This window comes from Arvicola amphibius, chromosome 15, assembly GCF_903992535.2.
Source record: "Arvicola amphibius chromosome 15, mArvAmp1.2, whole genome shotgun sequence".
NCBI classification, from domain to species: Eukaryota; Metazoa; Chordata; class Mammalia; order Rodentia; family Cricetidae; genus Arvicola; species Arvicola amphibius.
The window spans coordinates 48846183-48918271 of NC_052061.1; positions in this window are offsets into that span (position 1 = coordinate 48846183).

Below are 72089 nucleotides of genomic sequence, written 5' to 3' on the forward strand. Positions count from 1 at the left end.
GCTTTGTGACAAGTGCCTTCTTTACCTACTGAGCCATATGGACAGCCTAGGTGTAGAATTTCAAAAGACTGTCAATAAGCATACAGACTGAGCAGCTCAATATAGTTGTCTTCAAAGTGTGGTTCAAGGACCATTAGGGAGTCTCCAAATTAATTCAGGGAATCTACAAGTTTGAGAAATTTTTGTAAACAACAGACTTCTACTGGGGTGATACCTAAACAGATAATCCAATCCACTGAAAGACAGCCAGTTTTATAACAACCCCCAACTACATAAAAAGACCCACAGAAAAGAAGGGAGAAGTATAGAAAAGAAGAAGACTAAGATGGGGAAGGAAAGGGGAGAAGAGGGAAAAATAATCTGTGATGATGTATCTTTCCTGCATGTACAAAACACGGTCTTCATTTGTCTTACAGGGTGCCTACACTGCTTCAATCACTTAGGCAGGACCTCTTTTTCCTTGGGAAATACCCTCCTTCCATCAAAGAGTGACTGGGTACTAATTTCATTTGTTAGAGCATAGGGGCTGGCAGAGGCTTTCTGGAAAACAAACAGGAGAGGACTACTTCCACAAACATCTAGTCAGTCTAATGTACTTAAATGAAAGGTTTTGAGAAAAAAAAAACGAGTTTAGTAAACCATCCACAATGGGCAGACAACATCTGGCACTTTTCTGGAAAAGGCACCATCCACTCACAAAAAACAGCAACATCTGGATATGTGATTGACTTTGCTAACCTCATTCAATAAGGCGACTGCATTGCATGGATCAAAGACCCATATTCACTGGTCTTGTTGGTACCACCATTAGGGAGGCAGAGGCATATGGATCTCTGTGAGTTCAGTGGAGTTTCAGGACAGCTAGAGCTATCCTGAGAAACCCTATCTCGAAAAAAGGAAACAAAAACACAAACAAAAAAGATCCATACTCATCATGTAAGGCCCAGAAAAGAATTCCTTGAAATGCAAGTAGGGCACCAACATTTCTTAGAAAACTTTCAAAATTATGCTCAAAATACTCTTCCATTGTGTGTATGGTTTTTGGTATAACAAAACTGAACTCAGAAACTTATATGACAATAAAGCAGTCTTCTAATAAGCCCAAAATCCAAACATTATGAGATTTGTAAAATTTTAAAAAAATAGATCTCTATACTCTAACTTTTTGTTTGGGAAATTAGTTACTTTAAATATGAATGTTCTACTTACAACAGGCAATGAATGGGTTTACTGCAGCTGTTTTTAAAAGGAATTCGTATAGAAATTTTTCATATACCTACACAATCAAAAGTTCTGTGGGTTTCCTCCACGTAAAGGCCTATGGCGTGGGAACAGGGACATTATAAGGAGATGCCCACTTTTGAGGTTTTACTAGTGACAAGACCAGATATGTATTCAACTCCTTGGATTCAGAGTAAATGCTGTCAACTGGATGAGAGGAGAGAAAATATGTTCATACAAAAATCTGAGCATTTCTCTGAAAATAAGCTACAGTTTTCCAGCTGCCAGGATGTTCTTCCAAGTAAATGAGACCACTGGAAGGTACCAGCAACGGACCTTATGCTGTGTGAGGAAGCACCTCTTACTAAGAGGTGTGTGAGATCAGAGGGTACCCCACTGGCTTCAAAATGAGCAAGGATAGCAGAAACCTGATTAACACCTGGCAAAGCATATGCAGAACTGGCCATAAAACAGCAAAAAGGCTCTATTTCCTATCTTCTCATGTCCCTCCATGGGGCCTTGACAAGAAGCTAGAGGTCTTAAGTTAATAATACTGGTTTGGGGGAACAACTTGCCAACTGGTCAAGGATACAACAATTCTTCCAAATGCTGGACTCTATATGGGATTAAAGTAGCAACAACAAATTACAAGATGAATTTGTGCACATCGATTACACACGGTTATATATCTTTGTATAGTATCCATCCATCACAAATGACCAGAAAGGAGCCAGGAATAATAGCATATGCTTGTAATACCAGTACTCGGAAGACTAAGAAGGTCATGAGTTCACATTCACACACACACACACACACCATAAAATCAAACATATTGGGCAAATTTAGTGATGATACCAATGTATTGATGATAAAATAAACTCAATGTCGTACAGAGCACGAGCACGCACACACGCACACACACACACACCCCATTCAGCTAGCTGTGTGTCTGGACTCAGGGCCCTGCAGCAGGGAACTTTTCACATTCTACCTTGGTCTCTTCCATAACAGATATACAATGTTTAAAAGGGGTCAAGAAGACAAATATTCTGTGAACAAAGAGACCTGTAGTAGGTTGGCAGTATATCTACATAACGGAATATCAATGTTAAAGGGAAATGAACTCTGAGGCCACATAAAGATATGGGCAATTCTTAAATGCCTATTAGCCTATCAGAAAAAAAACAACAAGCAAGTCAGGCATGGTGGTACATGACTTTAATCCCAGGACTCTGGAGGCAGAGGCAAGCCGGGTCCCTAAGAAAGCTCTAGGCCAACCTGGTCTACATAGTGAGTTTCAGATCAGGTTATGTAAGAGACCATGTCTCCGAAAAGGAAAGAAACAGAAAGAAGAGAGTAAAGGAGAGGAAAGGGGGGTTGGTAACATGCTGGAGGGTTCTAATTCAAGACATAATGCAAGGTAAAACTGATTCATAACTGTCCGCGGGGGGGGGGGGGTGTCAAAACATGGGAGGTACTTGCAGCATTGAAACTGGACTGTAAGATATTATACAGCAGTGACTCTCAATCTTTCTAATGATACAACCTTTTAATATAGTACCTCACAAGTTGTGGTGACCCCAACCATAAAATTGTTTTGATTACTACTTTAACTTTTGTTAAAATTGTAATGTTCCTACTGTTATGAACCATGATGTACATTCCAACAGTCTTAGGTAACCCCTATGAAAGGTTCTTTAGACAACCCCCGAAGGGTTTCAACCCACAAGTTGAGGACCACTGCTGTAAAGGCAGATATATGTCATTATGTTTTGTCAAATTCATAGGAAACACAGAGCCGAGAGTGAGTTCCTATGTAAAGTCAAGTCTGAATTCTGTCATAATCATGTGTCAGTGAGCATTCCTTGGTGGTAACAGATGAACTACTCTAGTGCAGAACATTGATATATGGAGGTGTGTGTGTAACTCTGTACTTTATACTCACTTCTCCTGGTAACCTGAGGTCATTTCTTTTAATATTTTTTTTTTAAGTGACAGGGTTAAAGCCCAGGGCCTAATACATAGTGGCAATTGCTATCACAGGGCTACAACTCCAGGCACTGTTTAGGTTTCAAAAAATGTCGGTGGTGGAGCATGACTTTAATCCCAGCACTTGGGAGGCAGAGGCAGGCGGATCTCTGAGTTCAAGGCCAGTGGGGTCTACAAGAGCTAGTTCCAGGACAGGCTCCAAAGCTACAGAGAAACCCGGTAGGTAGGTAGGTAGGTGGGTAGGTAGGTAGGCAGGCAGGCAGGCAGGCAGGCAGGTGATATGGGAGTCCCCTCTGTGTGCTGTGATTACCATTAATGAATAAAGAAATTGCTTTGGGGGCTGGAGAGATGGCTCAGAGGTTAAGAGCACTGACTGCTCTTCCTGAGGTCCTGAGTTCAATTCCCAGCAACCACATGGTGGCTCACAACCATCTGTAATGAGATCTGGTACCCTTTTTGGGCCAGCAAACATACAGACAGAACACTGTATACATGATAAATAATTAAATCAAAAAAAAAAAAAAGAAATTGCTTTGGACCTATAGGAAGGCAGAACTTACGTAGGCAGGGAAAACAGAACTGGATGCTGGGAGAAAGAAAGCAGAGTTAGGGAGAAGGCATGGAGCCTCTGGAGACAGATGATTTACCTAACTTTAGCCGGTAACCACAGTCTCGTGGTGATACACAGATTACTAAAAATGGGTTAAACTAAAATATAAGAGTTAGCCAATAAGAAGTTAAAGCTAATGGGCCAAGCAGTGATTTAATTAATACAGTTTCTGTGTGATTATTTAGGGTCTAAGCTAGCCGGGCGGCTGGGAACAAAAAAGCAGCCCTCCATACTACAGGTAGGTGGGTGGGTCGGAGGGAAGGAGGGAATTTTTTGTTTTTTTTTTAAAAGATTGTCCTGGGAGCTACAGAAATGGTTCAGCAGTTAAAAGCACTTGTTCTTACAAAGTCCCCAGGTTTGGTCCCCAAAACTCACATGGTGGAATTCATAGGCATCTGTAACTCCCAATTCCAAGACCCTTTTCTGAATTCTACAGGAACCTGGCATACACGTGGTGCCCATACATACATGCAGGCAAAACACTCATACACATAAAAGAAATATTTTTAAAAATTTAAGTGGTTATCTGCCACAATACAAAGTGTATTCTAGGGCACAGTTTGAATCCACAAGAATTACAACATTGCATCAACATCTGGAGGCAATGAAAAACAATTCATTTTGTCCTGAGGCCCTGTTTACATAACAAAACAGCATCTGGTAATCTATAGTACAAATTCCTTAAGACTTGGTATCACTATCACCTTGCATCCAATTTCAACATACCACCCATATTCCTTATCTTGGATACCCCTGCAATCTCACCATATCAGTATTTATCACTGAAACTCTAACCCCTAAGGTTCACAAATAAACCTACTCAACCCCAGCAATGACTTCAACAGCCCTATAGTGAACATGTTCCCGTCTCTAGAAAATGCTATAAACAAAAAAGATTTATTTGTTATTTTATAACCTTCTATAGACAATGACTGCCATAGTTGAAGAGCTGAGCACTGTAGCACACACCTGCAATCCCAGCACTCAAGAGGCTAAAGCAAAACCTCAAGGTTAGCATGAGCTGTATGTATATCTCTATATCTATCTCTATATCTATATCTATATCTATATCTATCTATCTATCTATCTATCTATCTATCTATCTATATATATATATATATATATATATATATATAGTCCCACAAAAAAAGACCAATATCAATAACATGTGGGCCTGGGGTGTATGTAGCTGGGTAATGGAACATTTGTCTAGTATACCCAAGTTACTGTGTTCTATCTCTGGCATTGCAAAACACACAGATACAGTGTTAGGTGCCAATAGCCCCAGGTAAATGCAAAATAAAGCTTTATATACAGTGTAATGCTTGTCTTATAAAAAGTAAACAACATATTCAAAATGTCTTATTTAAATGTTTCATTTATTTTAGGGGGTGATGTGTATGATTTTTTTCTCTCTTCCTTGTGTGTGTGCATCTTCAAGAAGGAATCAGTTTTTTCTTCCTTCCACAGTATGGTCCTGGGGAAAGAACAATATTGCCAGGCTTGACAGCAGTCATCTTTACTTATTTTATTTGAGACAGGGTCTTACGTAAGTCAAAGCAGTTCATGAACTCGTGGTATAAAACAAAGATGATGACCTGTAAACTCATCTTCTTGTTCCCTTCTTTGGGGGGGGGGGGGGAGAAGCAAAAAACTCAGGGCTTTGTGCATGCTGAGCAAGCTCTCCATAACCTGAGCCACATATACAACCCACTGAATGGCTCCCGTTGGCACATACATTTGAATGCTTGGTACCCAGTTGGAACTATCTGGAAAGAATTAGGATGTGTGGCCTTGTTGGAGGAGGTAAGGTTTGTCACTAGGGGTAATATAAGGTTTCAAATGCCCAAGCCACTCCCAGATAGAGTGTGTTCCCTCTCCCCTTCTGTCTCTGTAGCTTGTAGATCATATGTAAACCATACCTGTCTACTGCCATGCTCCCCAACATGAACTAATCCACTGGAAAGGTGACCCCAAATTATGTTTCACTTTATAAGATGCATTTTGCCAAAGTTACAGTAGAAAAGTAAGACAGCTTTTCTTTTTATACTGAATTTTATTTCCTGGTGTGACAAGTCAGACTATGTAACCAATAGAAAAATAGCATGTGGCTATTCGGAAACAGATCTTTGCAGGTAAATTCAAGTGGAGTTAAGATCATGAGGGTGAACTCTAAACCCAATATGGCTGGTTTTTTAATAAACAGAAGTTGTGTATACAGACTGGAAAAAGCTAAATATAAACAGATGCAGAGACTGGAAGAGGATACAGGAAGTTGCAAATAAATGAAGTAACACCAAAGACTGCTACCAACCTTTGGGTCAGACCTAGTACCCAGAGCAGACTATCCTGGAAGCCCAAGTCCCACACTTCGCTTTTGGGCCACTGGCCCTTATTTAAGCCCCTAGACTGTGAAGTTGTGACATGACAGCTAGTGTAAGATGACAGTTTTGTTTAAAGCCCATGAACAATTTTACTAATAATAAAGCATCAATTTTTCTAAGGCAGTGAATGAGTATAGCATAGTTTTAAGAAAAAAGATCTGGCCCAGGGGTGGTGGCACACATGTTTAAACCCAGCACTCAGGAGGCAGAGGCAAGTGAATCTCTGTGAGTTCGAGGCCAGCCTGGTCTACAGCATGAGTTCCAGGACAGGCTCCAAAGCTGCACAGAGAAACCCTGTGTCGAAAAACAAAACAAAACAAAAAACAAACAAAAAAGAGCTCTTCAGTACATTGCACAGGCTACAAAGCTGCACAGAGAAACCCTGTGTCGAAAAACAAAACAAAACAAAAAAACAAACAAAAAAGAGCTCTTCAGTACATTGCACAAAAGATCTGCCCTTTCCAACATAGCAAAGTAATGCCTGAATGCCTATACTCGCCTGTTCCATAGTCACACTGATGAGTATCTCGAATATCACCATAGAACCTTTGTCCAGCGATGGATGGAGATAGAGACAAGAGACCCACATCAGAACACTGGACTGAGCTCCCAAGGTCCAGTTGAAGAACAGAAGGAGGGAGATGAGCAAGAGAAGCCACATCTTAAGAACAGCAAGGTTTGCCCGGCGGTGGTAGTATGTGCCTTTAATCCAAGCACTCAGGAGGCAGAAGCAGGCGGATCTCTGTGAGTTTGAGGCCAGCTTGATCTATAAACTGATTTCCATGACAACTACAGCTGTAACAGAGAAACCAGTTCTCAAAAAACAAAAACAAAACAAAAAGAACAGCAAGGTTCAGTATAGGTGGGGCACACAAATGAAGAAGCTGATAAACCTTTTCAGACGTAAGAAATCAGCATACAAAGTAACTTGCAAACTCAACCCAACTCAGCAGTAACAGCAGGTTAAAAAGATAATATTATCCCAAACTGGAAAGGTCTCAAAACCACCTTTAAGAACACTACAGCTGGGCTGGAGAGACGGCTCAGAGGTTAAGAGCACTGCCTACTCTTCTAAAGGTCCTGAGTTCAATTCCCAGGAACCACATGGTGGCTCACAACCATCTGTAATGGGGACTGGTGCCATCTTCTGGGCTGCATACTCAACAGTTCTACAAGGCAATGTTTATTGGGAATGCAACTGGAGAGCTGGCTCAAAAATTTAAAAATCTTGGTGTTCTTACAAAGAACCCAACATAGGTCCCCAGTGCCTATAAAGTGGCTCTCAGCTGTCAACACCTCCAGTTCCAGATGATCAGACACCAGGTATGCACATGATGAAAACACACACATATGGGGTAAATATTCACACACGAATGAATGAATGAGTGAGTGAGTGAAGGAATGTATTTCTGCATGTGTGGGGCTGGGGAAGGGGACTGAAGTGAAGACATACATACATTTTTCTAGTTATACAATCTTCATATAACAAATATATTAATTCATTAATTTTTAATTCATCCTCTAAGTTCTCTTACTCTTGACAACCCTGGTACCAGTAGTTATAGAGCAACAGATGTGGGAGGATGAATTTTTCGAATATCTAGAATAGGCTTTCCAATCTGCCAACACTTCAGTTACTAAAGCCTCTCCTGGAAACTCAGAGAGGACGGAAAGACCACGGTGTGAACTAGTTTATAAACTTAAGGAGACAAATCACAAATTGTGAGGTAAAATGCATTTGGTGACTCTGCATATAAAACTTTTGATAATTTGTGGAAAAATAAGGGAAATGATGGTGCTGGTTGGTCACTTCTAACATCTCTGGATAAACTGACAAAGGAAAAGAATGTGTTCCATGACAAAATTAACCAACTTCTAGCATCTCAGAATATGGTGAAAGACAAGAATGAAATCAGCATAAAACTGACGGCTGCCTTCTGGTGCACATCAAGAGTTGAAACTTTATAGACAGGTTTCTGTCTGTGCCCTGGAAGAGAAGATTCTCTCCAGCAGCCACAGCGATTAAGTTGTGAAAAATCAAACAGAAGCCCTCATTATACGACAGCTGAATTACAGAGAAAATTCAAGTTCTGGCATCAAAGGTGTTGGCAGTTAAAGGGTATTAATTGGCAAAGAATGTGATTCTCTAACATGAAATGGAGATAAGCGGGAGGACCCTAAGGATTCTCAAGGGCCCACCCTCAGCAAAGGATGTTCTCTCACTCCCACCCCTTAAGTATTACTGCCTTTTCCTCCTTTGACTGGGAAAATTAATCCATCTTTGTCTGCTAAACCAGCAGTTAACTGTCTGAAGGAAATGCCAGGTAAGACAATCCCTCAGGACCTACCAATAGCTGCCTCTAGATTCATAGCCAGACTTACGGCTAAGCAGCTTCCTAGAGGGGAGGTAGAAAGTGCAGTCCCTGAAGAGTGTGCTACACTACTAATGAGTTTAATGAGTTTGCTAATTCATTCAAGCAGAAGTCTGGGGAATATGTGTGGGAATGTATTTTAAGGGTGTAGGATGAAGAAGGAACATAAAATTAGATCAGGTTGAGTTTACTGATATGGGCTCACCAACTAAAGATTCTATGTTTAATATGGAAGCTTGTGGAGTTAAAAAGGTGTCAAAGTTTGTTTGAATGGTTGGCTAAAGCATTTGTCAAAAGATGACCTACTGAAAAGAAGATGGAGATGCTTGATATCCCTTGGTTTAGTGTTGATGAAGGGATTTTAAGGCTCAAAAACTTACAATGTTAGAATAGGTACGATGTGTAGGACCTAATCTTCCACAATAGGGAAGTCCAAAAGACATGTCTTTAACTAATCCAGTAAGATGTAAAATGGTAAGACGGGCACTGTTTAAAAAGCTTTGTTGTTCCCCTTTCCCTTGAGCCAGAACTTAGGGATGGAGATGCTAAAGCTCAACTGGATGAATTAAATGCACCAGGTTAATTAAACTGGGCCCTGAAGTAGCAGGAGCCAGGTGACAGCACTTAAATAACCAGAGGCAACGTGATCATAGTTATTGTAATGGGCAACATAGATGAAGCAATGTCCATAATGGCCTAAGCCATAATGGGCAGCACAGGAAATATGAGTTTTGTGGTGATGTGATTCGTATGAACACCTTTGGTACAAGCTAATCAATCACACAACGAAAGTAAGACAAATTATGTCTGGAGTGCAGGAGATCCTTTGGGGCATCTCTTAGTGCTACCATGTACTGTGATTAAAGTCAATGGGATACTACAACAACCTAATCCTGGCACAGACCCTTTAGGAATGAAGGTATGGGTCACTCCTCCTAATCCAACATTCTCTCAGGCAGGGTGCGGCATACAGACAGGGTTCCTAGCAGCTGCCTGCAGGCTTGAGTCAGTCAGCACCATGTGCGGAGCTGCACAGCAGATTTAAAGCATGGCTCACGAGGTAAGTGAAGGTTGCAGTAACATAGTAAAGCAGTCCAGACAGAGAAAACCTTTAAACAGATACAGTAAAAACATTACAGTCATAGAAAAAATTAAATAGTTTAAAAATAATATTCTTTAAAGCAAGAATAAAGTAGCCATTTTTAAAAGGCACATAAAAATAGGAAATACACAGGGCATCTGGATCCTTTATGATGCTTTGCTGACTTTCAATTTTTTGAATGCTGAGGAGCAAATAACAGCTGCTGAGAAACATTGGATCATGAAAGGACCTGCTGAATTAAATCAGCCTACATACTTCAGAGATGTCTTGGCTTCAAAATGGAAGTCAGGAAATGTGTTGCATTGGGAGAGATATTATGCTTTGTTTCCATAGGAAACAAAAACTTATGATTCTCTTCAAAATTAATCAAGATAAAATGTTGGCTACAGACATGAAGTGTTTTAAGAGGTTGCTTGTTTGGTTCCCAGCCGGCAAGACACCAGAAATAACCACACAGAAACCATATTATTTGCAATACTGTTTGGCCAATAGCTTAAGTATATTTCTGACTAACTCATATCCTAAACTAACCCATCTCTATTAATCTGTGTAGTGCCACATGGCTGTGGCTTACCGGGTAAAGCTCTGTACAGATTCTATTTTCAGCTGGGGCTACATGGCTTCTCTCTGACTCCACCCTCTTTCTTTCCACATTCAGTTTAGTGCCCCCCCCAGCTCTGTTCTACCCTATCATGCCAAGCCAGTTTCTTTATTAATAAATAGTACTCACAACATACTGTTTAAATAAAAAGAAAGGTTTTAACTTTAACATGGAAAAATTACATATAATAAAACAGGTATTAAGTAAGAATTCTAATTACAATATTTTTATCTACTTTATCGTGTATTATAACTAAGGAAAACTATAACTATATATTCTTCAACTCCATTAAAGACTCCAGAAGGATATAATATTACCTAAGTAAACGCGAAGTACACTGTAAGCAACTTCCAAAACTCTAGAATTCACAGAGACATTTCGCTACCTGGACAGTCACCCAAAGTTCTTCTGTATCATTGGGGCATCCAATCTTCAGCCCACAGGCCCATAGTATCCAGCAGACTTTTCCATGAATAAGAAAATTTCAAAGACAGTTCCACCTATATTTGAGTTTCCAGTCATGTTCTTCTGTGTTCTATAAAATGTCTGGCAGACTCCTTCATGAAGCAGGAACCCCAAAAGATCATCTCACCTTTAGGCAAGTTCAGCAGTCATTTCTCTGTGGGTCCGGCATATCCAGTTCATACAGCATAGCAGCATGCACTCCAGGCAAGAGTAATTTCTTACCCAAATGGCTAAACAACGCCTTAAGGAACATCTTCAGTGCCCATCATCCTCTTAAAGTAGCTTGGTGCTGCCAGGAGACAATGTGTCTCGCTGTCATGAAAAGTCTAAGTTCTTAAAACATTTTAAATGCCATATTATGTAGTCTTAGAAAGGTTTGAAGAATGACAATCCATCTAAAATACATATCTGTCCATTTAGAAAATCTAACTAACATGCCTACAAGCATGACTATTATAGATGATTATCTATTAGCCTATACTTCTTAATTATACATAACATTTTAAAATGAGCTACACAAACACAATGCCTTATTCAAGAACAGAAATATATGTACATATGTATGTATTGTTTATACACACAGAGTATAACAAAAATGACCTTAAATTTGTATCAATAGACCAAGATTCATACCAATGCAAAGTATCCATCTCTATAGCATACCCCATTTAAATGTAAACAACTATTTATAAACAACATTTGGGAATTTGAGCATAGTTCTCTCGAAACTGCTTCCTTTTTTTTTGGAGCGAAGTAATTTTTTGAGGGGTATTCAAGGAAACCTTTCAGGGAATTGTGACGCATCAAACCACATTAGTTTGGAAGGATTCCACAGCTTATCATCCTCTGTGAAAACAAAAGAAGAACCTCTTTTCCAAAGCAACATATCCTTAGACCCAAATTTTGAAGATAAGAAACCTTTAAAGTATATTTGTTAGTTACTTAGCTTCTTTACCGTCAAAAAAATCAAAGAAAACACAATAATATACATAATCCAGACTCTCTGAGCATTTTCCATTTTCATGTGGCTTGTTTTTACTCTATTACTTTTTAATATTTATTATCTTTACTCCTTTAATCTGTACTCTGTCTCTTTAAAGACTGTGTTTTTTTAATAAACCATTTACTTCTTTTTATAACTCTCTATATGCTTTCTTTTTCTCCCAAGCCTACATACATTTTTAAAAACATACTGTGTCTCCTTTAGAGGTTTTTTATGTCTGAATCTGTCCTATTATGTATCTGAAATCCTTTTCTGTCTAGAAGCGCTTCTTAAAATGCTAAGCAGCTTGGTCTCAGCAGCCCTGGGGGCTGGCTCCCCGCTCTCAGTCTTTAACTATGGTGAAGGTAGTTTACCTCAGGCTCTAGGACTGCTAGGTGAGAGCCATCCTCGCAACCTAAACTCTGGGTAGCACTGGGCAACATATAAACCCCCTCCTTGTTTTTTTTTTTTTTTCCCCCGGAGTAAAAGCTAAATCCATCATGCTCTCCTGCTTGTACAGGCCTAATAGACCTGATTCTGCTGCCTGCCCAAGTGGAAAGTGCTGAGCTTGTGGGCACTGGCCCAGAGTTGGAACACAAGCGACATTCAAATGTTCCTTAGCTGGAGTTAGCTGCTGGCTTTTTTTTTTTTTTTTTGGGCTACCACTGAATGAGGAAGACCTATCTTAAAGGAGCTGCAGCTGCCATCAGCAAGCCCATCAGAAAGAAAAAATAGTGCGGCTAAACTTTGTTTTTTAGTGTCTAGAATTTCTTTCCAAATTTTCTCAGGTTTTACGTGGATTTAGTCAAGCACTCTGGCATGCCAATTTGTAAGACTTTAAAACAGTTGATGTAAATGCTGACTCTTCTACTATGGGAACAGCTTTGAGACTGGATGAGACATTAAAAAAAACTTGTTCGCTACAAAGTCCTCATGAATTATTATTACATGCTATTGCTGTGGGATAATCCTTCTGTATGGTGTGAATATGTATTGCTCTCATTGGTTAGTAAAGAAACTGCTTTGGCCTAAGCAGAATAAAGTTAGGCAGGAAAGCCAAATGGAGATATAGGGAGCTTTAAAGAAGGGTGGAGTCAAGAGGAATGTGAGCCAGCTGCCAGAGGAACACGATGAGTCAGAGAACATGTAAAACCACCTAAATGTATTTTAATAGAAATGGGTTAAATTGTAAGAGCTAATAAGTAATACGCCTGAACTATAAGCAAAACAATCTGTAATTAATATGAGCTTTTTTGTACGTTGATCTGAGACCAGGAGTCAGGAAAAAGTTCTACCCCCACTTACATGTCATCCTTTCATATGGCATGGGTAGAGGTGTGGTTATACAGAACACACTTATACAATTAGCAGAAGCCTTTTACCTGCTTAAACATAAAACTGAAAATCATCTTTAACTGACTTATGCACACTGCACAATCCATACTTATTTTAATACGGATGTGTGTGTGTTAGCTTTAAAAAATTGTGTTTTCAGAAGAAAATAAAAGAACCATACACAAATAAAGGCAAGCAACCCAAGTAATTCAGCCTCTCAAAATGCCTTTTGCAGATCTCTCAAAAAACTGCATTTAAAGTAACTTGAAAGCTGCTAGCTAAAGTGGGCCAGTCTCACAGACGCTCCAGCCGGAACTTCAGATACCCACACTTTCCCATCACACCAAGACTAGGAAACACCCAGCTCTCCCAGGACTTCACCACTATCTCAATCTTCTCAGGGCTCCCTAAAGATGCCATCGCCCCTAGACAACAGGAGGTGATTTTAAGAACACGATGCCTGCATTCCCAAGAGGTGAGGTGGGTGGGTTTTGGTCATTCTGTAAGTTATGGAAGTTTGTCATCATTTAGGTAGGTTGGTTGCAAATTGTTCCTGGTCATAATAAGGAAACAAACTAAACAAGGGAGGTTATATTCAAGGATCTCTTTCTGGAAAAAAAAAAAAAAGAAAGAAAAGAAAAGATATAGAAATGATAGGATAAGGGCTGGAGAGATGGCTCAGAGGTTAAGAGCATTGCCTGCTCTTCCAAAGGTCCTGAGTTCAATTCCCAGCAACCATATGGTGGCTCACAACCATCTGTAATGAGGTCTGGTGCCCTCTTCTGGGCTGCAGGCAGACACACAGACAGAATATTGTATACGTAATAAATAAATGAATGAATGAATGAATGAATAAATAAATGCTTTTTAAAAAAGAAATGATAGGATAAAAGGGTAGATTACTGAATCTACTTTCAAACTAAAACAGAAACAACTAAGTCTCAAATATATTGGTATGGAGTTTTGTATACTGATATAAATTTAAGTTTATTTTTGCTATACTGAATCTATGTTTCTACTACTGTTTAAGGTATTACACCTATGGAGTTAATTTAAAAATGTAAAGTTTTAGTCCTCGAAAGCTATTTAGGAAAATAAAGACAAGTTAATAGTTGTCTATAACAACAAAAGTTATCGTTACATTAGGTATGTTTTCAAAGTCAAACATATATCAAATACATGGTCTCAAATACTTTAAAGACCTACAGAACATAGCATCTAAAATGTTTTAATAGCATAAGGCTTTTCATGATAGTGAGACATATCTACTCCTGGAAGCACCAATTTACTTCATATGGAGTTTAGTTTCAATGTGGTAAAGTTAGCCATTTGGGCAAAAAACTGCCCTGGCCATGACTACTGACAGTATGCTGTCCAAAATGGACAAGCAAGATACAAAAGAAAGTGACTGTCAAAGTTTCTCAAGACAAAATAGGATAGTCCTTCAAAATTCCTGCTGAACAGACAAGTTGTCAGATACTCTAGGCCTGTAGGCTGAAGATGGATGCCCCAACATTACAGAGAAACCTTGGGTGACTATCCAGGCAGCCAGAATTTTCTGTCATTTCTATAATTTTGAAAGTTGTTTGCTCTACACTTCCTGTTTCTTTAGGTAATATTAAATCGTTTTTAGGTCTCTGGTGGGGGTTAAAGAAAGACTACACAGTTCTATTGTTTTCTTTGTCACCAAATTAAAAAAAAAACCTTACAAGAGATGTAAAGTCTATAAAATTGTGAGACATAAAAGCTTAAGTTGTTTATCTAAGAAAATATTTTAGGTCTACAAGGATTTTGGGGGCCTGGTAATACAAGTTTTTATAGAAAGTAGTTTAGATATAAATGTCTGGACTCACTAAGATAGGATAGATAGAATACTTTTTCCAAATATGCCAAATAAAAATGAACTGGACGATGTAGATATAATCTTTACTTGGTAATTGTTCTTATTGTATATAGTTTTACAAAGTTAGAGTTAAAACCTTCCCTTTTTATTTAGACAAAAGGGGGAAATGTAACAAGATATTTTTACACTTTGTGAAGGTGTGTTGCTATGACTGGTGCAATAAAAAGCTAAACATCCAGTAGCTAGGCAGAAGAGAGAGGAGGGATAATCAAGATGCACAGGAGATGCATTGGAGATGTGGAATGTACTGGACACAGAGAATGGGAGAGCAGTAAAGCCAGGAGGTAGAATGCAGATTAATAAAAATATAGGTTACTTTAAGTCATAACAGCAAGTGGAACAAACCTAAGCTAACAGTAAGCTTTCATAATTAGTAAGTCTCTGAGTAATTATTTGTGAGCTGGCAGTCCAAAGAAAAGTCCAACTACACATCAGCTTACCTGTATGACCTTCTAAAGATTAAATATCACAGAGTTTCTCTTAGGTTTTCAAAGTACTACAAATATGAAATTATCACAATTACACTGCTAACATCTAGAATGAGAAATATGAAAGAACTCATCGTTAACAGTAAAACCACAAACCATCTTAAACCATGTTTTTATTTAAACTCAAGAGGGTCTGGGTATGTAACTTAGTGATAGAGAGCTTACCTAACATTAGTGAGACTCTTAGGTTCAAACTCTATACATGCACAAAATTTCTGAAAGTAAGTACTCAACAGGTTCTCCTTTCTGTACCCTGCCCTAGCAATAATGTAAGACGTTGCCTAGAATCATAGTTTTGAGTTCAGGTGCAACTAACATCACATGATAAGCAAGAGGATGGAGCACAAACACTTTATCGTTTACTGGTTACTTCTGAATTAGCTTGATTGAGTTCTTCCTCCAGAACCTGTGCTCCCAAGGGATTTTCATTGACTTACAACAGATGTCCTCTTTAGCAACAAAAAGAAAGCAAAATAAGCACCATATACTTGCTAAACAATGCTGTGCAAGTTAAACATCTCATCTTGCCCAGACTATGCTACAATTACTTACCAAAAAACATGCTACTACGATGTAAGGTCCTAAAGATCCACCCAGGGAGATTCTCCTTGCACCTAACCCTACAACAGGGTTTCTTCTAAGAGTTCCTTAATGTGAAAGATTCAGTATAGAGAATCCCACCTGACTTCTAGCAATACTCAGCCAGAACACATCTTAAGTCTGGGTATACCCTGTCTTGTTTCTTAATTATAAAAACAGAGCAGTAGATTTACTTTACTGGTAAAAGTCCTTCATGATCTTTAATTCTGAGTTATACAAATGTGTAACCATTTCTAGAACAGACAAACCTTGTGCCAGCAGCTCAATCACAGCACAGACATTTCCCCCAGGCAGAATTGCAGAAAGGGCACAGGCTTGACCACTACTTGCATTATGAAACCCTGCTGCAAAATCAGACATAATAAAACCCTCCATATATGCTCTGGCTACTATATCCAAGAGGTCGAAGACGTCACTGGCCCAATAAAAGGTGCAAAAGCACCACCACTGCTGTGGGACAATGATCTTGTACCCTGTAAGATTTATCAGTTGTATTGCTTTATTAAAACACTGATTGGCCAGCAGCCAGGCAGGAAGTAGAGGCAGGACGACAAGAACAGGAGAATTCTGGAAAGAGGAAAGGCTGAGTCAGCAGTTGTCACAGAGGAAGCCAGACACAGAAAGCAAGATGAGAATGCCTCACTGATAAAAGGTACCAAGCCACATAGCTGACAGACAAGAATTATCGGTTACTGTAAGATGTAAGAGTTAGTTAATAAGAAGTCTGAGCTAATAAACCAATCAGTTTATAATTAATGTAGGCCTCTGTGTATTTCTTTGGACTGAACGGCTGTGGGACTGAGTGGGACAGAAACCTCTGTCAACACACCATGAACTGTGAGAAGGCAACATTCTTGTCTGCGTACAAACAACCTTCATTTAGTACACGCAGACAAGAAAAGGACAGACTGGTGCTTATGATTTAAGAGGCAGGATGTAGACTGCAGAAAGGAAAGCACAAGTGGCCACAGTACACCAGAACTCAGAGACCAGCATCTGGCTGGGTAAAGGGTAAAACAACACTCCTTTAGAAAAAAAGAAGCCCAGCTGACCTTTGAGCAAAGCACAAGACACATATAGTGTTCAGGCACAGGTTTTTATCTAAAAAGGTGGTGTCTGTCATCTTGGCAAAACAAGAGTACAGCAGAGGAGAAGCTCTAATAGTTGGAATGAAAACTTTCCCTGAAAAAGCTCAAATCAAGATCAATACTCAAAAGATCCTCAATTACTAATGCTATTTGGAGTAACTGTGTCACTGAGGACAAGTTCGAATGTTCACAGTTTTATTCTACTTCTAGTTCCATGGCAGGTTAAGATGTAATCTCTCAGCTTCCTCCTTTGGCACCACGTCTGCCATGACTCCCCACAACAGTGATAGACTCTTATTCCTCTGAAACTGAAAGTCAAAATAAACTCTCTCTTCCATAAACTGCTTTTGATTATGGTGTTTAAATACAGCAACAGAAAAGTAAATACAGAGAGGCTAAGAAGAAATCGTTAGAAATTCCAACATTTAAGAAAGGGGTTAAGAGATGACAGGAATGCCAGGCAGGGATGGCACACACCTATAATTCTAGCACTTGGGAAGCAGGAGTTCAAGGCCAGCCTGGTCTACAGAGAGTTTCAGAGCAACACAGAAAACTGAGAAAAAGATGTCAGGAAAATGCTAAGAAGAATTAACACCATCAGATCAGGATTCTATAGATAGTGAACAAGAATGGCATTCAGGAAACTCAAGAACACTGAACAACCTTTCCCAGTTACTTCCTGCCATGACCATCCTAACCTCATGGTTAGAAAACTAACTCCTTTATTTAGCAAGCAGTCAAACTGATAAATTACTAGGTGAAGAAGCCAGGCATGGTAACAGCGAGCCTGTAATTCTAGCACTAAGGAGGCTGAGACAGATGACAGACGTAAAGTTCCAGGCCAGCATAGGCTACAGAAAGAAACGCAATGAGAAAATAAAAAAAATAAACCTCAGGAAATACCGGTAGGCCTGTTTTTAATATTTATTTTATGTGCATAAAGTTTTGGTTGCATGAGTGTCTATGTACCACTTCTGTGTGGTGTACTTTGTTGGAAGCCAGAAAGGGTATCAGATACCCTGAAACTGGAATTACAAATAATTGAGACATCGTGTGTGTGTGTGTGTGTGTGTGTGTGTGTGTGTGTGTGTGTGTGTGTGTGTGTGTGTGTGTGTGTGTTCTCGTGCACGCGTTGTGGGAATTGGACTCAGGTCCTCTAAAAGAGTAGCCAATGCTCTTAATTGCTGGGCCATCTTTACAGCATTGTTACACATATTATTTAATGAAATGAAGTGTGCTTTGCTACCTTTAATGTACCAGATGTCCTGCTACACTTACATTCCTTGTCATCCCAGGCAAGGTGTAGGGTTCTCTGGGACAGTGTTCCTGGTTCCCTACCTCCAGCCATGCTGATCTAGCAGGTTCCTCCAGTGTATCTAGAACGTTTTGCTAGGCAAAATCTTTGTTGTTCTTGAGAATGGAGGACTGTTGTGCATTTGCAAGTACATGAGACTTGCTCATAGACTGTACTTTCAAGGATACTAAGAAAGAAAGCATGCCACACTCTTTCATATGACTTGTAATATCAACACTATAGCAAACGAAACAATGACGAATTTTGCTGAGTAAAATCAGATTTATCTGTGATCCTAGCACCAGAAGTCTAAAGTGGGAGGATCTCTTGAGCCTAGAAGTTCAGAGATACCCTAAGCAACATAAGATACAAGTCTGCAGGTTGGAAGTGTTTAACTAAAGACATCACACATGTGGAGCACTTATTAGACTATGTTCCTGGCCTCATATTTGTTTATTTTTATTTAAATCTTACTTATCTAGACAGAGCCCAACTATGTTGCCTAGGATGGCCTCCAATTTCTGATCCTGTTTCTACTTTTCTATTTTGAATATACATGTTAAATTAAAAATGTAAAACCTGAGAGGCTGGAGAGATTCCTCACCAATTAAAAGCACTGGCTGCTCTTCCAAAGGACCTAGAGGTTACATTCCTAGCATCCATATGGCAGCTGTGTAACTCCAGTTCCAGGGGACCCACCACCGTCTCCTAGTCTCTGCAGGCAACACACACACGCATGATGCACAGACATAAGTACAAGTCAACCACCCATACACAAAGAAAAATAATAAATGATATGCAAGCACACACAAATACAAATGAAACTTAAGGTTTTTCTCATATAAATAACATTGCCTTTATTATCATGCCATACCACTTTCAGAAACCAAAATACTGCTGGGTGTGGCTCATGCTATAATCACAGAAAAGGAGCTTCTAAAGAAGGACAATTATGAACTAGAGGTCAATCTGGGCTACATTATCAAGACTCTTTAAAAACAATAGCAGCAGCTGAGCAGCGGCTACTCATGCCTTTAATCCCAGCACTCAGAAGGCAAAGGCAGGTGAACCTCTAAGTTCCAGGCCAGCCTCGTCTACAAAGTGAGTTCTAAGAGAGCTAGGGCTTTGTACAGCTCAAAAACAAAAACAACAGCTGCAAAATTTCTAAAGAACTGGAGAATGACTCAGCAGTTAAGAGCACTTTTTCTTGCAGAAGAGCTGGGTTAATTCCCAACACCTATTGTGTGTGACTCTAGTTCCAGGGATCTAATATCCATTTGTGATCTCCTTGAGAGCCGAGATGCAACTGATGCACAACATGCAGGCAAGACATTCATACACATTAAATATCTTTAATTCCTTTCTTCAAATTATCTATCAGACACCAGGCCAAGTAGGCCAAGTTTACATTCTCTTGGCTAATGATCCTAATATGATTCTATTCAATTCAGAGAAATACATCACTAGATTCATGAAATATTAACAATCAATTTTCATTACAAAAAAGATAAGCAGCATTTTGTTTTTCCCTTTTACCCATTAAAATCCACGAGTATAGCTCCAATTCCAGGTATGTGGCTGGCTTCCTTGTTACTACTGTCTTTTTCTTCCTTGTTTCTGAACAGTTGAGAAGCTGAATCCACCTTAAAGCCTAGAAAATTTCTTCCCTGTGGTGGGAGGGAACACTCCCACTGCCAGGCTAGCTTCTACCTATTGCTAACACTCTGTAATAGCTGAAGACCTGCAGCCAGTTTCCTTTCTTTTTAATCTCTCGACCCCACCTCTGTTTTTTCAACATGTGGTCTCACAATGGCTGTCATGCATCTCACTATGTAAATCAAGCTAACCTGGAACTCAGATCTGCCTCTCTGCTTCCCTAGTGCTAAGATTAGACCCAGATCTTTCTCTTTTTAAATGTGTGTGTACAGCCTACACAAGGGCACTGCACATGTTCCTGGTATTCATGGAGGTGAAAAGAAGAGCCTGAGTCCCCTGGCGCTAGAGTTACAGACGGCTGTATGTCAACATGTGGGTTCTGAAAACTAAACCCAGGTCGTCTAGAAGAGAGGCTTTTAACCATGAGCCATCTCTGCAGCCCCCCAGTTTCCTTTCCTTCAAGAAATTCAAGAGAAAGAAAGAATAGTCAGATCCATTTCAAAGGGGCCAAACTCAATGGTGACCAAGATATTAAAAAAAGAAAGAAAAAAGTAAGAAAATTCACTAAAGATATCAGTTAAAATAGCATAAAAAGATAATATTTTGGGTTTAACTATTTAAAAACATTAATAAATGGGCAAGGTATGAAACCCTGAAATATGCCAAGAAATTTTCTTGCCAATTATCAATTCTTCCATTAGAGAAAACAACAATATACCAGCCAAAGTAATTCTCTTCAGGAGAAACTTTTATCCCATGGTGAGACCCAAGATCAAATGAGCTGCTGCAAGTCACTCTCAAGAGGTTTGGGACATATCATACAAAGATCCCATTCCTTCCAACTGACCACACAATCCTGGCCTCAAGACAGGAAAACCATGTAAGCTACAGTTCTCCCCCTATAACAGCTCCCAAACTAGCAGCACAGGATGCCAGCTCACAAGCCCCAGATCTGTCCTGATCATTTCCAAAGTTATCCTTCATGACAACAGTTGATACAACATGCTCATAGTACTATACAAACACAGCAACTGCTGGGGTCTACAAACTATTTAGAGGTGGTACGGAAGAAGCAAGTTTATTTTGTAAATAAGACCATCAATCCAATATTTTTTTTTCAACAAAATCACTCTCATAAGACACAAACTCTATCAAACCCAACAGCAAATGCAAGAAGCAATACTCACAGATTCCATGGCAAAAAAAAAATCAATGTTGCTCAGGACTAGGTATGAACTCCAGCAGGGCAATGTGTTCTGAAAGGAGACAGGAAGAGCAAATTAAGTCTAGTACAGTTCTAGGGTCTCTCTACCTGGATCAACTACAATATAACAAATAAGCTTTAGCTGGTCTGGGGTTGTAAAGGGCTCACACCTGATGGTCTGCTTTATAGCAAGTGTTACTCTCAACACTAAAAAGCAAGATCCAGCCAGGAGATGGTGACACAGGTCTTTAATCCCAGCACTCAGGAAGTAGAGGCAGGTGGATCTCTGTGAGTTTGAGGACAGCCTGGTCTACAACAGCTAGTTCCAGAACAGGCTCCAAAACTACAAGGGAGGTGGGGAGTGCGGAGCAAGGTTCAACAGGAAAAGGTGAGGGAAAGACCAGCTATGATTATCTGATAACCTAGATTGGTTTGTTATCCTCCCCTCCCCTAGGCAAGGACTCACAGAACTGGGCCTGCTTCATCTTCAGATAAAGGTTATCAATCAATAAGCTAAGATGGAGTTTAACAGAAATCCAAACAATGTAATCACCAAACCTTTATCAAAGTCTTACCTTTTTGTTTCCTCTATGAATTCTTATTAAAACCTCTACAGTAGATCATACCCCTACCTCCTTCCCTGAGCATTCCCTCTCCCTCCACTGCCCCTTGTCATTGTCCCCCTCAACCCTCTCTCTCAGACTAGAGGTCCAGTATAGAATATTCCTGGTCATTCACTGATTAACTATCAGCCAGCATAGGAAACCCCATAGCCTTCACTCATGCTTCACATCCGACATCTATTTCCATACTCATTATCTAGAGAGGAATCCATTTCAAAGACAGAGAATGTAATTCAAAAGCCAGGTACTTCGGAGAGGGAGCCAAGAATCAAGACTTCAAGGTCATCCTTGGCTACATTAGGCAAGCTCAAGATTCAAGTGGACACAAGGCCCTTCCTTGGAAATATCTCAGAAATGGTGACTCCAGGAATTAGAATAATGGTTCAGGTGTTAAGAGCACTGGTTACTCTTCCAGGAGCTGAGATTGATCCTTAGCACCCACATGATAGTTTGCTGTCTAGTTCCATGGAATCTGACACCTTCTTCTGGCCTATGTAGGCACCAGGCATGCACATGGTGCATAGACATACATGAAGGCACAATATCCATATAGAAAGAGGGCGGGAAGGGGGACAAGTCCAGCAACCTACTGAAGTTAGTGTTCTTCCCAATTAAATATCTTATTGAATGCCTAAATATCTTATATGGGATCAAAATTGTGGCTGGGGTGTTTTGGGATGTGGACGTAGATGTGTTATCTATAAGATAAACTTAAGGTGGTGTGCCAAATGGCTCAGCAAAGCTGCTCACAGGGCAAATTCTTCTGGAAGAAGTCAGGGAAGCCCATACCCATCAGTGCCTAGCTCATTCCACACAGAAGAGACATTCCCTCTACATTTAAAAAAAATATTATTTGATGTACGTGAATGATTTTCCTTCGTTATATGTGTGTGGACCATACACATGCTCAGTGCTTCTGAAGACCAAGAGTATCCAATTCCTTGGAACTGGAGGTCTAAATGGTTGTTATCCAATCATTATGTGGGTGCAAAGAACTACACTTGAGTCTTCTGCAAGAACAGCAAGCATTCTTAACTACTGAGTTATTTATTAACCCCAATTTCAATTTAGTAACTATTGAAATAAAAGCATATATATCGGCATTACTGAATCTCAAAAATCTTAACGATGAGCAAAAGAACAGGTCTCAAAGGAATGTACTGAATACAACCATCCTTAGAATTCTGTAGGAGATTGATTCAAAGATCCCACAGTTGAGACACCAAACTTCGAACGTTCCTGTCCCTTATATAAAATAAGCTAGGAGCAGCCTTCTTCAAACACTTAAAACATTTCTCTATCACATAAACAACTGTTTACGATATTGTTTCGGCTACCATGACAAGAAAAGGGTTGTATGTGTGTAATTTTTCTTCTGAGTATTTTCCATCCAGTGGGTTAATTACAAAGACTATAAATTCCAGACAATGGAATTTATAAGGTGAGCCCATCTCCTTGCTCTTGGATTTTCTAGCTTTCCAGGCTTTGAGAATTTCTGCTTTTTATTAGTTAAAAAATAGATAAATCTGTGGAAGTAGTGGGCTAGCTATAGCTGTATCTTTCAAATCCACAAACTTACTATGTTGAACTTACTTTGTGTGTAAGTTCAAAAAGAAGCAAAATATTTTGAAGATTCAAAACAAGGGTTCCTGCGATATGTGGGAATAAAGCCCAGAACCCTCACAGCACTGACACAGCAAAGAATTGGTGGCCTAAGTATGCGCACACCCACCAGAGTAGTCTCTGCAGCTGAGTGAATAACACCTGGTGCCTTTTTCTCCCACCTGATAACCACAGAGAGGGAGGGAAAGGGGACAACCTAAAGCAACAATCTACTGATCCTTCCACACCTAATTCCATTTTGTGATCAAACTAAAATACTTTATTACTATAATTTACAACAAGGACTAATTAAAGGGACAAAGAATTTTTCATTCAGCAAACACTTTTATATCAAAATGTATTACGGTAAATTCAAAGGCTAATATCAAAGACTGAATAATACTGTATCCAACCTTGCAAATTCACTTTAAAAAACAGTTGACAACCCTCTCTGAGAAGTAGGTGGGGGAGTAGGAGGGGAAAAGAAGAAAGTCAGAACTGTGGTTGGTATGTAAAATGAATAAAAATTTAAAATAAAAAATAAAGACAATTTCTTAACACACACAAAAACAAGATGACAGGGAGCTTAGGGTTTTCTGTATATAAGAAACCAAGTAAAATGGTTTCTTATATACAGAAAGCCTTAAGCTCTGTCAGCTCTAAAGTAAGCACTGTAGCCATGTGCTGTGAGGAGAATGAGAATATCAATACAATTATTTTAAAGGTAATTTCAAATTTAAGAAGCGTTACACATAAAGGTATAGGAAAATAGTGAGGTAATTTTCATTTCTATTTAGCGTCTAAAAAAAGATTATACTAAGGCATCATGAAAATTTATGTACCAAAAATCACAGTCTCCTTGAAATCTCTGGGGGGGAGGCACATACACAAGAAAAGCACATACAAAACTCATCTACCCATAAACCATGATCCCATTCAACTCCAAACACATCAGAAATGCTGAGTCAGTACAACATCAAAGTTCCAAAGCAGGAAAGGCTCTGAGAACAAGCAGAGTGTCCTCAAGCAGAATCCCCAACTCGTACTCCCTGACACAAAATAAAGTCCCAGCACGGTTTCCCTACAGGAAGATGCTCTATGTGCATGTGGTAAAGATAACATGAGCTTTCTTAGTCTGTCCTCAAAACTCTCTATAGGGCTTTACAAAGCTACTGGATAAAACAGTAAGGCTATCAAAAAAAAAGTGTGAATAAGCTGGTGTTGCTCTTCAAGAAGATGCAGGTCCAATTCCTACCACCACATGGTGGCTCACAAACTATCTTAAGGCCAGTCCCAGAAGGGGATGACAGAAGGCAAGGGGCATATGGTACAATACATAAATGGAGGTAAATACCTATACACATTAAGAAGCTTTTCAACTTTAATTTAAAAAGAAAAGATACTCATGTCAGTAAAGGAGCGTCCAGTCGGCACAGGCCCTGTTTTAATGAGAAGTATTGAGTGTGTCATAGAATTTTTCAATTGTCCTATAAAAGCAATGATAGAGCAATACAGATTATAAATTAAATGTCTATACCAGGAACTCAGTAAACAACATCATCTACTGCTAGAATTCTGAAATAAACTCGGGGTGTCTTTATGTTTATTAAACTTGGGACCACTGACATTTGGGACAGGGTGTGCACACTAAACCATTTTGAGCCACTTGCCTGGCCTCACCTCCAGGATATTTCTAGAAGACTTATCACATTCTCAGAGCCAAAGCTGTGACCAGCCAGTGGCACTATCTGTCATCTGAGGAAAGAAGGCCCAAATTGGGCGCTAGGGTAAGGGTTTGATCTTATAATCAGGGAGCAGAATGCAGGTCTCACAAGTCTCACAGGTCTGTAATGAAGGCAATTTTTGTTTTGAGACAGAATTTCTCCATGTATCTTTGGACCCTGTCCTGAAACTGGTTCTGTAAACCAGACTGGCCTCAAACTCACAGAGATCCACCTGCTGGGATTAAAGGTGTGTGCCACCACAGCCTGGCTATGAAGGGATATCTTTAGCGGGTTCCATTATTTCTAGAAAACACGTTAACTCTGAAATATCTGAAAAAACACTGATGAAATATGCTAAGATAGGAAAAAGCTAAACAAGGAGTAGAGGCAGGAAGATTAGGAAGTCAAGGAGAACCTCAGAAACATGGTGAGGTGCGGTGGTGCACGCCTTTAATCACAGCACTCAGCGGCAGAGGCAGGGAGAATCTCTGCGAGTTTGAATCCAGTCAAGTCTACAAAGAGAGTTCCGGGACAGCCAAAGCTGTTTCACAGAGAAACCCTGTCTCAAAAAAAAAAAAAAAAAAAAAAAAAAGAACGAAGGGGGAGGGGGAAAGAGGAGGGGAGAGTAGAAGAAGAAAGTCTGAAGCCAGCGTGACCTACATTAGACCATGCAAGAAAAACTGGAGGTAGGGGCAAGGATAGGGCACCCACAACTATCCAGTTTGCCCTCCCCCAAAATGTACTGACTACTTTTTTCCTATTAATTACCCTTTTTACTATCTGCTTATAATAGTTGTCGATTTCAGCTCAGAAATCCACAGCAGAAACCAAGAAACCAAAGGGGGCTGGAAAGATATCTCAGCGGATAGCACTGACTGCTCTTCCAGTGGCCCTGAGTTCAATTCCCAGCAACCACATTGTGGCTTACAATCATCCTTAATGAGATCTGGTGCCCTCTTCTGGCCTGCAAGGACACATATGGGTAGAACACTGTATACATAATAAATAAATCTAAGAACAAAACAAAATAATTAATAAAAAAGTTTAATGTGTGATGCTTGATAATTAGTAACAGGGCATGTAGGGATACTATGTCCTCCTTCTGTAGCCAACCTCACCAAGACCCTATTAGAGTACCAGAAAGGTAGGTCTGCCCATGAGTATGATAAAGTGGACAAGATAATACCCCAAATGTCAACAAAGCCTGGCACACAGGATCTGTTTAAGAAAAAAGAAAAAGAACTAAGTATGAGGTTGCATACCTATAAATCACAAGGCTGGTGCAGTAGTATGGCAAGTTCCAGGTTAGCCTGGTTACATAAAGAATTGGGGGTGGGGGGGGCGCACATACAGCTCCGTGATTATTGCTCAGTTGGTAGCGTGTCTGTATAGCATGTGCCAACAACTCAAGAGAAAGAGGTGGATGAAAGGGAAGGTAAGAAAGAGTCCATTGCAGTCGAAGTCTAGATGTCTTGTGACCTACCACCATGGAGTCCTGATTAGCAACAAGGACAGACTACTGACACGGGCAGCGTCTGGAGCAGCTCCTAAGGCAGCTGTTTTTCAACGTGTGTTGCAATCCCTTTCAGTGTCATATATCAAACATTCTAATTACATTGTGATTTATAACAGCAGCAAAGTTAAAGTTATAAAGTAGCAACAAAAATAATTTTACGATTGGGGGTCACTACAACACGAAGAACTGTACTAAAGGGTTGAAGCATTAGGAAGGTTGAGAACCACTACCCTAAGAAACACGAATGAAAGAACACAAACACACGCACGTAGGGAGTGGGAGCAATCTCAAGGGTAATATGGTTATCCTATCCCATTTTATCAAGTGGAATACATCTCTCTGGTGCTGAGAATGAGTCTCAAAATGGCCTTAAACTCCCAATTCTCCTACCTCAGTTTCCTGAATGATGAAATTACAGACTTTCAACAATTAAATAGGACCAAATGGAGGTATAAAGGGCAATAGGACATATATTTATAGAGACGCCAAATTGTAACAAACTGAATAAACAACAAAGTAAATCTCTTCCTCATACAGGAAAACAAGTAAGCTGAACAAAAGCTAGTAAGTTCTATCAATATTATAATCCTTGCTGTGCTATGTTAGTTTTACAAAACCATTGGAAAAGCTGAACGAAGAACACAAGGGAGTGCTGAATCATTATCCTAAGTGCAAGCTCAAAGTTAAAATGTATGTGTATGAATATAATGACTTTATCTACGGTTGATTCATTTAATCTCAAGAACCCTAGAAAGTATGCTCTCATGATTATCCTTTTCAGATGAAAAGGATGAACCATGGATTTATGAAAAACATACAGAGTGTCACACATTTAATGGTGAAAGGGCTAGGACTCAAATCCAGCTAAATTCAGAGAATCACTTTTTTTTTTTTTCAGGAAACTAAAAATTTGCACATGCATGCTGCTCTTATGACTTTAAATATTTGCTGAAAAGAATCCTTGAGAATGCAGAGAGACCCTGTATTGCCAGAAGTTCTTGGACATAAGACCACAGGCAAATGAGTTTCCTTCCCTTCCAGACAACACTAGGGCCACAACATTATATTACTGCCAACTTGCACTGTGTCGTGTCTAGGCCTAACACTGGCCTCCTTCCAGAGAAGCAAGACAGTTCTCAGTCTTTCTCTCCCCTTCCCTATTCTGCTGGAAAAGAATGCATAGTTATTTGCTGTTGGTTTTAGGATGGGGTATCATGTTGCTATTTTATTATTCCTATGATTTAGAATTAAAGAAAGCAGAAAAGAAGTAAAAGAAGGAAACTCCTTACCTACCTTTCAATCAAGAAGAAGAAAGAAGGGAGGAGGAGGACGTGGAGGAGGAGGAAGAGGAGGATGACGACGAAGAGAAGAAGAGAAGAAGTAGAACTAGTGCTTTGACACAATTCTTTGTACCTCTAAGCTGGAGAAAATACAAACTCAAAAGACCACAGGGTGTGACCTAACCCAGCTGCCCACCCCTCCTGCCCCAAGTAGCACATAGACTCTGGACCTCCCACTACTGCCTTCCCATTCTTGCTGAACCACAGTTGTGAAAGTGAAATCCAGAAAGGGAAACTGCAGGCTAGAGACCGGGAAATACCTGAAAACAAACTCAAGCTTAAGAAAGTGACTCAACACAGGCTATGAGAACACCCCAAAAACCACAGGGAAGAGCCTTGGTAAGGCAAAGCTACAGCACACCCTAGACCCCACAAGGTCTGAAGCCGCACCATTTCAATGAGGAAACTGATAGCAACAAATGCCTTCCCTAGTGACTCTTCAGGCTCAAAAAAGGAGCAATAAGAAATTTCACCAACTTTCAGACATTTCTTCCATCTTCCTGAAATTCTAACAATAAACAGACACATAAAACCAACTTTTTGAAGGCCTAGATGAGGAAGAGATTACCAATATCAAGAGCTCTTACCAAATCCACAGAATTCCACAACAGCATACTTAACAGAGCTTCACCTTGGTTCTTTCCCACCAAACCTCAAGCTGAAGCCTAGTTTATTCATGTGGCAATGCTGGCAAAGGAGCCTGGCAAGAAGTGTGTCAGTCACGAAAGCGGAGCCCTCAGAAAGTGGAGCTAACAGATCCATCTTTCTTCAGAGCCGGGTCCCCTCTTACACCTTTGTCTCCCTTCCACATATACCTATGCACTTCCTTTTTGTTCCAACAGTGTCTGCCCTTCAAGTCTTGGACTTCCAGAACAGTAAGGAAAATACAGGTCTCCTTTATACATCATCCATGTGCATATTCTCTTTGGAGTTCACTACTAACCTCATGCTTTTTATGAGTAGTGTCACGGGAATAGTAAAATAGCAAAGGTCCATGCTGGAGTTGTTTTGCTGCATTATTGTGAAGCTCCTACGGAACACTTGCTTATTTACCCTCAACTTTTCACAACTCATTTCCACAACATTTATATAAAATAAATAATCCAGGTGAAATAAGCAGCAGATATTAGACACCAGCCTCTTTTATTAAATAAGAAACAGAATCATACAGAGAGCCATTAAAAAAAAAAAACACTTTCTTACTCTACAAGCCTTATTCACAAGATTCCTTGCAAATTTTTTTACATCCCCTCTCTTTGGTGTCTCAGAAAGACGATTAAGATGTACAGTGGCTGACACCTCCCCAACAGAAGCGATACACTAACTTACATCAGGGAGCACCCATAGAAAAACAAAACCGACTATTAAATGAGGCACCATTAAAACTTGAACCAGAGGACTTGAACAAACAGGTGAAGAGCATATACTGACTGTTCTTGCAGAGGACTCAAGTTTATTTCTTGGTACCTATATAAAGTGACTTCCAACCACCTGTAACTCCAGCTCTAGGGGAATCCAAATCTTTCTTATGGCTTCCGTAGACACCCACATCCGCCTCACAAAGACACACATGCATACACATTAAGTTTAAAATATTAAAAGTGATTTGAATAAATGAAATGATTAGCCAAACAAAAGCTTGAACCTAAGTGGCTGCCTGACTAGAAGCTCATTTTGGACAAAGAAATGCAAAACCTTGAAACTGCAAGAGGACGGCACACGACAGACAGCACAGGCCCAGACACAACTAAAGTTACAAAATGACTCCAGTAAAGTTGTAAGACACACGGTTAATATGTAAAAATCCACGTCCATTGATTGCCATATGCTAGCAATTCAAAAAGAAATTAAGAAAACAATTCCATTATCAGAGTCATAAATAATAAAACAACATTAAAATGAACACAAAGTTAAGGGTAAGACACTGTTAAAAGAAATTATGATCTAAACAAATGATGAAAGAAAGAAGTATATAAAGAACAATACCACACACTCAATCCTCATATCCATGGTTGAAAAATGTGTGTAGCCCTTACTGTCCTGGAACTAGTTCTGTAAACCAGACTGCCCTCAAACTCAAAGAGATACACCTGCATCTGCCTCATGAGTGCTGGTATTAAAGTTATGAGCCACGAGCACCTAGCTTTCTTCTTTACTAAAGATAAAATTTAACAAATGCCTGTGGGTGAATGACTTATGAACAGGTGTTCCACCATACAGGCTTTCTGCCAGTCGACTGCATCTACCCACTTCCTTAGAATACAGCTTCTGCAGTTTGAACAGTATGTTCTGATGCCCAGGCACTGCAACCAAAGAACGCCACCCAACTTATTTCCTTAAATCAAAAGAAGATTCTAGTCAGGCAATGATGGCGTACACCTTTAATTGCAGCACTCAGGAGGCAGAGGCAGAGGCAGGTGGATTTCTATGAGTTCAAGGTCAGCCTGGTCGGCAAAGCTAGTTCAAGCTAGTTCCGTGACAGGCTCCAAAGCTACACAGAAAAACCCTGTCTCAAAAAACCAAACAGAAAAAAAAAAAAAAAAAAAAAAGCAACCTTCCCCAGTTCCAATAGAAAATCACTGTTACCTCGACTTGCACTCTTCCCATACAGCAACTGTAATCACAAATACAAATCCCCCCATTTCAGGTGCATGGACACTCAGGCTAAGAAATAAGTTTAGCCAGGCTAGCCACTTAACAAACTTTACATCCACCAGCAAAGTTTTATTTAAAATAACTAAAATCCTCTAGTGCTGGTTCCAAAGTGGGCATCACAAATCCAGTATTTGTTCACAAATTGTTTACAGTTGGGGCTAGAGACAGGTCGCATTAGTTAAGAACACTAGCTGTGTGGGCTGGAGAGATGACGCAGCGGTTAAGAGTACTGCCTGCTCTTCCAAAGGTCCTGTGTTCAATTCCCAGCACCCACATGGCAGCTCACAACTGTCTGTTACTCCAGTTCCAAAATACCTGACACCCTCATACAGATATACATGCAGGCAAAATACTAATGCACATAAATAAAATTTTTAATTAAATTTTAAAGATTGATTATAGGGGCTAGAAAGATGGCACAGTAGTTAAGAAGATATGCCATTCTTCCAGAGGACTCGAGTTCAAGAGACAGAACACAACCATAGCTTTAACTACAGCTCCAGGAGAGTCAATACCCTGTTCTAGATTCTATAGGCAACCCCACACACAGACTAGCAAGCAGGCAGACAAGCAGGCTCGCGCTCTCTCTCCCTCCTCCCCTCCCCACACAATCACACACACACACAAACAAACAAACAAACAAATAAATAAATGAGGCTAGTTTAGAGTAGGAAAGGTTAAACAGACAAGATGGTCCCAATGCAAAACTATGCATAATATATATATATCTACATTCATTATGTTTGTTTCAAATGGGCTTACTTACTGACCCACCTGTAGTATCAGAAAGACTCAAAGGAGAAATGGTGAGTGGCAGATCTTCATAAAACTGGTAGCACAAGTCTACCACAAAGGCTACTATAACCTAACCAAGACCCTTTAGAGTAACAGTATCATATTCCTTTTTCTTGTGAGAAATCAAGTTCTAAGTGGGTGAGTAAAACTCAAATCAAGCTCAGTTTTGGGACATGTATCTACACACTGGTCATGCACACTACCTCCAATCCATACATGGTCATTTTTGGAGAGCATTTAGGGCTGTAACTGACAAACCTTCAACTAATCCAAAATAAAAACACAATTCTGTGAGCTAAAGAGAGCTAGAATTCATACTTACAAAAAACCCAGGGCAGCCTTAATTCACCACCCCCACCCTTAAACCAAGAGCAAAACAGATGCACAAATGACCTGAACCCAGAAAACAAGTACTCTATAAACATTCCCTCATATACCAGGCTCTTCTTAAAGCTAACCTGGCTTCCTCTGGTATTTCTGCTTCATCTCATTCCCTACATGCTCTTCCTTCACCTGCTTCTTCAATGTTTCCCACCACCACCATTCTGCATAGCAACCTTTTCAGCCTAATGTGGCTTTAACCAACCTAGTTAATTCTAAGTCTGCAACTCTGAACTAACATCAAAGTCCGACTGGAGACACTGTCAATCATTTTCCACTCAATTCACCCTCCTCATGCATATAACACACAGAGGGCATATTAGTCGATCAAATTTATTATTTTTCCTGAACCTCCTACCCTCCCTGCATTAGAAGCACCTATCTTTGCAATCCTACAAATCAGAAACCAGCTGTTTTTTCTTACTATCAAAAGTGAGCTTGTAAGTCCTGCGAAGTTCAATTCCAAAAAAAGGTAGGTAGGTAGGTAGGTAGGTGTAGGGGTGTGTGTGTGTGTGTGTGAAATCTTCCTACTTCTACTGCCACCATCCTATTTTGTAACCCACAGTATTTATCAATATTTATTAAACTACATTATTATAATTTAATTATTCTACTGCCGATCATACACCAAGTCAACTTATTCCCCACGCTGCTAACAAGGGAATCTACCATACTGATGTACCTCTCACATCTACACATTAGTCTTGCCTACAAATAAGTCACTAGACTAACGAGGAATATATTTTGTTCTACAAATTTCAAGCCCACAACAAAAAGAGTACATTACATTATGATGGAATATGTATAGACCTAGGAAAACAATGTTGTGATGGCACTCCCTATAAATCCCAGACTGTGGCAGGAAGATCAGAATGCAGTATCAGCCTGCATTATTTATGAACCAGACGAAGGGTCAGAGAGAAGAGACAAGAGGGTGGAAGAAAGTGAAGATCTAAGTACATCTGTGCACACTGTGAAAATGCCGCAATGAAATGGGTTTTGTAAAAGTTATTTTCTAAAACTAACAAACTAATAATATTTTTAAAAATATCAAAACAAGACTGGTCATAGTGGGTGAATGTCTTTTATCACAGCACTCAGGAAGCAGAAGTGGTGGGTCTCTGAGATCAAGGCCAGCCTGGCCTGCACATCGAGCTCCAGGGCAGACAGGACTACAAAAAAAGAACTTATCTAAAAACAAAACTAAAGTAAACTAAACAAACAAAAAGGGCTCTTTTCTATTATGCTCACCCAGCAAACCCTTCAAAATCAAATTTAAGTCTTCACTTAGCTTAAAAAGATCTTTCATATTTTTTAAATTCTCTAAATGGATATGTGTAGCATTTTATATTTTCACCAGTCAGGAGCACTGCTCAGCAGCCCACACACTCGTATTATGTAACCACCTCCAACACTCCAGTTATCTCATGGACGCAGCTGATGATCACCACAACTAACCTCAGAGCTGCCTCAGAGCTGGGACATTATTAACTAGTCCAGGTGACACACACATCAGAACAAGAAAATACAAGTGTCAAAGGACTGCAAAGAATATGGTCAGCTGACATTAGCAAGTAAACATCTAAAGCCAATTATATAAACATTACCATGGAAATTACAATCCCTATCCTCAGTGCCTCAGCACTTTGTCGTTTTGATCCATTCAATTTATATGCTTTGAGACATAAAAGTTCAACTGAGATGAAGATAACTTACTTACAGAATTAAGAAAAGAAGCCCTCCAAACAATATCTTACTAGCCTCTAAAGAAAGGCTCTAATGCCAGAGCACTGGTTCTGGGAGGGTTGCAACCTGCCTTCCTCTTATATGCATAACCTAGCACATGACTTACTTAACACTTCCCAAGAGCAAACCTCTCTAACCATGATAGGTTTAAAAATGCTTCCCTCCTCCCATGCTACTACTCTCAAAGCATTCAAAATATATTACTTCAAAATAGAAATACATATTTATCACTAGTCCCAACTCAAGCAAAACCAAACTCGAGTTAAAAGCCTTTCTACCAGGTGTGGTGGCACGTGTCTTTAATGCCAGCACTTGAGAAGCGCAGAGGGAGGTGAATCTCTCAGTTTGAAATTATACTAACCTATACAGTGAGTTCTAGACCAGCAAGGACAAAGTTAGACCTTATCTCAATAATTTAAAAATAAAAATAAAGAGACTTCCTAACGGAACAATGTAAAAATGAGAACAGAACCACTACCTCCACCCCACAACCTGTCATTTGATTTGACAAAAGCCATAGTTTAGCCAGGTGGTGGTGGCGGTAGCGCAAACCTTTTAATTCCAGCTCTCCGCAGAGACAGGTGAATCTATGAATTCGAGGCCAGCCTGGTTTATAAGAGCTAGTTCCAGGACATCCGGGGCTGTTACAAGGAGAAACCCTGTCTTCCTATCTATGCTAGCCTAGTAACATTTGGGTTTTTTTTTTCCTTTGAACAGACACACAATGAGAGAATAAACTTGGTGCATCATCTAGATATAATTCAGGACCCACTATAAAGAGAAAGAGACAAGGAGCTCCACAGATTACGCACTTACCTATTTCTAGAGTCTCTTCACCATAACTTCTTACAGCATGGCTTCTAGCAACTTCACCTCCTGAAGACACTTTTTTCTATCTATGGGACTGGTGACTGTAAAGTTAGTTATCACTTCCCCTGGCCCCGCTCTTCACAAATAAATATAATAAATAAACGCTAACTTAGCTCATCGTTCACCCTCTTCCAATATATACTTGTGTAATAATTACCTAGGAGAAATTTTCTCTAAATTGAGAAATGTCCCCACTTCTTGCCATAGGTGTTGGAGAGGACTAGTTTAAAAAACAGCTTTTAAAATGCAAAGATCAACTAGTAAGTCATTCCAGTCAGAATAAGCATTGCAGTGAGTCCCCTGCTTCACTCCTATGACAGATTCCCGAAGATGTGGTAAACATGGTACCATTTCTTATCAAAGTGACCAACAGTACTTTCATATTTCAAACCCAAACTTGCTCTGTGGAATGAAATTAAGACGACCTGTGGCAACACCAGACTCATACAGGCATACTCAGATTTCAAATTTGCATCAAAACCTTTTAATCAGGAGAAGTGGCTCATGTCTATAATCCCTGTACTCAGAAGGCTAGGGGAGAACGACCTAAAGGTCTAGGCAAGACTGGGATACAAAGTGAGATCTTTTCTCAAACAAACAAAAATCCTTTCGCTAGTAGACTAATAATAGTTCATGAGCATCAAATGACAATAGCAGTAAAGTACAAGGTGGAGACCCTGGGAGCTGAGTAGACTTGAATAAAGAATGTATGCTATCTTGTAAGATAATTGAGTAAAACCAACGTTGCCCTAAAATGATAGGCAAGACAAGGTGAAGCAGAGATCCATGCATGCAAGTGTGGTTACCCAGCAAATGTGGTAATAAATCTTCATGGCATGCAGCCTGAAATACACCAATCAACACATACCCACTTTCTCTTTACTCACAAACTTGATTTTAATTGGTCAGCTGTATGTGTATATATGCCACATGTGTGTGCAGATGCCCAAAGAGGCCAGAGAAGGGTGTCAGATCCCTTGAAGCTGAAGTTATAGGCAGTTATCAGCTATCCAATGTGAGTGGCTAGAACAGCAAGCACTAAGTGATAAGCCCATCTCTCTGGACCAAATTGTGTTTTAAAACTTCAATTTCTTTGATTCAATATGCTGGCAATGTTCTTTATCTCTAAAATGCCACAGATTTCCAGAAGGACAGTTAGTATTGGTATAGTAACTGTGCTAAACCATCCATTAGCCTTGGAAGACTGACACCATGAGCAGAGGGTTTTGTGCCGATTCACACATATCCTCACAGCCATTCTGGTATTCCCAGCAAAAATCTTCAACCTGAATGTGAAGCAAAAACTTCTTGTTGCAGCATAAGACAAGGTTCTCTTTAGTAGACAAAACTCAAAGAAATGAAAACAAAAATGGCACCAACTTCCTAAAAAGCACCACCTAAGGTTAAAAGAGCTACTACAGCATGAAGACGGCAAAACGCAGTCAGTCTACAAAGCTGAAGAGAACGGATTCAGATTCAAAATGTTTGTGCACTAGGAATTTAACCTTTCTTTCTAGACAGCCTCTGTTTCAGTTGTTTATTCATATATAAAGTAAGAAATAACTTTCTGGGTCTAGGAAAATGGCTAAGTAGGTAAAACTTTTATTGTGCAAGCAAAAGGACCTTTTGTTGTTATTGTTTTTGTTGTTGTTTAGTTTTCGAGACAGGGTTTCTCTCTTTAACAACCCTAGCTGTCCTGGAACTAGGTCTTCTAGACCACGCTGGCCTCTAACTCACAGAGATCTGCCTGCCTCTGGAGTGCTAAAATTAAAGGTGTGAACCACCACCGCCCAGATGCACCTTCAGTTTTATGTAACTCAAATGTTATCATGAATCCCGGCTTCTAGTGACTACACAATCAGTACACTTCACATTGTGATGTATTTAATTTCCATACAGATCAATGCTGGATCTGTGGAACCTCTAGCACTCCTAGCATTCTCATAATTATAGACAAGAATATTCTCACAGGTAGGCAAAAAAGTTCCAAGATACAAACAAATACATATTAAGTCCACTGTATTTCTATATACCAGTGACAATCAACACATCTACTAAATTCAGGCAAATGACAATAGTGTCCAAAGACAGACAGGATAACCAACTACTGGGACACAGAATAATCTTACACAGATGTGGAAGGGACTTGAAGTAGGCCAGCAAGTACACAACACCCTACTGAATAGATAAGGTTAGAAAAGCAATGAGCAATTACACAAAGTGCATGTCTTTAGTTCCCAACACTAGGCAGGCTAAAGCAAGTGGATCTCTGAATTCCAGGACAGCCAGGTCTACAACAGAGTACACAGAGAAACTTTGTCTCAAATAACAAAAACAAACAAAAAAGAATCAATTTCTACCTTTGTGTGACTTTTCTGACAGGTAGGAGTGTGGTGGTGGTGGTGATGGGTGTGTGTGTGTGTGTGTGTGTGTGTGTGTGTGTGAGAGAGAGAGAGAGAGAGAGAGAGAGAGAGAGAGAGAGAGAGAGAGAGACACACTAATAGATAATTAAAAGATTAAATACAAATGAATTTTTTAAAAAAGGAGAACAAGGGAAAAACAAACTTTACAAAGGTCTAAGAAGTCATTTTATGATCTTGATTTGAGAACAAATTTTTCTTTCTTCCTTTTGTGGGGAAAGGGGTGCCTGGGGATGGGAAAGGGGTGGAGGGTGGGGTCTCACTCTGTAGACCAGGCTTGCCCTCCAATTCAGTGATCCACCTGACTCTGCCTCTCTTCCAAGTGCTGGGATTAAAGTCAAGCACCACCACCAAGGCATGAAAAGCTTTAAGGCATGATGGCTTATGACCCACAATCTAAAAGACTGTGCAGAGAACCTAGGTAATCTCTTCTAAATAAAGGATCCAATCACCAGCTATCATAGTTAACTGCTTCCTGCACTCTACCCCCGTAGGAATTAAAGATTTACTTTGGTTCACAGCTTTAAGAGGGTTATAGTACACCACAGCAGGAAGACATAGCAGCTCTGCTCAGTGAAGGATAAGAGCAATGTGTCAGAGGTTGTTCGTTCCAGGAAGCAGAGCCAAACCATTTTTCCTATTTATCTCAATGATTATCACAGTGTATGATACATGGTGTTCAAAAATCAAGTATAAGACAAGCACAAATATCATACACCTGTCATCAGAGCACTCAGGGGAAGAGGCAAGAGGACTAAATGTTCCGGGTTAGCCAAGGCTGCCTATCAACTTTGAGGTGGTGACAGTGGTCCTTTAAAAATAATCATGTGTACTTTCATAATAAAGTTTTTCTTTTCCTCCTAACAGAAAAGTCTTGGTGGGAGATACAGGTGTGGTTTGAAATAGGCAGTCTCATCGTGTAGCCCACACTGGCCTGCACATAAAACAGTGAGCAAACAATGAAGGTGAGAACATCTGAAATACACGGCCAGAGACCATAATGCTGAAACGCACATCTTGAGTCCCAGTCACAAGACTGAGCAAAACCACACCACAAACAAGAAACAGCACATGCAAATAACACTAAAGCTGTTCTAGACCGATCTCCACAATTCTCAAGATCACTGAGAATGTTTCCATTCCAAATTGCCATGCATAATTCCAGCTAAAAGCGTAACTTAACACAGACGAGGCTGTTAGAATCCAGACCAATACACACCCCAGGATGAACAGCTTTACCACCATTGCCCTGCACAAACAAAAGTGACCACATCTTGGGGACCAGGATAAAGTTTACTGTTTAACCCCACAGTCTATGAATTACTCCCATCAAAACAGACAAAGAAACACGAAGCAGAGTATGACATTTTAGGATTATGTCTAAAACACAGAATCCATAATCAGATCATATCCTTTTACTATCTGGAACTATCCGGAAGTTAAGAAGACAATGGGATGAGTCATATCAATGGGCTTCCTCCAAAGGAAACCACTGTGCAGTTATTAAACAACAAACATTTTAAATATATATTAGTATAAAGTGAATGTTACCATTGTGCCAGAGACAAGTTAACAGTAAAACTTTAAAAACAAAAAAATACTGCCACACAATTATGTGGAAAAAGTAAAGTCACAGAAATCCAACTCCAGCTTTCTATGGCCAGGACGCTGGTTAGATTGTAGAAGCTATTCTGGCCCCATACAGCAGGCCTAACTCACCTTCCTGTCAGAAGAAAATCCAGACAGTACCCATGAAAGGTCTGTGTGTGCCTGCACGCCTGTGCTAAAAAATGGAGAGTACATTTTTTTTTAAGTAAAAGTTTCCTGTGCTGTAATTCTCTGGCGTAAAGTTTTAAGATACTTATAATTATTTCATTTTGCTCTGAAGGAGCTACAGAAAATCTCAAAGCAGACTTTATTACAGAGATCACACACACCTTGAAAACAGGAGCTGGTCTCAAACTAATAATACTCAGTCTCCAAAGTACTAGACATGAGCCACCACAACCAACTCACACATACTTCTTCTGTTTTAAGATCTCATAAAAACAGCACACACCTTTAATCCCAGCACTGAAGAGGCAGAACCTGGTGGATCTGAGTTCAAGATCAACCTGGTCTATAAAGAGAGTTCCAAGACAGCCAGTGCTGTTACACAGAAGAACCCTGTCTTGAATCACCCCCCCCAAAAAAAGATTTTGAAAATACAATAGAATATATTCTACCACCCAATAATTAATGCAATATCATTTGGAAAGTATTTCAGATATACAAACCTGATTCTAAGAAAATTAAATGAACCTATTTTCAAACAAGGTAGAAAGGTGACTATGGACACTGAAGTATCCTCTTCCACACGAGGGCCATGGCACCCACACAGTAACTGCGGATCACCAATATAAGAAGGGTCAGACAGGGCTGACAGCACACGGAATTTAACTGACAATATAAACAGCATGAGTTGTGAAAAACAGATCTGCTGAAGAAACGAGCAGAGGCAGCAGCATAGAAAGTTGCCAATGTCTCTTTAGAGTCAGGCCAAGTGGCAATCCAAAGATGTTGGTGCCTTGAGAAAGATCCCAATTAATGTCTACGTTTTCTCACCAAGGACTCAATTCCAATAGTCTAGCTATATTCTGAGAACTCTATAAGCATAACTAAAAAGTGTTTGGATGTGATGGAGGGGCAGAAAAGTCTACAGTTTTTCTAACGTACCACATCAAAAAGCTATGGCTGGATGAAGACACCAGTAGTTCAGTTCAGCAGCTCCAGAATGAGCAAGGTTCAACCCTGAGAAAGTTCCTAGGCAACTGCAGACGTGAAACATTTTGTCTACAAAATGCCCAAGTTGACCCTCTGATGACTGGAGGTCTTCAAGCAAAAATCCCTTCAGACTCCTTTTTGCAGTCTATCTTTCAGGGGTTTCTTATACCACTTTCATGAACCAGTGAATATTCAAGAGCACTAAATGTGAAGCCTGTACAAAGCTTCCTCTAACATGTTCCATAGTATACGATATACTTCTCAGTCTTTAACATCTACCTACCTCTGAATTTTCATGAATTTCTGACTCACAAGGTTTCAACTATTTATATACATTGGCTGCTGCACACAATAAAAGAACATACAAAATTTTTTATTTTGTTTAAAAAAAAAAAAAAAAGAAATGGCGATCCTTTCACAATTTCTTCCAAAACCTGATCCTGAGAAGATTTTTCTGTATTCAGTTTTCTCCAGACATAGCTTCTGTCTGTCACTGTCTCAATACTTCTGAATTTTAAGCCAAAACAAATTATTTTTCACAAACTAGACTGTGTAATGCAGAAATTATTTTACACATCCAAGATTCATTTTCAAAAGAAGTGGAAGAGAAGATGGAGAGATGGTTAAGAGCCTGGGTTCGATTTTCAGTACCCACATAACAGGTTGCAAACATATCTAACTTTAGTTCCAGGGAAACTGACATCTTCTCCTGCCCTACCTACAGGCAACAGGCACACATGTATTGCACACATACACGCAAACAAAATACTTATGAACAAAAATTCATTTAAAAAATAAAAAACTGTAAGAGGCTTATAAAGGAAGCCTTGTCCCACAAAAGGCAGGTACCAGGGCTGGAGAGATAGCTCAGAGGTTAAGAACACTGACTGCTCTTCCAGAGGGCCTGAGTTCAATTCCCAGCAACCACATGGTGGCTCACAGCCATCTATAATGAGATCTGGTGCCCTGTTCTGGCATGCAAGCAAACATGGGAGGAATGTTGTATACATGATAAATAAATAAATCTTTAAAAAAAAAAAAAAGGCAGGTACCAGTTTAACCCTCTTCTACCCAGCGTCCATCTGCCAGGAACTGCAGAGGATTAGAAACTATCATAGTAAGGCTCTGGGGCTTCCTTGGCAGAAAGGAAGTCAGCACCATGCAACCTCCTCCGACCCTGCAAGCAAACTCTGCAATTCCAACCTTATAGCAAGGCCAGAACTGCTCCTCCCCTGGTTGTGCAGCTAAGGATAAATGTTTCTCTACAATACTGCTTCTGCCTCCTCCATTACAAACAAGTACAAATTACAAACAAGTACAAATGCTTTCTCTAAACAGGAAAAATTTTTAAGTGAATATGTCAAATTAACTTGCTCAGAATCAGTACAAAGAGACACACTTGCTAAAGAGTACCCAGTGCCCTCCAATCAATCAGCACCCAGAAGCAAAGGGTCCCTGGTTCCCAGAACAACCACTACTTCCTCCACATAGGCATAAGTACCACTTCACACCTGCCTGTCTTCGATACATGAGAAAAAAATTGTTTTTTAAGACAGGGTTTCTCGCCGGGCGGTGGTGGCGCACGCCTTTAATGCCAGCACTCGGGAGGCAGAGGCAGGCGGATCTCTGTGAGTTCGAGACCAGCCTGGTCTACAAGAGCTAGTTCCAGGACAGGCTCCAAAGCCACAGAGAAACCCTGTCTCGAAAAACCAAAAAGACAGGGTTTCTCTGTTAAACCACTCTGGCTGTCCTTTTTTTATTTATTTATTTATTATGTATACAATATTCTGTCTGTACGCCTGAAGGCCAGAAGAGGGCACCAGACCTCATTACAGATGGTTGTGAGCCACCATGTGGTTGCTGGGAATTGAACTCAGGACCTTTGGAAGAGCAGGCAATGCTCTTAATTAACCGCTGAACCATCTCTCCAGCCCCACTCTGGCTGGCTTAGTACTGACTCTTTAGACAAGGCTGCCCTCAAACTCATAGATACACCTGCCTCTGCCTCTCTAATGCTGGAATTAAAAATTACATACACTACCGCTGCCCAGCACATGGAAAATGCTTTAAGCAATGCTTTAAAATTCTTTAACCAACTTTTTCAGTCATTTCAGCCAACTTTTGCAGGCAATAAACACAGGAAACATTTTTCGGATAAAATACACAAGCAGATGAATTAAATAGGCAAAAGTCTAAAATAACAAGCTACATTAAAAAGCATGTTTGTATGGGAGGGGTGTAGTAAAAAACAAACAGCTACAGAGTAATATAACTGTGAGATCAGAGGCTGGCCCCAGAGTATATTTATCATCAAGGTAACTGCAAACTGGAAGTACAGCTCAAGAGTCAAATGCTTGCCTATCACATTCAAAGACCCTGGGTTCAATTCCAAGTGCACCCATGGGGTGGGGGGTGGGGGCTTGTCGTGGTTAATTTTCATTGTTATCATAACTACATTTAGAATACCACGGAAAGACTCAGTGTATTTCCAGAAAGATTTAACCTGAGGGAAGACCCACCCTGAATATGGGAAGCAGCATACACTATGCATTTGGGGCCCTGAATGAACAAAAGGAAAGCAAGATAATGAACATCAGCATTCATTCCTCTCTGCTCCCCAACTGTGAAGTCGATGTGATCAGCTGCCTCACAAGTTGTGTGTGTGTCTCCCTTCTTAAACCATGAGCCAAAATAGACTCTTCCTCCCTAAGCTGCCACAGTAAAGAAACAAGGCACTATATCTGGTCGAGAGGGCCACCCAAGCTAAGCACCAAGCACGTGGCTTGTAGGGTGTTCAAACTCACCATGGCTAGACAAGAGTTAGTAAGAACTCGGTTCTTTTGCCCAGGAAGGAATACGGCTATATAATTTTTGTGCATTTATACAATAATACCCAAACAGTTAAGTGCTGGTCTGTAATTTTTCAATTACAAGAAGAATAAAATTCTACATTGAAAGCTTCCACATTAATAAAAAAATCAATGAACGAAAGATTTTATCGCTGAAGCAAGCAGGCTTCCATGTTTACACTGTGGCTCCCTGATTTAATGCTTTCAAGAGATTGAAAACACTGTAAGTGGCTGCTCAACTATATTTCTTTTCTGAGAAAAGATGAGAACAATTTAAATTCTTTCTTTGAGTTCTATAAGGTGCCATTTAAATTATTTGGGGGAAGGGATAAATGGTGAGGTTAGCTGTCTGTATTATTAGCAGCTTGGTAACCAATGAGGCTTGGACCTTGGCCCCTGGACTTCACCAAACCCATTCAGAAGACCAACAATTGCCATATGTTTCCATTATTTCTTCTCCAACAGCAAGGAATGTACAATTATCCTAAACCATTTTAGGGCTGGTCAATATGCAGAGCTACCTCTGGAACTTCTAACAAATAGAAATCAGCCATTAAACTTCTGTTTCCAGGAGTACATTAGAGGCCTGACCTCAGACAACTAACCACTACAGAAAGTAACAACCAGACTGAGGATGTAGCTCAGTCAGTACAATGTTTATCTCAAATGAAACACAGATCATGTGGTTTCTGTTCCATTTCTTGCCCACACAAGAAATACCTGCTTCAAGGTTAAATCCTTAAGGAATCCTTCCAAGTATTTTCTAAAATCAACTGACATGAATTCAGTTCCCATAACATAATTTAAATGAACCAGTGCTGGCATGAATAACAATGACTAAATCCAGTCAAATACAGAAATGAGAACATTAACATTGTTCATAAGACATAACAATCTACCCAGCATGAATAAAACTTTAATCTCAGCACTCAGGGGACAAAGACAAGTGGATTCTGTGGTTCTAAAACCAATCTGGTCTATATGGCAAGTTCTAAATCAGCCAAGGTGTAGCAGTTTGATTACGAATGGCCCCCATATGCTGGGCGGTAGTAGCACACACCTTTAAACCCAGCACTCAGGAGGCAGAAGCAGGAAGATCTCTGTGAGTTCGAGGACAGCAAAAACTACAAAGAGAAACCCTGTCTCAAAAAAACAAAACAAAACAAACAAACAAACAGGCCCCATAGGCTCATATATTTTAATACTTCATTGAGTAGTCATCAGGAAGTGACATTATTTAGGATTAGGAGGTGCAGCTTTGTTGGGATGGGTAATGGCCTTGTTGGAGAATGTGCCACTGGAAGTGGGCTTTGAAGTTTCAGAAGCCCATGCCAAACTCAATCTCTCTCCTGAGCCCATGTATAAGTGTTTGCTTTTCATCAACACAGCACTGGTGCAAAAGGAGAAAGGAAGAAAGGAGGAAATCTTACGTAAACTGTAAGTACAACTACCTTCTAAATAATGTTCACGTGAACAGTATCAAAATCAGGCATGTAAATGCACACACATTTATATAACATTTAAACTCAAAGTTAAGTTATTTATGAAGATTTATACAAGTCACGAAATAATTTTGGAAGCAGGCACGAGTACCAGTTAGAAGACTAGGAGGCCTCTGCCTTCCTTTGAACACACAGCAAAACCGCATAACCCAGACCTAAGGTACCATCTATCCCTCATTTGTCTATCACCATCTTACTTAAGTCTCATTAGCAGTTATTAATCATCATAACTAATTCTTTGCTACTGTACAATGAAAAGGAAAACCAATGAAAATGGATGTGGTAATGATGAAAACACAGCAAAAAGAGAGCTAGTAAAAACAAATTTCTTAACTTTTATTATTTTTAAATATATACATTTACATTACATGTTATCACATACAGGTTATTAGGCATAGATACATTAACTTATCCCTGTACATTACATGTACACAAGTTTATTACACGTGCACAAAAAGGCTTACATATATAAGCCTCATTCATTATACTCATATGCATGTTTACATATTGCCCATATACATACAAGCCCACCTTTCATAGTCTTCTACAGTTAGTTTTACGTTCACATCACTGCACACTGATACATACCTCTGATCCTCAGTAGTAAACTTATGGACTTATCTAGTCATGACATTGAAATAGAGGGCAAGTAACATGTTCTACAGCGGTCAGGCAGGGTCACACTTCAGAAGGCAGTTCAAAGTTCCTGGTTCTCCTCCCATTGTCTTGTACTCTCTATGGGGTCCCTGCTCAAGTTTGGGCACATGATTTTTGTTTTTGTTTTTTTGAGGACCGGATTTCTCTATGTAATAGCCCAAGCTGTCCTGGAACTCACTTAACAGACCAGGCTGGTGGCGAGAACACACCTGCCTCACCTATTAAGTGCTGGGACTAGCATCCTCTTCACCTCTATAACTAGATTGAGAATCTGAAGCACAAATGGCCAGCCCAACCCAGCTACCTAGCTGACTTTATAACTCTGGAAATCACACCATCCACCTACAAGACATGCCACAAATCACTGTTTTGGTTTGGTTTGGTTTTTGGTTTTTTGAGACAGGGTTTCTCTGTTTAACTACCCTAAGCTGCCCTGGAACCTGCTCTGTAGACCAGGATGGCCTCGAATTCACTGAGTGCTGGGATTAAAAGCATGAGACCACTACCCATCAGGCGAGAGATCAATATCACAAATCACTTTTAACTATTTAAGATTCAAATATCTAAGAAACTTACCCAGACACCACTTAAATTATCCCTCTCAAGCCTAAACTTTTAAGTATTATGGGGTAAGTACATCAGCATTTATGAAGTTATTTTTAATTAAATATATAACTTTGAGCAGCTGTGGTGCATACCGTTAATTCCAGCACTCACAACAAAAGGCAGAGGAAAGTTGATCTCTTGAGTTTGAGGCCAGCCTGGTCTACACAGCAAATTCCAGAACAGCTAAGGCTGTTACAATAGAGAAACCAGAAGTTCAAGGTCATCCTCAGCATTATAGTCAAGCTTGAGGCTAGCTTGGGTTATGTGAGACCCAATCTTAACAATAAAAACAAACAAAAACTTTTTGAAACACCTAAAGAAGGGGGAAGTACAAAAATAGACAAAACAGGACAAGTAAACAGTTTTATTGTGCTTTATAACAATTTAAGCCAACTCCTACCTTTTTTAATTTCTAGGTTTATCTATTTATTTGTTTTGTGTGTATGATCCATGTACATATGTGTAGCATGTGTGGGTAGAGCCCACAAGTCAGAAAGGGAGTTGGGTCCCCTGGAACCAGAATTCCAAATCACTGTCGGCCACCATGTAGGAGGCTTGATACTGAACCCCAGTCTTTTGCAAGAAGAGCAAGTGCTCTTAACCAGACACATCTCTTCAACCCCTACACAAATTATTAGATGCAGTCTGCAAAAGAGAAAGATCAAAAAATTCTAAAAAATAAATAAATAAATAAATAAATAAATAAAAACAGCAGCTAGACCTGACAGCGCAGGCCTATAATCCAAATACCTGTGAGTCTGAGTCAGGATAATTGCGAATTCAAGGCCTTTTGAAACTACAGAGCAAATTCAAAGCCAGTATAGGCAGCTTAGAGATGAGACCCTGCCTTAAAATAAAAACTTGGGGGGAAAAAACAGAAGATGTACATCAATAATAAATCACTTTGCCTAGCAGAGCTCCAGGATTATTTCCTGGAAGAAAAATGGAAGTGGGAGGAGGGGAAGATGTGAGGACAGAAAGGGAGTTAAGGGGCCTATTTTTATTATTTTTTAAGGGGCCTATTTTTAAAAGTTAATAACCATCTATCTTGTAGAGAAATATCTTTCTATACTACTGAAGCTCAGGGGGAAATCTTGTCAACACAATCATAGATAGGAAAAGTAATACTAAGCACGAGGAAGAAAACAGAATTGAAAAATGCAAGAGTGACTAAAACCTAAAACAAGAGAATTAAACTTATTATCTGTCATGATGTGACATTTTCATTAAAACTTCCATTCAAAAACGAAAGAGGCCAGCAAGATGGTTCAGTTGGTAAAACTGTGCCGCATGACTCCAATGACCTGACTGATGTATTGGCTCCCTTCTGTGATCCCGTCACTCCTACTTCAAGATGAGTGGTGGAACTAATTATCAGAAGCATGGAAGCTCACCCAGCCCATTCATAGAAATAACAAAATTTGTCTTAACATGTTAGAAAAATCAACCTAAGAATTGACAGTTGTTCTCTGATCTCTACACAAAACAGCACTCAGGACCCATGCAGAATGCAAGCCTGCACTCACACACACAAGTAAATAAAGTATAAACAAATCTTCAAAGAGAAGAGGGCGGAGGAACAGCACGGCTGACAAAAGTGGCTGGGATATGAGCCTAAACCCCTGAACCCACAATGGTGGGAGTAGAAAAATCAACTCCTCTGACTTTCACATGTTTGAGTGCATCTACAAACACTAATAATAACAAATACATTTTAATTTAAAATAAAAAGGCAAGGCTGGAGAAATGGCTCCGTCAGTAATAAGTGCTTTCCACACAGGCATGAATTTCTCAATTCGACTCCCTCATTAGCCTAGTGGTCTTCAGTAGGCGACCTTGTCTCAAAAACTACAGACAGAAATCTCTGACCTCCACATATACACACATGTCCAGAATAAACATACACATACACCACAAACACACGTCAAGTTTTTTTCAAAACAAAGGTTGAAGGCATTAATCACTGGAGTATACTTGAAAATATTCAAGAAAAGGGCTTGCAAGAAGGCTAACCAGGTAAAGGTGCCTGCACCAAAGTCTGATGACCCAGGAATCACATGGAAGGATCAAACCAATTCCCTAAAGTTGTAACCTCCACACAAAGAACGTGTCACAAATCTATCCATAAAAAAAATTAAAGTAAGTAAATGTAATAAAAATATAACTTAAGAGACTTTAAAGGAAGCTGTCAACCAGAAGAAAAATGAAAGCAGGCTGAAATCTGGACATATAAAGGGGAACACAGAACACAAAAAAATGGCAACAGTTCAGCTTTACTACCATTTCATCCCCAAGCTACATTAACTACTATCTGTACCATAAAATTTTAGGTTACCTAACTTCTTCAAGTCTAGGCTTTAAAATAAATTAATTTAGGCCAGCCGGTGGTAGAGCACGCCTTTAAACCCAGCACTTGGGAGGCAGAGGTAGGCAGGTTTGAGTTTGAGGCCAGCCTGATCTACAGTGTAAGTTCCAGGATTGGCTCCATAGCTACTGAGAAACCCTGTCTCAAAAATCCAAAAAAAAGTTAATTTAGCGAGGTGTGGTGGTGTGCACATTTAATTACAGCACTCAGGAGGCAGAGGCAGGCAGATCTCTGAGGTTAAGGTCAGCCTGGTCTACAAAGTGAGTTCTAGGACAGCTGGGTCTACACAGATAAACTGTGTCTCAAAATAAACAAACAAGCATGAGATCTGTGGGTCTGAAAGTATGTAACTCAGTGCGAACTCTCTTCTCACACATAAATCTTGGCTATAATTGTTAATGAAACTTCAAGAAGCATAAAACTACACTTAAGTATTATACTGAGGGGGCTGGAGAGATAGCTCAGAGGTTAAGAGCATTGCCTGCTCTTCCGAAGGTCCTGAGTTCAATTCCCAGTCAACCACATAGTGGCTCACAACCATCTGTAATGGGGTCTGGTGCCCTCTTCTGGCCTGCGGTCATACAAACAGACAGACTATTGTATACATAATAAATAAATAAATATTTTTAAAAAAAAGTATTATACTGAGTAAGTGATGTTTTCAGAAGTTTCACCAGCCTTGGAGAAAAGATTATAGAGATACTGTGATGTGGTCCAATATGAATTCCCTCCAAAGACTGACAGGCAATCCCCACTTCCCAATCCCCCAGACAATGTTTAAGGTTCTTCTGTATAGATAGCTCCAGCTGTCCAGAAACTCTGTAGACCAGGCTAGCCCTGGACTTGGAAATCCGCCTTGCCTCTCTCTCTCAAGTACTTGGATTAAAGGCATGTGCCTCTGCTACCGGTGCCCCCAGCACCACCACCCAGTCAGGTAATTCTTTTTCAAGAGTTACACAAGTCTTGTATTTTTGGTGGTAAGCTGAGCCATCTCTCGAACCCAACCAGACCAATGAGTCACTCACTGCACCGAACATTTGCAAGTAAAGCTGACTGGACAAAAGAGTATGGTGTGTGATACTCCACAGCTCCCAACGCCATGAGGGTGGGTGAAGAAGTCCTGGAGGGGTGGGAAAGACTGAGGAACAAAGTTTTTTTGTTTGGCTTGTTTTGGGGGGAAATTGTTATTCTTTTTTTGGGGGGGGGGTCTTTCGAGACAGGGTTTCTCTGCAGCTTTAGAGCCTGTCCTGGAACTAGCTCTTGTAGACCAGGCTGGTCTTGAACTCACAGAGATCCGCCTGCCTCTGCCTCCCGAGTGCTGGGATTAAAGGCGTGTGCCACCACTGCCCGGCTGCTTGTTTGTTTTATTTCAGTTTTTTATCTTTTTAAATTTCCTTTTGGGGGAAGCACTGCAGGGGTAAGGAGATGGGTAAAGGCTGGGAGGTGAGTGGAAATAGTGAGTGCATGATGTGAGATTCCCAAATATTCAGTAAAGAAATTATGTTAAATTTAAAAAAAAAAAAACTAGGTGGTGGTGGTGCAAGCCTTTAATCCCAGCACTCGGGAAGCAGAGGCAAGTGGATCTCTTGTGAATTCAAGGCCAGCCTGGTCCACAAGAGCTAGATCCAAGACAGGCTCTAAAGCTACAGAGAAAACAAACAAATAAATGAGTTAACGCAGGTAACCAGATTTACTGGCACATACCTTTAATCCCAGCAGAGACAGGAAGATCTCTGAGTTCGAGATCAGCCTAGTCTACAGTGAAAATGGGGGGGGGGGGTGTTAACACAAATACATCAATTTCTTTTTGATTCAGCAACTCCAAAAAAAGTTTAGACTATTCTTAAAATTATAAATAAATTATAAATATGTATTTACATAACTTTAACAGAAGCTTATCTTTTACACTCTTACCAATTCCAAACTTCTCTTTCATGGACTAGAGCTATAAATTGGTGGAAAAATACCTAACTAGGGCCAGGCAAAGTAGCGCACACCTAGAGGTGTGCTTCCCAGCCCTTGGGAGGCAGAGACAGGAGGATCTATGTGAGTTCCAGGACAGCCAGGGCTATTATAGCCCTGCCTCAAAAACAAAAAAACAAAAAAACAAAAACAAAAAAAAAACTAGCATTCCTAAGGTCCTAAGTTCACTTTCTAGCACTATTTAAAAAAAAAAAAAAACAAAAAAAAAAAAAAAAAAAAAAACACTCTTCCAAGCCTGAGTAATACAGCCTGCCTGTGATCTCATCTACTCAAGAGGCTCAATAAGAACAATTCCAAGTTTGAACAGCTTGAACAATCTTCAAGTGCAAGTCTCAAAGTCATAAAGTAGGTATGGTGTAGCAGACACAGCTGTCACAGTTCCCTAACTAGCCAGCACTGGTTCAATTAACCCCCATCTCAATATACTTACTAATTCTGAGAACAGTTTTATTTCTATATGACTTTGGGATAACTTTAATACACAACAGGATAATTACTATGGTTCATGCTCCCATAGCTTTCCACTTAAAGAAAAGTAACTTTCTTCTATACAAATCAAGACTCTAAGGTGAATATGCTCCCTATTCAGCTGCAATTTTGTTTACAAGCCAGGAAAGGGAGGAACAATAGCATATGTCAGGAGTAACAAAAAAATAATTTTTTAAGAGACTGTGTGTGTGTGTGTGTGTGTGTGTGTGTGTGTCTGTCTGTCTGTCTGTCTGTCTGTCTGTCTGTCTGTCTACAGGTGGAAACAAGATGACAGTAGAAGCCAGTAGCTGACCAGAATCAGGCCCCTAAATGACAAAATGTGAATATCACATGGACAACTAACACAAATTTGAAGAAACTGTATCCCAAACTAAATTTGAGAGAGGAGAGCACCGGCTGAGGCGCACTCAGTAGGTAGGATATGTTGAAGAGGCAGGGAAATCACAAATTTTAAGGCCAGTCTGAGTTCCAGGATAGCCAGGGCTACACGGTGAGACCTTGTTCTGAAAAGAATAGAAAAGCAAAGTCACAATTGTCAAAGCTACCAGAAAGTTTTAGGGACAAATGCTCAGTGAATCTAGGTCATTCCAGTTTCACCAATATGACAAGGGTCTGGAATCTTTGGGGGAGGGGGGGGGGGTGTGAGAGTGTCAGTCAGTCTACAGTCTAAGAAGAGATTTACAACTTTATCTTAAGCAAAAACAAAAACTTTTTTTTAAACAAAAACATTTTGTAAGGCTGGAGAGATGGCTCAGTGATTAAGAGCACTGGCTGCTCTCCCAGCGGCTACACGGCAGCTCACAACTGTTTGTAACTCCAGTTCCACACCTTCTTCTGGCATCTAAGGGCACCAGACACGCATGTGGCACACATATATACCTGTGAGCAAGACACCATACAGATTTAAGAAATTTTAAATTAATAAAAAAATATTTTGTTGCCAGGCTTGGTGGCACATGCCTTTGGAAGGCAGAGGCAGGTGGTCTGTGCGGTCAGTCTAGGCTACAGAACAAGTTCCAGGACAGCCAGAACTACACAGAAAACTCTGACTTGAAAAAAATAATAATAAAACGTGTTTCGTGGCAGATAAAAAAAAGCTACATTAACACACACACACACACACACAAACACACACACCCCGCAGACAAGTTCTCCTGTAGCCCATGCTAGTCTCCAATTCAGTATGTAAATGAGAGTGCTCTTGGACTTCTGATCCTCCTGCGGGTTTCTAAGGACTAGGATTACAGGTGCACACTACCACACCATTTATGTGATGTTGGAGATCAAACTCAGGATTCATACATGATAGACAGTCACACTCTAACTACTGAGCCTTATTTCCAACTCCGAAATTGTAATTTCATTGTCAACAAAATGACTGACAGGTATGAGACTCATTTACCACATCTGTGCTCATTTCCTGCAACAAGAGCAGAGATCTAAACGACTCACGGATTTCTTTGCAGAAAACTTGAGACTGGGAAAGAGGGGAAAACTCTAAGAAAAATAACATTTCATACAGATAGAAAAGTCTGAGTTTCTATAAAACCCTAAAAAGTTTATCGATAAATGATGATGAATCAAACTGGTATGAATTCTCTCATTTCAACATCAAATGCCACATGATATAGACCATGTCAATAAGCATGTGTTAACGACAAGACAGTAGATCTATGACTACTAAGAACACCTCCTGTCCACACAAAGTCCTGGGCCTGTCTCCACCACAGAGGACCTCTGTCCTAACCTGTACACAAAACCTGCTCTGCTAGTACTACACCACTGAAAGAAAAGGGAAAAAAAACCTTCTTCTCAATGTCCAGTGAACACATAACTCAGACCTAATACATCAGATCTTCCAAGGAAAGACAACTCTTCAATAGTCATTATTCACTGTTTGAAATACCAATATGGCAATCACAAAAGGGGTCAAGAGAGTAAGTACACAATACATTCACATAAATTCAATAGGATAAAAGGAAAGGGGCAACAAGACCCAGGTGTGGGTATGGCTCCTAGAAGACTTCCAGGCCAGCTTCCCGCTGTACATGAGTTCCAGACCATAGAATGCTATACAAAATGAGACCTTGCCTTTAGGAAAAAAAAAAAATTTAAGCTCAGGCTGGGCATGGTGGTGCACACATTTATTCCCAGCACTTGTAGGCAGAGGCCGGCTAATCTGAGTTCAAGGACAGCATGGTCTACAAAGTGAGTTCCAGGACAGCCAGAGCTACAGAGAAACACTGTTTCAAAAGGAAAAAAGAAAACTGAAACAAACAAACAAATAAACAAAAAAAACCCAGTCTGGTCATATTTATTCAACTTTTAAGGTCTTCTTCCCAGAAACAATTGCCCTCCACTTTGTAATCATGTCCGATTTTTGGTAACACTTACATTTCAAGGAATAAACACACACAGTAAAATTAGAGCCAAAACATTTGATAAGATTATTGAAAACTCAGAGTTGCAATTCCAACTACTTCCATCAAACCAGACAGACACTAATTTATCCAATACAAATGTCAAAATAGCCCACTAGTTTTGTTACCCTCTATTTTTATAATAAATACTTTTAAAGTACCAAGTACTTGATACTTTCTTTTTTAACTTTAAGGATTTAGTTTCATGAACTGGACAGATGGCTCTGTGGTTAAGGGCACTGGCTGCAGCTCTTCCAGAGGATCCTGATCTTATTATTCCCAACAATCACATGGTGGCTCACAACCACCTGTAACTCCAGTCCCAGGGAATCCTCTTTCAGCCTCCCTGGGCATCAAGCACAGAAGTATACAGACATACATGTGGACAAAACACTCATACTTAAAAGATCAATAAATCATTTTAAATTTATGTTTACTATTTTAATTATTCATAGGTGTGTGTATCTCCATACGTACACAACAAATGAGGTGCCCAAAGAGACCAGTGACATCCAATGCCCAGAGCTGGAGTTTGTCTGCTGTAAGCCAACTGGGGTGGGTGGGTGCTGGGAACCAACTAGGGACATCTAGAGGAGCAGCAAGTGTTTTTGAGTCATCTGCCAGCCTCCAATTTTTTGTTTGTTTGATTGGTTGGTTTGGTTTTTCGAGACAGGGTTTCTATGTAGCTTTAAAGTGTGCCCTGGAACTTGCTCTGTAGACTAGGCTGGCCTCAAACTCATAGAGATTTGCCTGCCTCTGCCTCTCAAGTGCGATAGAGGTGTATGTCACCATCAACTGGCTTCTTTTTGGTTTTTCGAGACAGGGTTTCTCTGTGTAGTCCTGGCTGCCCTGGAACTCTGTAGACCAGAGATCTGCCTGTTTCTGTTTCCCTGAGTGCTGGGATTAAAAGAGTGAACCACCCCACTCCTGCCAGGCAACTACATCTACTTCTTTTATTTATTTATTTGTTTGTTTGTTTGTTTGTTATGCAGTATTCTGTTTGTGTGTGTGCCTGGAGGCCATTAGAGAGTACCAGACCCCATTACAGATGGTTGTGAGCCACCATGTGGTTGCTGGGAATTGAACTCAAGACCTTTGGAAGAGCAGACAATGCTCTTAACCTCTGAGCCACCTCTCCAGCCCTACATCTACTTCTCAAGATGCGCTCTAGCGTGCTCTCTCTCAGGGAACTACTAGAGTGATTGGTATCTAAGTGCTGATTGGTAGTGTTTATATATTTCTCCCTATTTTGTTGACAGTTTTGATGTCTGGTTACTGCTAATTTTTCTCTCATCTCATTTTTCTTTTGGTTCCAGTGTTATTGAAGCTACACTTATTAATATATACATGGTTTGATAAATTTTGGCCTTTTATAATTTACAATAAAGAATAAAGCCTGGTGGTGGTAGCACACACCTTTAATCCCAGCACTCAGGAGGCAGAGGTGGATATCTGAGATTTCAAAACCAGCCTGGTCTACATGGTTAGCTCTAGAACAGACTCCAAAAAGTTTCATAGAGAAACCCTGAAACCCTGTCTTGGGGGGGTGGGAGGGTGAATACTAGCTGGGTATAGAGGCATATGAATCTGATCTCTGTGAGTTCAAGACCAGCCTTGCCTACATGAGTTCTAGCAGACCATGGCTACATAGAGAGACCTCATCTCAAAACAAAACCAAAAAAAAAAAAAAAAAAAGAATGAATGAACACTATTACTTCTCCCTGATTTTCCTTTGGTTCCTTCATAAATTCTCCCTTTTCATCTTTTGTTGTTGTTATCACAAAATATCTGACTGAAATGCTTTGCAACAGTAAAAATTTTGTCTCTCAGTTTCAGCCTGTCATGGTAGGTATGACAGAGCAGAGTAGCCTGTTTTATGGTGGCCAGGAAGTAGAAAATGAGGAATAAGGAAGAGGGAACAAAACTCTTTCTGCCTGATTGTCTGCTCTAGTGGGCTAACTACCTTTTCCTTTCTAGTCCACTCAAACCCCCAGCCTTTGAGGTGGTGCTGCTCATATTCAGGGTGGGAGTTTCTCCTATAATTATTTTCTGCAAACACCCTCATAGACACACCAAAGAAGTATACAAGTGTACTCTAATCTAGTTGCTACTTAGTTCAGTCAAGCTGACAATTAAAATGCATATACACGATGTCTCTCTCGGGCCCTTCTCTGTCTCTCTCCTCTTCTCTTCTCCTTCTTCCCCCACACACTCTCTCTCCTCTAAGTAATAAATATCCAATTCTATTCTAAAAAAAAAATGCATATACACACACATTCATTCTGTGGGATAATGCTCTAGTACACTCTAAACATTTGTCACTCGTGTTGTTTTAATAAAACACTGACTGGCCAGGAGCCAGGCAGGAAGTATAGCAAGGCGACTAGAATAAAATAATTCTGGAAAGAGGAAAGGCAAAGACACAGTCACCAACAAGACACAGATGAAGCAAGATGAGAATGCCTCACTGAGAAAAGGTACCAAGCCACGTGGCTAAACACAGACAAGAATTATGAGTGAATTTAAGTTGTAAGAGCTAATTAATAATAAGCTTCAGCTAACAGGCCACCGGTTTATAATTAATATAAGCCCCTGTGTGTTTTCTTGGGATTGAACAGCTGCAGAACCAGGCAGGACAGAAACTTGTATGTATGTACGTATGTATTTATTTTATCCTTTACCCTTTCCAGTCTAGTTCCCATCCACTTAGAACCAGGGTTTTCCACTTTTTTGCTTTTCTGGGCCACTTAGGGTGAAGAATTTTTATATTAGGCCATACGTTAAATACACAAACATCAGTAAAGACTATGGACAAAAGAAGTAATTATTGTGATATCTGCCACTACTAATAAGCAAAAACACGTCTCACATTAACAATCATAATTATGTGATGTCCTATTAGTAAAGTCATTTTAATATCATTGAGCAGCTTCCAAGTTTGATCAGTAATAAAGAAAATGAATATGGACTGGAGAGATGACTCAGTGGTTAAGAGTACTAACTGCTCTTTCAGATGACCTGGCTTCAGTTCCCAGAAGTCACATGGCTGTTCACAACCATTTAGGGGATCTGACAAACTCTAATGGGCTCCACATACACAACAAAATACCCATATACATAAAAATAAACTGGAAGCCGGGCAGTGATCCAAACCAGAACAAGGTCAGTCTCAGCTTCCCTAGCAAGTTTCAGGCCAACCTCAGATACATTCAAAATCTGTCTCAAGAAAAACAAAATGTAGGAAACGTAACCTCCATTCTAACAAATTAATGATGATCATAACTTGCAGCTAAGATTAAAATCCTATCTGTAGATCCTGCCTATAGAAAGGGACTGAAGGACATTTGGGCCCCTCAAAATATAATTAGAAAAGCAAATTTGTGTGTTAAAAAAAACATGATAGTCTAAGGAAAGAATGAAGTACCCCATTTAAGGATAGACAGTCACAGATGCCAAATGTCCAGACAAAATGAAAGTGGAAAAACAAGACTAACCTAAAAAGACTAACGAAAGAAAAGCAAAATATTCACCTCTAAGAAATTTCTTGAGCACAGAAATCAATGCCCTCCTCCCTTTCTATAGTCTCAGCATAAAAGTACTATGAAATCTCCAAACTAATGTCACTATCTGTAAATTTAATGACTTCCTTTGAACAGCTACATGCAAAATTTAAAAGTAGGTTAAGTTGAGGCCCTACATCATGAAATGATCTCACACCCCTAAGGAATTCAAAACTGAAAAAGATGAACTGAGTTTCACAAGACAGCAAGAATTACCTACTTCCTGAAGGAGCCTAACAGGACATGATTGTGATAATTCCTTGCCCTGAGAAAAAGCTACAACTCACAAAAAGTGCAAAGGCTAAAGGCAGGGTATGATTTACTATGCAACTTCATGAAAGTACCTAAATTCACATGTTAACACCTCATAAGGGGGAGAGGGATAATACAATGGTTAGAAGCACTTGCTGCTCATTTTTTCATTTCCATTATTGTTTTGTTTTTTATTTGCTTGTTGTTGGTTGGTTGGTAGGTAGGTTGGTTTTTTAGAGACAGGATTTCTCTGTGAAACAGCCCTGACTGTCCTCAAACTCAGATGTATGTCTGACTCTGCCTTCTGAGTGCCGGGATTAAAAGCATGCGCGATCACACCTGGGCTTCAAATAGTTGGGTTGGGGGGGGGGGGGGTGTTTTGCATGAGTTTTTTGCCTGCATGTATATTTGTATTCACGTGTGCCTGGTGCCCTCAGAAGGCAGAACTCGGCATTAGATTCCCTGTAACTGGAGTTTCAGGTGGGTACTGGAAATCAAACCTCAATCCTTTGACTCTTAGCTGCTCTTACTTGTTGAGTCACCTCTCCACCCAATATTGCTGCCCTTGCAGAAAACCAAAGTTCAGTTCCCAGTACCCATATATATCAGGCAGCTCACAATCACCTGTACAGGTAACCAGTTCCAGGGATCTGACCTTTTGTGACTTACGTGGACCAGGCATGCAAATGTTGCACACGTATACATATAGGCACTCACAAATACAAATAAAGTAAGGCTTTTTTGTTTTGGTTTTGTTTTAGTTTTTCGGGACAGGATTTTTCTGTAGCCTTGGAGCTTGTCCTGGAACTCAACTCTGTAGAACAGGTTGACCTCAAACTCAGAGAGATCTGCCTGCCTCTGCCTCACAAAAATAAAGCTTTAAAAAAAAACAAGGAAACTTGGTAATGGTGGTGCATGCCTTTTAATCCTAAGAAGGCAGAGGGAGGACAATCTCTGTGAGTTGGGGCCAGCCTGATCTACAAAGCAAGTTCTAGGACATCCAGGAATAAGGAAAGAGAGACGGGGAAGGGGAGGAACATTCCTGTAGCCATGTACTTTAAGTACTTCCATCTCTAGCTATCAGATCCTACCCTGTACAGATAGCCCATGATGCAATCCACAGCACACTTCAGGAAGGCAGTGACAAACAGACAAACAGCATACCATGCTCAATGTTATTGTTATCTTTTTCTTTTCTTTTTTTTTCTTTTGCAAACTTTCTGCCAAATGTCCCCGAGTGTTATCAGCAGTGTCACCCACTCCTCGGACAAAGCATGACTCACACTGAACACAGACCAAGTGACAAGTAACTTGGGAGCTGGCAAAAACATCTGAGTCAGCTTCCAGCCCTGTCATTCAAGTACCTCTTACAAAAGTTCTCCTGAGTTAAGAAACTGGGATTGGCATACATGTAATATGATGCCACAATTTTGGGTTCTGAATACAAAAGCAAATCGCCCATCTTTTTTCTGAGGCTCAAGTGTCTATGGAGGCTGACAGATGAACACTCCCAAGATACAAAAGCTAAAAAAGTAACCAAAGGCAGGCAGTGATGGCGCACACCTTTAATCACAGCATTCAGGAGGCAGAGACAGGAGGATCCCTGTGAGACCAGCCTGGTCTACAGAGTGAGTTCCAGGACAGGCTTCAAAACTACAGAGAAACCCTGTCAAAAAACAAACAAACAAAAAACAGCCTTTAATCCCAGCACTCGGGAGGCAGAGGCAGGCAGATCTCTGTGAGTTTGAGGCCAGCCTGGTCTACAAGAGCTAGTTCCAGGACAGGCTCTAAAACTACAGTGAAACCCTGTCTCAAAAGAGGGGAAGGGAGGGGGAAAAAAAGGGGACGTGGAAAGGAAGGTGCCCCTGCTGAGGCTACCAGATAGGGACACCTGTTCTAATCAACTTCCCACAAACCACATTTTACTGCCGAATTATTTCCAAGTAAACCTAGAGAGGCCTAGGAGCTTATAAAACTTGTTTTTATAGAAAAGGTTGGCCTCTTGGACTCATACAATAAAGCCAGCAGTGACACAAGACTTCTGATACTTGAAACAATAGACGCAGAAAACAGACATTCAGGATCCAGTTAACAGCTGTGTTGTGCTTATCTTTAAATATTTACCAAGAAGGTGACACATTCGTTAGGATTCACAAAGAACATGTAAGTCCCATTGTCTGGTTTTGAGGACACCAGAGTATCAACCAGAACCAAGCATAGTATTACATGCTTGTATTCCCAGCACTTGAAACTCATGGTAGGATGACCAAGAGTTTAAAGCCAACCTATATATATTTCTACAAGCTATCTCAAAAGGAAGTACAAAGTCAGAATATCAAAGTGAGACAGACATTAAATAAAGTAAAAGACACAGAACAGAAATTATTACTAGGAGACAACGGGTACTGTGAGGCAAAGATGACAAACTATCCAGTTGGGGCCAGAAGTCACAAGCAAACAGAGCTAAGTTAAGTATGAGCTCAGGAAGACTCAGGGACAGTTAGTTAAGACCTGAAGAACAGTAAGTGGTAGACAAGAAACAGTACTAGAAAAAAGGCCTAGAAAATATAAGATCCTGTCAAGAAAGAAAGGGTGGGGGGAGAAAGAGACAAGTAGATAGCAGGCAGGCAGGCAGTTATTGGGGGTAGAGGTGAATAAATAAAGAAACTCGGGGGGTGGGGGAGCAGGAAGACCCAAGAGACAACAGCAAACTGATAATCCTGTATCTGCTTGCAGAGAGAAAGCCAATCTACTTTCCAGAGGACGGTGGAAGAGAGCTGCGGTAGTTTGAAAAAAAAATATTCCCCAAAGGGACTGGCACTACTAGGAGATGTGACCTTGTTGGAGTAGGTGTGATTTTGTTGGAGAAAATGTTACTGTGGAGGTTAGACAGTTCAGCTATGTTGCCTCCAAGTCAAGATGTAAGACACTTGGCAACTTCTCCAGCACCATGTCTACTACCTGCATGCTGCCTTGCTTTCCGCCATTACAATAATGGACTAAGCCTCTGAACAATGTCACCACAATTAAATATCTTCCTTTACAAGAGCTGCTGTGGTCATGGTGTCTCTTCACAGCAACAGAAACCCTAAACTAAAACAAGAGCTCGGGGCTAGATTTCCTCCGGTCCTAGACCCTTATTTCAATGGTGACATCTACCACAAACACAGGAAGCGAACAGCACAGTTCAGAACGTAAAGCATGAGGGTAAACATCACAAAGGCAGTAACAAGGTCCAGTCCGCGGGGTCTTTCAGCCTAATGTATCTGTTGTGACTCCTCTCTCGCGTCCATACAAGTGGGCAGCAGAAGGTAAAACACTCAAGATCAAGACATGAGAGTTCAGAGAGAAAAAAAAGTCTTACGACAGCAGGTCCCCAGAGGACAAACAGATGCTGAGCAACCCTAACAATTCGAGCACACAATGCCTTTCCTCTCACCAACCCCCCTTAGGTGCAGGACAGCAAGACCATCAGAAAAAGGCACAGGCAATGGAATGTTTCTCTCATGATTAGAATACACAGAACAGCAAAGTGGCTGCAGTGTTACTCCCGGGACTGTTAGTACATGATTTAAGACCCATTCTTAGCAAATTAAAAAAAAAAAAATCTTACTGCAGGCTTGGAAGAAGTAAACTGCCATGTTGCAAACATATTAGTGGCAAGAAGGACAGGAGGCCTATAAAAAAAGTAAGAGTAACAATCAGTAAGAAAACAAGGATGTCAGTCCTACAACAAGGAGACAAATTACGCCAGCAACCTGAGGAAGCTTTAGTGTAGCTAGCCCACTGTTCATGTAAGCATCTGGGCTGTGACCTGGCCAAACCTAGGCAGTGCCTAGAGAAGGAGGAAGCACCCAGACTCTCACCCACACACTGTATGCTCTTTCCAAGGACTACATTTGTGATTTGCCGCACAGCAGCTAAAAACAAACACACCCCCACACAACACATCCAAAGAAATCTTGGCACTCTTTCCTGCTGCCGCCTCCCATACAAAAATGACACTAAGACACAGGGCCAAAGGGGCACCAACCTCCCAGGCATTGGTCCAAGGGGAAAACATTAGAACCAAGTATGTGCTTCATAACCTACTGCTAGTACACATTCTACCAATGAAGTTGAGTCCAACTTCTTCATAAATTACCTCATAGCTTCCAACAATTAATATAGTACAAGGGCTTTTTATTTTTAATAAATTCAACACAATGCTGATTTACAAGTTAAAATATGCAGCCAGACAGCAGTGGCGCACGACTTTAATCCTAGCACTCAGGAGGCAGAAGCAAGTGAATCTCCGAGCTTGAGGCCAGCCTGGTTACAAGCAAGTTCCAGGACAGTCAAGACTACACAGAAAAATCCCGTCTGGAAAAACCAAAAACCAAGAAGAAAGAAAGAAAACCCACAAATTAAAATATGAACTTCCAAGCAATACATAATGGCTAAAAAGTCATCAACTAAAATTCAAAAAATTCTTAAAATTCAAAATATGACAAGATGGCTGAGCAGGTAAACGTCCTTGAACCTGAACTCAAACTCAAACCCCAAAGTTGTCCCTTGACCTCCATCCACGCACGCCCGCACATACACACACACACAAAATACACAGTAATAATAAAACCTGTGAATAAACACACATGATCCCTAAAAAAATATTAAGTTAACCTTCAAACAATTCATGCAGATGAACTCAATTCTTGCTAATTTTCTCTCTCTTCTTTCTTGGACACTGGACAGTGTGTACAAGGCTAACTCTGCCTTCTCTTCCAATCCTGGGTAGTACAGAGAGATGAATGGGTTAAAGTGGGAAATTTCATAACTAAACAGGAATTTTAACATGTTGCTCATAAACTCTTTTTTTTGGAGGGGGGGGTCTTCGTTTTTCGAGACAAGGTTTCTCTGTAGCTTTGGAGCCTGTCCTGGAACTAGCTCTTGTAGACCAGGTTGGTCTCAAACTCACAAAGACCCTTCTCTCCCTCCCAAGTGCTGGGATTAAAGGCGTGCGTCACCACCGCCTGGCCATAAAGTCATTTTTTTAACAGACTCTCCTGACTGCTTTCTCTGAAAGATGATCTTACAGAAGAGAGAAAACCTACAAAATTCTTGAGTGGACACTAGAGCTAGAGAGACAGACTAACACCCAGGCAAAAATAAAGCCGTGAGTATACAACTGGAGGACAAAAGCTGATAGGGAAGAAGGGAAAGATCACACCTTCTAATTAAACAGGTTCTGATGCTCTTGTGACCAAACGGGTGAGAAAAAGAGGATAACTCAGTACCTCACACTCCTTCAAACCCTGATGCTACGGTAAACTCCAAGAGCTTCATTTTAAAAGTACATAACCTAGCACCATTAGCAGTCACTAGCACACTAAACTGTTTCTATAGTAACCAAAAAGGAAATATAAAGCACACAGCTTTATATAAATTGCCCTCTATTACAACAAAATATTGAAGTTGGACAAAGAATTTTGATAAAGAACCAGGTAAAAAACATCTATAACAATAATTCTAATCATTTATTCATCACCCACAAGAAACTGAATTTACCTTCAATTCTAGAATAAGTCATCATTCACAATAGAAATATAAAAATTACTATCAGCAATAAACACTTCTATCTAGAAGAAAATCTAAAAGTCATGCTTGGTAACACGTACCCATCATCCCAACACTTGGAAGGTGGAGGTAGAAGGATCAAGAGTTCAAAGCCAGTTCCCATTTCAGAGACTCTGAAGACAGACAGGGCTATATGAGACTTAGTTGTTTTGTTTTGTTTTGTTTTGTTTTGTTTTGTTTTGTTTTGTTTTTAAAGCTGGGCATGGTGTCCCACCATGGGCTTTAGCTAATCCCAGCACTGGAGAGGAAGAGGCAGGTAGATAAATCTGGAAGTTTGAGGCCAGTCTGGTCTACACTGCAAGTTCAAGAACAGCCAGTTAGTTACATAATTAGACCTTATTTCGATAACAAAAAAAAATAAAAAATAAAAATAAAAAAAAGAAATCCAACTCAGGTACACCGACTAATCACACAAACACGTATGAGAGGCTAGCAAAATGGTTCAGCAAGTAAGGACATTTGTCCCCAAGCCTGATGCCAATCCCCAGAACACACATTGTGAAAGAAAACTCTTCCAAGTTATCCTCTGACCTCCATACATCGACTTTGGCTTATATACACCCATATTTATGCATTTATAGTCTCTTTTTCTGTCATTAAAAATGTACAAAAAATCAAAACAAAATACTTTTATTTTCAACATCCCTAAATTCTTGCCACAGTCTTAATAAGCAGGATGATCATTCTCCTTTCAGATAGAATCAGAACTTTTTTTACTAAAAGAATGTAGTATTTCACAGTATCCTCTGGTTCTAGGCTATTTATAGAACAAAAAACTGACTGCTATGTAACAAGGTAATTCACATGTCAACAGGAAAAAGAAATACAAACCAAGTCCTGGACACCTTAGGAGAGGCAACTGAACCAGAAAGGAATATCCAACTACCACCCCTGCCTCCAACCAGTTGGGGCAGGCAGGTTGCAACACTCTCCTGACTCAGCTAGGCGTGGCTCCCCAGACCAGCAGTTACAAAAGCACAGACATAAAACCTTTAGGGATAGGTCTCCCTACAAGGTCTTTCCACCTGACCAACTGCTGTTTGGTTCCTAAATTAAGAGGCCCTACCTAGCACCATAATACTACCACGGCCCACGTGGCCAGCCAATGCCCAGGCTATAAAGGCCACAGTCAGTATCAGTACACACCCTACCAAAACACAAAGCTGCCATTCTTCCCCCTAATCCATTTGGACTTCTAGACACTAAAAGAAGACTGTCCACTTTTCCCTTCGATCCAGCTTACATATGACTTGAGCGAAAGTATGTTAACTGGTAGTAAAGCTAACTGACCTCAAAAGGGGTTCCGTCAGCCCTCATGCAATGCTTTTAATGTTCACTTCTTTGTCAAGTATCATTCTACACAGTAGCAAATTAATTTCATAATAAATGTAACATCAACTGTTTAACCAGAAAGGTTATTTTTGTCAACATTTTTTTAAAGATTTATTTATTTATTATGTGTACAGCATTCCTTCCATGTATGCTTGCATGCCAGAAGAAGGCGCCAGATCTCATTATAGATGGCTGTGAGCCACCATGAGCTGGGAATTGAACTCAGGACCTCTGGAAGAGCAGTCAGTGCACTTAACCACTGAGCCATCTCTCTAGCCCTTATCAACATTTTCTAGACAAGGACAGAACTGCTATGAAATCCAAGTACCCAACACCCAACCTTGCAAAGCTTTTCACTTTCAGGAAGGTTACTAGTTAGTCACATATTTCAAACATCAGAATGTTACTGCTTTTGACCAAGGTGAATTCAAGACAAGCAGAACACAGAAGAGATACATAGAAAGTCTTTAAAGTTAGATACAATCAGGGTGCATCATGTACATAAATTGTCAAAGAATATATATTCTTTTCCTTTTTTTAAAGACAGATAGCCATGACTGTCCTAGAACTCTCTATGCAGACCAGTCTGGCCTCAAATTCAAGAGAGCTGCTTGTCTCTGCCTCCAGAGCACTTGGATTAAAGGCATGTACCACTACACGGAACTTAAAAATTCATTTTTTTTTCTTTTTCTTTTTCTTTTTTAAAGAATCCTGGAGCTGGCAAGATGGCACAACAAAGGACCCAAGTTTTTCCAGCATCCACATAAGACAACTCAAAATTGCCTATAACTCTACTTCCAGGGTTTCTGACATCTTTGGTCCTGGAGAACATCTGCACACTCATAAACATACAACTTTTAAAATTTTAAAAATAAGCCAAGCAGTGGTGGTGCACACCTTTAATCCCAGCACTCGGGATGCAAATATAGGAGGATCTCTGTGAGTTTGAGGTCAGTCTGATCTACGAAGTTAAATCACAGGACAGTCAGAGCCGTTGCACCAGAGAAACCCTGTCTTTAAAAAAAATAAAATATATTTTTAAAGAAATCATAATTGGATGAGGATGGCTTAGCTGTTAAGAGCAATTAATGAATTACTTTAACTATCAGTGTTCAAAACCCAGTACTTCAAAGTAACAAACCAAAAGTCCTGCCAACACCTATAATTCAAGGTCCAAAGTACATGCCTTCTGGCCTGCACGCGCGCGCGCATACACACACACACACACACACACACACGAACATACACCTGCACACATATATGCATATACACTCAGAAAAAGGGGATTATCAGCTGGGTCAGTCAGAAAAGTAGGTTAAATAAAAAATATGCCCCCATATACTGTTGGCCATTGAGCATGAGCCAGTACACTCTTGACTCAAAGTAATCTGGTAAAGTCACAACTTTAAATATTTATAATCCTTGTCCCAGTAATTCTAGGAATGTAACTAATAAAGATAACACTTAAGAAAAATACAAGAATATACAGAGTATTACTGTTGCACTAAAACACTGGAAACAAGTCCATCAACAAGAGACAAATTAAGCCAAATAGTAGCACACACTCATGTTCAGTACAGTAGGCTCCATGTTAACAAAGAATAAAACCCAAGACCAGGTTTTAAAAAGCAATTACTAGGAGGGCGGTGGTGGCACAAGCCTTTAATCCCAGCACTTGGGAGGCAGAGGCAGGCAGATCTTTGTGAGTTCGAGACCAGCATGCTCTACGAGCGCTAGTTCCAGGACAGGCTCCAAAGCTACTGAGAAATGCTGTCTTGAAAAACCAAAAAAGAAGCAATTACTGCACATCTGCCACTTGTGTCAACAACTTCAACATAAATATAGTACTGAATGCAAAAAAAAGTCCCTTCCATTCCTCTATAATTACAGTTAACCTAATAAAATAACGAATATGAAAACCAGAAGTAAATTCCTTCGGATCCAGTAAGTGGGACTTTTTTGCTTTTAGTTATTATAGTTTGTGGTACTGGGAACTAAATCTAGAATCTTGAATATACTACATAAGTACTCTATCACTAATCCATATCCCCAACCTTAACATGTTTTTAGTTCAGTCTGGAATTCCCTACAGTGCCTACAGGTGCTCTCCTTGCTAGCCTCTAATCTGTCCCTGAGTCACAACAGGCGTTGAGGTGGGGAAGTCATCCTCTTGGCTTCAAAATTATTCTGGCACTCATCTCACAATATTTCAAAACATGTAAAAAACATTTATAGGCATGTACAGACTAGAATACAAGATGTAGTAACTTGTTGAAATACATGACGCTTGAAGGAGGGGGGGTATTGGGTAGAAGCCTATTTCATGAACAAACATCTACAAATAAAGTGTTTAGAAACAGTTTGAGTCAGGGTGTGGTACTGCATGCATGCCTTTAATCTTGGCACCTGGGAGGCAGAAGTGGATCACTGTGATTTCAAGGCCAGCCTGGCCCACACATTGAATTCCAGGTCAGCTATTACTACATAGTGAGACCCTGTCTCAAATTTAAAAAAATAAAAAGTATGAAGAAAGAAAGGAAGGAATAGAGAAATATAAAAAGAGGGAAGACAACAGAGAGCTAGTGTTTTAACTCAATGGACCAAGAATATGCATGGCCCCAAGTTTCAATCCCCAGTACCACAAAAAGAAAATTAAAAGAAAAAGAAACAGCAGCAACAAGACTGTCTTGGTCTCACCATGGTCTTATCTAACATGAACTTTTAACTAAGAAACCAACATGAAGTATAAAAGCACCACGAAGCATTTCTCCAGTATTTTTATTACTAAAATGCTAAAATAAGTAAAAGTGTGTGTGAACATATGTCAGACCTGCAACTTGACTCAAGTATTTGTACTGTTTTCAAGTCTACCTTGCTATAGCATTTAAAATTATGTGGCTACCATCAAAGCTTCACTTTTCAGAGTCAGAAAGACAACTCAGGAAGTAAAAGTAAGTGCAGTTAGTTAAGTCTGATACCCTAAAGTCAATCAATCTTCAGGATTCACCAGATGCAAAGCTGTCCTCTGAATACATACAATACATACAAGTGTACAACACTAAACATAATTTTTAAAGTTGTTTAAAAAAACTTTCTAGTGAGTTCGAGACCAGCCTGGTCTACAAGAGCTAGTTCCAGGATAGGCTTCAAAACTACAGAGAAACCCTGTCTCGAAAAACCAAAAAAAAAAAAAAACAAAAAAAACAAAAACAAAAAAAAAAAACTTTCTAAAATGACAATTAACTGGGCAGTGGTGGTTCACACCCTTAATCCCAGCATTTGAAGGGCAGAGGCAAGTGGGTCTGTCTACAGAGAGAGTTCCAGGACACCAAAGCTGTTACACAGAGAAACCCTGTCTTGAAAAAAATCAAAGAGTGGTGTCAGGAGGTACAAAAAGTAGCTGGAGGGGACTCCTAGGTTGTCTGAGAAACAGTCCTGCTGTTCCTACCGCATCTAAAGACGCACTTCTCTAGAACACAGTCTAGCTCTGGGAAGGCCACCATCAAGCACTCTCCACCTGAAATCCAACCTTGCTGGAATGTCAGAGTGGTGAAGAAATGATGCAGCAATATAACCAAATCATCAATCTCTGACTTCAAAGTTCATGTGTTTTGTTCTTCAAGTTTTCAGGTGACGGACCTGTCTGGATATGACAGAAAATAGGTTTTACCGTGACAGTTCTTGAAACATTAAATAGCACTGACAAATTTTAAAATTAAACCTAATACTGTATCCTTCATTTACAAAAGGCTTTGGAAAAAAAGATTTTAAAATCAAATAAAAAGAAAACACTGAGCCGGGCGGTGGTGGCGCACGCCTTTAATCCCAGCACTCGGGAGGCAGAGGCAGGCGGATCTCTGTGAGTTCGAGACCAGCCTGGTCTACAAGAGCTAGCTCCAGGACAGGCTCTAAAGCTGTAGAGAAACCCTGTCTCGAAAAATCAAAAAAAAAAAAAAAAAAGAAAGAAAACACTGGCTAGTAAAAATTATTAATAAACCGATTTTGTATTTCATATTTACAAGGTGAGTTACTTTAAACAAAGGCTAAGAAAGCAAACTATCAATCAGGCAGTGCTGGTTTATGCCTTTAATCCCAGAACTCGGGAGGCAGAGACAGAGGGATCTCTGCAAGTTCGAGGCCAGCCTGGTCTACAGAGCAAGTTCCAGGATAGACACAGCTGTTACACAAAGAAACCCTATTGGGGGGGACGGGGGAAGACCAACAACAAAAAAAGACAAAAAAAGTAACAATAAATACTAGACAAAGGTCCAAACCAGGTATAGTGGCACACATCTATAAACCTAGCACTGGGAAGGAAGAAGGATCCTATCAATCCCATCAGCTTGAAGAAGGAAAGAGGTTGAAGATGACTTTCTTCTTTAACAGAGTCAAGAGTGAGGAGGGCAGAGTGGGAGAAGGAAGGAAAGCAGAACAGAGCATATTGGCACCTCTTTGTAATCCCAGCGGCACTTGGGAGGTTCAAAGTCAACCTCTACTGTGCATCAAGTTATCCATATTAGACTGGGCTATCTAAAAATCTATCCAAAAAAAAACTAAAAGAAAAAAGTAGGGTGGGGGAGGGGAGGCATAAAGGCTAGGACTTGAGAAGCAGCAGCACAGACAGGTCCTTTAGGGACAGCCAGAGCAGACCACAGAACATCACAGTTTGGGCTTGTGGGCTGCGCGTATAACAGGTTTCACTTTGTAACCAGAATGACCTGGAACTTGCTATGTATACACTGGGCTGGTCTCCAGCTATCAATCTTCATGCCTCTGCGTCCCTAAAACTGGGATTAAAGAGCCATCACTTCCCTATGGTCTTCAAGACCCAGATTCAACCAAGGTCTGAGAAACAGGAAGGAATGCACGTATAAACTATAATCCTAGCACACACACTGAATGTAACAATTAAAATAATGGCAGATGAAAGCTAGAGGGTACCTAAAACCATACTGTTGGGAGATGTTTCTTTTCAATGAAGGAAGGGAGGGAGGGATATGTATGTATAATATCCTATTCCAAAGAAAGAAAATGCCTACCTTGCTAAAGACCCTGAAGTTTCCATATCGTCCTTGGACATTCTCACTGAATGTTCTACTCACAAAAACAGTGTACAAACCTGGTGGTGGTGGTGTACTCCTTCAATCCCAGCACTCAGAAAGCAGAGGCTGGCAGATCTCTGAGTTTGAGGCCAGCCTGGCCTAAGAGTGGAGTGAGTTCCAGGAAGGCTCCAAAACTACAAAGAAACCCTATCCCCCCCAAAATAAAGAGGACAAAGGTGTTCCCAGGTGGCCATGACCAGTATGAACGTGCCCTTCACTCCACACGCTGTCCAAACTTTCCCCGGTAGAAGCAGCTGTCTGCTGCCCTAGTGGTGCCACAACTGCAGTCACTCCCTGTGGCAGTCACGCTGAGCCTCTCAGAAATAATTCTGTGAGCTTATTATTGCCATAACTCTAATATCAAAGAAGCATACCTCAACAATGAGACATTGTTTGGGTATTTGGGAGCTATGTTTGTTTTTAACAACATAAGCCTTATGTTTATGTCTCAGCTAATATAATGGATGGTAGCTGTAATGTCAGCAATTGGGGAAACTGTCAGGACTAGAACAAGTCTGAAGACAACCTGAAATTGGAATGAGTTCAGAAGACCAGCATAAGTTTCGAAGTGAAACTCTGTCTCAAAAAACAGTGGGAAGACGGGAGGGTTAGGAGCACTGATTACTTTTTCAGAGGTTGAGTTCAATTCCCAAAAACCATCTATAATGGGATAAAATGCCCTCCGCTGGCAAGTAGAGGAACATACAGACAGAAAACACATACACACATACATACATACATTACTTTAAAAAAATCTTTAAAAAAAACAAAGACTGGGAATGTAGCTCAACTGGTAGAATTCTTACCTACCATGCATAAAACCCTAGGTTCAATCCCCAGCATTGCATAAAACCAAGCATACTAATATATTCCTGCCGCTGGCTACACATGGAGACTGAGGCCAGTCTAAGATACATTTAAAAACCCTGTCTCAAAACTACAACTAATAAAAATAAATTAAAGAAGCTAGAGAGATGGTTCAGCAATTAAGAGTGTTTATTGCTTTTGCAGAGAATCTGAGTTCTGTTGCCTATGCCCACATGGTGATTGACAACCATCTGTTCCAGGGAATCTGACATCCTCTTCTGACTTCCTTGGGCACCAGGTACATATGTGATGCACAAACATAAATTCAGACAAAACACTTACTTTAATAAATTAAAAGAAATTTAAAAACTATTCTAATGTGTTTAAACTATTCAAATAAATAAATTCAAATAAAATCAAAATCTCACTCTGTAGCCCAGGCTAATCTAGAATTCCTAAATCTCCTAATTCAGTCTTCCAAGTACTAGGAGGATTAAAGAGATACGTGCCACCAAGCCTGGCACTCAAAAGAATGAAATCTTGAATATTCCAAAGGTTTTCAAGAATTAGACCATACAAAAGTTCTATGGACTTATCAGTTATTTGAACAATAAATGACCATACAACCTTTGTTAACTGTATGTACAGTGGGTCCCAGTGGGTCCCCCTTGTTCCCAGAGTAGCAGTCCCATCACTGGCAAGTCCCTTGAAAACCAATACTGAAGTAGCAGGTAATCAGCTCAGAATAGGGTAACATCACTAGAAGAAAATTAATTACAGGTGCACTTAACCTCCTCCACATAACCAATGATATCAGATATAAAAACACCTCACAGCAGCTGGGTGGTGGTGGCGCAGGCCTTTAATCCAGCACTCAGGAGGCAGAGGCAGGTGGATGTCTGTGAGTTCGAGGCCAGCCTGGTCTACAAGAGCTAGTTCCAGGACAGGCCCCAAAGCTATAGAGAAACCAAACACACACACACACACACACACACACACACACACCAAAAAGAAAAAAAAAATTTAGAGACCACAAAAGTTATTTCCCTGGATTATTATGTTGATCAATGCAAACAAGCATAAAATAATCTCAGAAATGGGACTTAGTATCAGGCTAGCCAGGGTAGTACATGCCTATGGCTAAGAAGTTCAAGGTCTCCTTGAGCATTTTAGTAGATAAAACCCTTATTCAAAGCAAAAGGCTAAGGCTCAGTACTACAGCATAAACCCCTAGAAGAGATAGAAAGTGGGGAGGGAGAAGGAATTAACACCAGTATCAACTATTCATAGTGAGAGAATACTTTTTTGAGTCATATGCTAAACCTGAGTCAAATTGTGAATTTGTAACCTGATTCTCATCTGATGATTTTCTCTATTTCTTTTTTGTTAAACATACTGGGGAAGGGAAGTCAGTGACAAGGTCCACATCTGGCTGTTAGAAGACAACCTGTGGCAGTCAGTCCTCTTCCTCAACCCTGTGGCTCTCATGGATTGAACTCAGATTACCACGCTTAAAACTAAGTGCCCCTACTCACTAAACCATCTAGCTCAAGTCCTGTGTGACTTTTCTATCACCTCTACATCTTTTTAGGTGATAGCTGCATTCACAGAAGTACAAGTGAACTTAGTCACCAATGACAAGTATCTACATAGGAAGTCTTAAAATATATCCTGTTGATAAAGGACATGAGTTCCAATTCTAGCTCTCCAGCTACTCACTAGAACACCTCAGCACCTGTTTGTTTCTTTTATTGCTGGGGGACCCAAAACTCTTGGCATCCCTCCTAGGAGCCTCAGCCTCCCCAAGTACTGGGATTGCAGGCATAAACCATTATACCCAATTTGGATAAGTAACTTTTGATGTAAAAATGAGTTGGAAGTAACACCCCTATGATAGGCTACACACAAAGGAAACATATCACCAATAAATTACTCAATTTGCTACAAATCTCACCACTCCCATTTCATACCCACAATCTTCCTTCTAGTTTCCCCCAGGAAGAGGTTGCATTTTCAAAAGTAAAGCTTGGTATCACAATAATATATAATTTCCTGAATCTATTATTTAAGAATGTCCCATATCGGGCGGTGGTGGCGCACGCCTTTAATCCCAGCACTCAGGAGGCAGAGACAGGCAGATCTCCGTTACAGTTTGAGACCAGTCTGGTCTACAAAGTGAGTTCCAGGACAGGCTCCAAACCTACAGAGAAACCCTGTCTTGAAAAACCAAAAAAGAATATTCCATAATATTTTAGGTCTTAGACAACTCTGGTCTCAGAGTCTGAAGATGGAAACAGGTTTCCTTTCATCTTAACAGCCCAGGGAGAACTAATTTCAGCTCCAGCTGCAAAGACTTCAAAACCAAACAACTTTGATAGCCCACTTGTCTTAAAGCATTTTTTATTTAATTTCACTCACTGAAAACATAACCCTCAAAGGCATTCCTGTGCAAGAAAAATGAGCCAGCTTGCTTTGCGGGGGAGGGGCGCAGGACAGCTTGTCTCCATGGCGTTTCCTCTCCATCCCCACCGTGTCAGAGCTCTGGTGAAACAAGACTCGGGAGTTTTTAAATCCAATCCAGTCTAGGGAAACAACAGCGCTAGATTAGCAACTGTGACGGAAATAACCGCAAAAAAAAGTGTATTCTCTCTGAAAAAAGTAAAAGGTATAAGGTTGTTAACAAAGGGAAACAGTTCCGAGAAGACTTTACATAAAAATAAAGAACCAAGTGCGTCCCATAGCCTCTTCAAGAGCATCCAGCACCCTACAGCAATGTAAAGCTGCCACATTTACAGTTAATGCCCTCATAGTCTATAAGTA